Source organism: Grampus griseus, assembly GCF_964374135.1.
Source record: "Grampus griseus genome assembly, chromosome: X".
Classification (NCBI taxonomy): domain Eukaryota; kingdom Metazoa; phylum Chordata; class Mammalia; order Artiodactyla; family Delphinidae; genus Grampus; species Grampus griseus.
This window is the reverse complement of record NC_138999.1, coordinates 40,956,013-41,028,101: the sequence shown is the minus strand read 5'-3', so window position 1 is coordinate 41,028,101 and position 72,089 is coordinate 40,956,013. Positions and strand designations below refer to the sequence as shown.

The window sequence follows — 72,089 nt, the reverse complement described above, 5'->3', positions numbered from 1 at the left end:
ATACTCACTATGTCATACATTAGATCCTCAGACTTTCTTCATCTGACAGATGGAAGTTTGTACCCTTTTTTTTGTTTGTTTTTGGCTGCTTGGCATGCGGGATCTTAGTTCCCCAACCTGGGATTGAACCCGTGCCCCCTGCAGTGGAAGCATGGAGTCCTAACCACTGGACTGCCAGGGAATTCCCTGGAAGTTTGTACCCTTTTACCAACCTCTCTCCGTTTCCCCTACCCCTCGGCCCCTGGCAACCATTATTCTACTCTGTTTCTATGAGTTCGACTTTTTTTTTTTTTTTTTTAGATTTCACATGTAAGTGATTCCATGCAGTATTTGTCTTTCTCTGTCTGGCTTATTTTACTTAGCGTAATGCCCTCCAGATTCATCAATGTTGTCACAAGTAACAAGATTTCGTTCTTTTTTTTTTTTGCGGTACGCGGGCCTCTCACTGTTGTGGCCTCTCCCATTGCGGAGCACAGGCTCCGGACGCGCAGGCTCAGTGGCCATGGCTAACGGGCCCAGCTACTCCATGGCATGTGGGATCTTCCCGGACCAGGGCACGAACCCGTGTCCCCTGCATCAGCAGGCAGACTCTCAACCACTGCGCCACCAGGGAAGCCCCCTCGTTCTTTTTTTTAAGGCTGAATGATATTCTTGTATATGTGGTATATATATATATCACATTTACTTGATCCATTATTCATCTGTTGACAGACACTTAGGTTGCTTCCATACCTTGGCTCTTGTGAATAATGCTGCATTGAACATGGGAGTGCAGATAGCTCTTTGAGATCCTGATTTCAGTTCCTTTGGATATATACCCAGAAATGGGATTGCTGAATCATATGGTAGTTCTTTTTTTTTTTTTTTTTTTTGCAGGGGGGACCCTAATGTCAAAGAAATACAATAATTTGCAAGTTTCTTTTCCAAATAGTGACATTTTTGGGAGTTCCCTCGTGGCCTAATGGTTAGGATTCCAGGCTTTCGGTGCTGTGGCCGAGTTCAATCCCTGGTTGGGGAACTGAGATCCTGCAAGCTGCACAGTGCAGCCAAAAAAAAAGAAAGAAAGAAAAGAAAAATACAGTGACATTTTTAAGGAACATTTTGGTCAGGGATTGACTATATATTTGCTATAGACAGACATTTCCATAGCATCTTCCTTCCAAAGAATTTGGTTACCAGGTTGAGAACTTTATTTTCCTTTCAATTGGCTTCAGGATCTGTAGAAAGATCCCCTGGCTCATTTGTGATATTAGTGATTTATGTCTCCTCTCTTTATCTTAGTCAATCAGTGCTATAGGTTTATCAAGTTAATTGATCTTTTCAGAGAAACAGCTTTTTGTTTAATTGATTTTCTCTATTGTTTTCCTTTTATCAATTTCATTGATTTCTGCTCTTATCTTTGTTATTTCCTTCCTTCTGCTTGCTTTCTTTGAGTTCATTTTATTTTGTTCTTCTTTTTCGAGTCTCCTGAGATGGGAGCTTACATGATTGATTTGAGGCCTTTCTTCTTTTCTAATGTAAGCGCTTAGTTCTAAATTCCCATGCCAGCACTACTTTAGCTACATTCCACAAATTTTGATATGCTGTATTTTCATTTTCATTTAGTTCAGTGTATTTTTAAAAATTTCCCTTGAGATTTCCTTTTGACCTATGGATTAATGAGAAATGTGTTATTCAGTTTCCAAGTATTTGGAGATTTTCCTGTTGACTTTGTAATTGATTTCTAGTTTGATTCCATTATGGTCTGAGAACATACTCGGTATGATTTCAGTTTTTTACATTTGTTGAAGTTTGTTTTATGACTCAGAATATGAGCTATCTTGGTGAATATTCATTGGTATTTGAAAAGAATGTGAGTTATGATGCTGGATGGAGTGTCCTATAAATTAGGTCCTGTTGTTTTATGGTGTTGTTGAGCTGTATAATCTTGCTGATCTTATGTCTAGTAGTTCTGTTGCTGAGAGTGGGTATTGAAGTTTCCAACTATAATTATGGATTTGTCTGTTTCTCCTTTCAGTTCTATTAGATTTTGCTTCATGTGTTTTGAAGCTCTGTTGTTTGGTGCACACACATTTAGGATTGCTATGTATTCTTGGTGGATTGACTCTTTTATCACTGTGTAATATTCCTCTTTGTCCCTGGTAATTTTGTTTGCTCTGAAGTCTACTTTATCTGATGTTAATATAGCCACTCCTGCTTTTACAAATTAATGTTTGAATAGTATATCTTTTTCCATCATTTTACTTTCTATCTACTTATGTTATATTTGAAGTGAGTTTCTTGTAGACAACATATAGTGGGGTACTTTTAAAAGCCGTTCTGTGAATCTCTCTATTTTATTTTCTAAAATCTATTTATTTATTTATTTATTTTTGGCTGTGCTGGGTCTTCATTGCTGTGCACGGGCTTTCTCTAGTTGTGTCAAGTGGGGGCTACTCTTCCTTGCAGTGCGTGGGCTTCTCATTGCAGTGGCTTCACAGGCTCTAGGGGCACAGGCTTCAGTAGTTGTGGCACATGGGTTCAGTAGTTGTGGCTTGCAGGCTCTAGGGCGCAGGCTCAGTAGTTGTAGCACACAGGCTTAGTTGCTCTGTGGCATGTGGCATCTTCCCAGACCAGGGATCGAACCTGTGTCCCCTGCATTGGCAGGTGGATTCTTAACCACTGCACCACCAGGGAAGTCCCTGAATCTCTGTATTTTAATTCATGTATCTATACTATTTACCTTTAACATAGTTATTGATACCTTAGGGCTAAAGTCTAATGTTTTATTATTTGCATTCTGTTTATTCCCTCTCTTTCTCATTCCTCTGTTTTCCTTTTCTTGCCTTATTGTAGGTTACTTGAATACTTTTTAGAATTCCATTTTGATTTACATTGTATTTATTTATTTATTTTTGGCTGTGTTGGGTCTTCGTTGCTGCGCGTGGGCTTTCTCTAGTTTGGGCAAGCGGGGGCTACTCTTTGTTGCGGTGCATGGGCTTCTCATTGCTGTGGCTTCTCTTGTTGTGGAGCATGGGCTCTAGGTGCGTGGGCTTCAGTAGTTGTGGCATGAGGGCTCAGTAGTTGTGGCTCGTAGGCTCTCGAGCACAGGCTCAGTAGTTGTGGCACACGGGCTTGCTTGCTCTGTGGTATGTGGGATCTTCCCGGACCAGGGCTCAAACCCGTGTCCCCTGCATTGGCAGGTGGATTCTAAACCACTGTGCCACCAGGGAAGTCCCTACATTGTATTTTTGAGTATATCACTTTGTATGGTTTTCTTTTTCTTTCTTTCTCTATTTCTTTCTCTCTTTTTTTTTTTGGAGGTGCTGTGTGGCATGTGGGATCTTAGTTCCCTGACCAGGGACCAAATCCAGGGCACCGGCAGTGGAAGCATGGAGGCCTAACCACTGGACCACCAGGGAATTCCCTCTATAGTTTTCTTAATGTTTGCTCTAGGTATTAAAATACACATATGTAATATCACAATGTACTGTCATCAACATTTTACCACTTCTAGTAAAGTGTAGAAATTTTATTTTCATTTATGTCCCTTTACCCTCTCACTTTTTAAATGCAATTTTCTTATCTATTTCCTCTACATACATTAAACCCAACATCAGATGGTGTTATAATTTTTGTTTCAAGAATCCGTCATGATTGAAAAAACTCATGAGGAAAAGGATAGTCTGTTATATTTATCCTTATTTTTACACATTTAATTGTTTCCCTTCCTTTCTGAAGTTCCAAGCTTCCTTCTGTTATCATTTCCATTCTTTAGCCATTCATTAATGGTAATTCTGCTAGTAAAAAATTTATAAGTTTTCTATTATCTAGGAATGTCTTTATTTCCCCTTTATTCCTGAAGGATATTTTTGCTGACCATGGAATACAGATTTGACTTTTTTTTGGCTGTGCCGCATGGCTTGCAGGATCTTAGTTCCCTGACCAGGGATTGAACCCATGCCCTCAGCAGTGAAAGTGCGGAGTCTTAACCACTGGACCGCCAGGGAATTCCCAGATTTGATATTCTTTTCTTTCATCATTTGAAAAATGTATCACTATTTTTTCTTTCATCATTTGAAAAATGTATCACTTCCTTCTAGCCTTTATAATTTCAGATGAGAAATTCACTATCATCTGAATCAGTGTTATTATACAGGTAATGCATTTTCTTTTATCCCTAGCTGCTTTCAAGATTTCTTTCTTTATCTTTAGTTTTCAGAAGTTATTTATGATGTGTCTTGGTGTGGATACTTTTTACTGTTCCTGTCTGAGTTTCACTGAGCATTTTGAATTTGTAGGTTTTTGTCTTTCACCAAATTTGGGTCATTTTCACCTATTATTTCTTTGAATTCACTTTTACTTCTCCTTCAATTTTATGAATATTAGCACTTTTGTTGTTATTGTCCAACAGGTCCCTGAGACTGAGGTTTTTTCCCCCCTTCATCTTTTTTCTCTCTTTTGTTCAGATTGGAGAAATTCTATTGTTCTGTCCTCAATCACTGAGTCTATCCTGTCATCTTCATGCTACTATTGAACCCATCCAATGAGTTTTTTATTTTGATTATTATATTTTTCACTTCTATACTTTGTTTGGTTCTTTTTTTGAAACTTCTGTTTCTTTTTTTTATACGTTTATTTATTTATTTTTGGCTGCATTGGGTCTTTGTTGCTGCATGTGGGCTTTCTCTAGTTGCAGCAAGCAGGGGCTACTGTTCATTGTGGCACACGGGCTTCTCACTGCAGTGGCTTCTCTTTCTGTGGAGCACGGGCTCTAGGCATATGGGCTTCAGTAGTTGTGGCATGCGGGCTCAGTAGTTGTGGCTCGCAGGCTCAGTAGTTGTGGCACATGGGCTTAGTTGCTCCACGGCATGTGGGATCTTCCCAGACCAGGGATTGAACCCATGTCCCCTGCACTGGCAGGTGGATTCTTAACCGCTGCGCCACCAGGGAAGTCCCAAAACTTCTGTTTCTTTGCTGAAATTTTATGTATTTCTCCATTTGTTTCTTTTTTCTTTTTTTTGGCCTCGCCACATGGCTTGTGGGATTATTTCCCCGACCAGGGATTGTACCCGAGCCCTCGGCAGTGAAAGCACAGAGTCCTAACCACTGGACCACCAGGGAATTCCCTCTCCATTTGTTTCAAGAGAATCTGTAATTGCTCATTGAAGCATTTTTATGACAGCTGCTCTAAAGTTAGTTTAAGATAAATCCAACATCTGATTCATCTCAGTGATATATCTGTTAATTGTCTTTTCCCAGTAAAGTTGTGATTTTACTAGATCTGGGTATGATGAGTGCTTTTCCATTATCTCCTGGACATTTTGGATGTTAGGAGACTCTGGATACTACTTAAATCTTCTATTTTAGCAGGCAGTAACACTATTTAGGTTTAGTGCACAAGTCCTAGTCTACTTTTGTGGGCTGTGGTTCCAATGACAATTTTGTTTTTAGAACACTTCTTGAAAACAGAGGTGGCATTGCACACTGTAGTTCAGTTCTCAGACCTTCAGGCATGTTGATTTAGTCAGTTTTACCTTGTGGTCAGTCAGGTGTCTTTCCAGGACTTCCTATACAGATTTAAAGAATCCCTTTCTCCAGCTCCCTCCTCTCTGAGATCCTCTCTTCACTCTCTAATTGAGAGAATGAGGGTACTAGCTGCCACTGGCCGACAAGGGTAAAAGTCTGGACCCCTCATTCTGTCTCTACTGACATGGCAACACCAGGTAGGGGGAGCATCTCTCTGGATCCTTTCCTTATGCCAGGTGGGAGAGGAGTGGCAGATGTCCAAACTCCCCCATACATTCTCAGCCAACACCACTGGTGGGAGAGGAAAGTGCCTCCCCAGTCGCCTGCCACTTGATGGGGGTCAGGGGATCCTGTGCCTCCCTGGGCCATCCCATATCACCAGGTTGAGGGGAGGGGGGCTGGAAGATGCCAGGCCTGCTGGGGCTGAAAGTGCTAACCCTGGCTACCTGGTGCTGCTGGGTGAGCCACAGCAGTGTGGATTCCTTGCTGGTTATCTGCTGATGGCTCCAGCAGGGCACAGCACTGCCACCATCCCCACCCCCACTCCCGACCAGTGTCATTGTGGCTCCAGTTTACTCTCCATGGGGGGAGGGGGTGTGGGGTGCTTCCCAGGCTGCCTGGTGCCACTGGGACTCACACTCAATCTTGGCTTGTGCTCTTCGAGGGAGAAGGAGGGGAAAGCATAGGAAAGTGTTTCCCCTAGCTGCCTGCAGCTACTGAATGGGGCACCTAAGTCAAATGTCCCTATTCAGTCACTGCTGACACCATAGGCTGCTGTAGGGCAGGTGCTGTCAAAAAGGTTTCTCTCCTGCTGGACTGGGTTTCTCTCCTTTCCAGGTGCTTTGGCCAGAAAGAACAGGATGTTTTTTTTTGGCTTTGCTGTTTTTTGTTTGTTTGTTTGTTTTGGTCTGCTCTGATTGGAGATCCTAGGTTGCAGGATTCCCCAGCACCCAGTCTGGAACACTGAAAAACCAGGGAGCTCACCTCCATGTTTTCTCGAGTCCTGAGGTCTCTGGGCAGCCCACATTCCTCTTTCCAGCACCAGAGTCTCTTTATGATGGACTTTTGTATTATTTCCGGGGATTTTAGTTGTACTTAGCAGGGAGGAGCAAAGAGAAATGCGCCTATGCCATCTTGTCTGAAACTTGAAGCTACCTCATCATTTAAAAGAAATTAGTGAGGGCTTCCCTGATGGCGCAGTGGTTAAGAATCCGCCCGCCAATGCAGGGGACATGGGTTCAAGCGCTGGTCCGGGAAGATCCCACATACCGCGGAGCAACTAAGCCCGTACGCCACAACTACTGAGCCCACGCACTGCAACTACTGAAGCCCACGTGCCTAGAGCCTGTGCTCTGCAACAAGAGAAGCCACAGCAATGAGAAGCCGGTGCACTGGAACTAGAGAAAGCCCGCGCACAGTAACGAAGACCCAACGCAGACAAAAACTGAAAAAAAAAAATAATGAAATGATTAACAAAGAGATTTCTGTTTCAGTTGGAAAACACGAAGAATTTGCCACCATGATGACTTCAGCTTGTACTTTAAAGCCAAAATGACTCTTCTTTCTTTCTTTTTAATTTGTAAATTAGAACTGCTAATGCTTGGACTTCAGTGGAGAGACTTTCAGAAGGCCTAGGGGACTGTGTATCTGTCTTTGTTGAGCCACTCCTTGATGAAACTGGATGCAAGATCTCTAGACCACCTGTGCTATTGTGCAGACACTATGGTGGTGTAACTTGCCAGCAATGGGCTCAGGGGACCAAAAGTGAAAAGGCCAAAGAAATATAGAGAAGTAAATTATCACTCTTGGCAAAACCTTCCATCCTTCTCTTTTCTCTCCAATCTCTCTCTTACTCATCACACCTGTTTCACATGATAAAAATCAATAATAGGCCCTATTTTCCTTAGACAAGTAAAACAGCTACTTTCCATATAATTTCATCTGTCTGTGTACTGTACTATATATGTAAATCCATAGACAAATGGTCTGGAAGAGTACAGACCAAATTGAGAATGGTACTTACCAATGGGGAGTAGGGATCAAAGAGCATTTTTAGATTTATCTCCATTTTTTTCAGGGAAAATAAAATGGTATTATTTTTGTAATTAACAATTAATAATAAAACAACCTGTGCATCTGCCGAGCCACATGAGAGAGACTGATAAGGAAAAGAATATAAGATATGCTCCCTTTTCCTTGGCCAAAACTTATTTCAAACTTGTGAAATCTGGTAACACCTAACCTTTGTTCAGAACTTCATGACTATGAGTCAGGAATATTTTCAGATAAAATTTGGAAAATTGCTGACTTTTCAAACAGAAAAAGCAATTGTAAACACCTGGAGAATTTTATCTGCACTCACGATTGAAATGAAAACATGTAAAAATGGTCTTCATATGCGCATAAGCAAATACAAAGGAAACTACAGTGAGAGTATAGTCAGTGTGATAAATTCACGAGCCCTGGTAACCTCACTTGATTCTTTGCTATATATTGATATCCAAAATAATGCTATCAAGTAGAAACAATCTGCAAAAAAAAAGTTGGAGAGAACTTTTAATTCACAAGAGTTCACTTGTGAAGGCTGTATTCATGGAAGGAGACAGAAAATCAATGTGTGGAGAATCTACTGTGTTCCAAGTGTTTTAACTTATATTTTCTCATCTAATCCTTCCCCAAACCCTCCAGATAATAATCATTATTCCCACTTCACAGGTAAACAAACCGAGGCTCAGAGAGAAAATAACTTTCTCCACATCATTAATAGACAGTAGGTATGCTTCATACAAAATGCTTCTTACTCTTGTGTAGGTTTCATTATTTAAAGCATCCACCATTTTTATTCCAAGGGAGAGTAGAAATTGCCAACTAACCTAGCCCAGTATTCATTAAACATTTGTGGCATGATGGGAATTCCCGGCGGGCCAGTGGTTAGAACTCAGCGCTTTCACTGCCAGGGCCCGGGTTCAATCCCTGGTCAGGGAACTAAGATCCCGCAAGCCAAGCAGTGAAGCCAAAAAGGAAAAGAAAAGAAAGAAATGATTTACAAATGAAGAAATACACACCTATTCCTTGAAATACTTCTTCCTTTTTAGGTGTTAACTGCAATTGAGTTGGAAGACTAATTTTCTTACCAATAAACTGAAAAGAGTTTAGTGGAATCAGGTAATAGCATACACCCAATGGATGAATTATAATCAGTGAAGCTTCCTTTCACCAGATGGTTAATGACCTTTATAGACCAAATATGTATTAATGCTGATACCACAGGTTGATAATATTGGTTCTTTCTCTTCTTAGAAGTCTGTCCAGGCTTGTGATTTATTTTCACAAAGAACAAAATGTTCTGATGGAATTTAAAAACAAAATGAAACACGAACAAACACCATTAGTGTTACAGGGCTAGGCTATAGTTCCCAGCTATTCATTCAAACACTAATTGAGGTGGGGCTGTGAAGGTGTTTTGTAGATATGATTCAAGTCTTCCTGACTTTAAGTAAGGAAGATTATCCAAGATAATCTGGGTGGGCCTGATTCAATCAGTTGAAGGCCTTAAGAGCAGAACTGGGGCTTCCCTGAAGAATTCCCACCTACGGACAGCAGCATCAGCTTGTGCCTGAGAGCTCCAGCCTGCTCGTCCTGACACTCCCCTCTACAGACTGCAGATTTTGGACTTGCCTAGCCAGCCCCCACGATCACCTAAGCCAATTCCTTGGTTCTGTTTCTCTGGTGGAATCCTGAATGATACAATCACTATCTTTACTTTTAAATCCAGAATCTAGATGTACTTAAGACAAAAATTAATTAATTTCCCTGAACTTTGTCTTCTCTCCTTAGATTGGATTTTTCTAAATCAGAAATTTCAAAAGGGGTGAACTGTCCGATTCCAGAGAATGCTCAGCTTTAGAGACTAACCGTCATTTTCCATATTAGAAGTAAACTGCACCATGTGTGGCTTAGGCGACAGTGGTTCCTCTTGGAAACCATCATCTAAGTGAGTTCTCAGAAGTCTCTGTATCTGGCATTCTGAAGATATAAGCACCAGGATCTTTGGGATAGAAATCCACGAAAACTGTTCCAGGCCTTCTATGCTCTATTTAAGGCCATCCATAAATCCTGCATGTCTGATGGGATACATGAACCAGTTGTTGTTTTTGTTTGTCTGAGTCACAACAGCAATAATTTGGTTCCTGAAGTTCTTCAGAAATTTCTTGGAGATTTTTTACTTCGCTGAGAGACCTTACCCAAATGATCTCATCTCATTCTTTATCCCTCTGAAGAAACTTTTGGGTTATTTGGAGAAATGTTCTTAAACTTTTCCCCTCCCATCTGTTTATGGTATATTCTAAACTACACGGATTATAAGCTTCATGTGGCAAATACTGAGAGTTGTTTACCCAATATCCATTCTTTTCATCTTACCGTCAGAACCTCAGTTTTTCAGGGAGACAATATGCCCAGTAAGAATACTCACCTCCTCAGACTCCCTAGAAGGTAGGATGGCCATGTGATCCAGCTCTGGCAAATGAGATATAAGTTGAAGTCTACTGAATGAGACTTCTGGGAAAGTTACTGTTTTCCCAATGGAAAGGTACAGACTTAGCTGGCCTTCTGCCATTCACCTTCTCCATTCTTTCTACCTAGAATGCAGTCACCATACCTAGAGGTCTGAAAGCCATGTTACTGGCATAAAGAAAAAGTTACATGTTTAGGATGGCAGAGCAGGAAGATAGAAAGAGCCCAGGACCTTAAAGACATTTCGGAGTTGTTGGGTGGCCTAGCTGCCTACCTCAAGACTTTGTTACATATGACCCATCACCTCAGCTCATATAAGTTCAATACTCATAGTTGTTCAGTCAGAGTTACTAATTGAGTGGCATTAGAGTACTAGAGCCCCCTACACATGTTTATATTTGTATTCATCCAACCAGTATTCATTTGCCTTAGGCAGTATTTGGCTGCCTGAGGCCAACAGGGGGCAGGTACAGAAGTCTTGGTGGCTGTCCACAGTGAGTTTTGTGTCATGTTAGAAAAATAAGACACAAGAAAAGTGATACTTCAGAGTTTTGTGTGATTAAGGTGAAGACCTAACACTGAGGCTGGAACTTTTACTTACTTTATTTCACTGAATACTCAAAATAACTACAAAGCAGTCATACTTCTCATTTTACAGAGCACAGAACTAAAGACATAACTTACAGAGTTCTACACAGATAGTATGTAGGAGAATGTAAGTCAAACCCAGGTCTGACGTTTCTCAAACCCATACTTGTTGTTCTTTGCAACTCTGACATGACTGGTTCAAATGATCAAGGGTCAGTGGCTTATTGGAGGAGATGGAAATTAGGCCAGTCCAGAAGGAAGGGCAGAATTTGAAGCTTTGGGGTAAGGGGGCGGGAAAAGTGGAAGAGTGATCAAAGGATTCCAGGCATAGAGAGAAACATAAGCAAAGACCAGTTTTCAAACGGCTAAAGTGGAGGACTGAGTTCTTCAAACAAGTAACTGTGATAGCTGCTGTGGGCTATACCAAAGTTAATTTTCGGAAAGTACATGGCATGTGTTGCCACTCAGTTTTTTTTAAAGTGATCACTGAAGAAATCAAAGGGGAAATTAAAAAATACCTAGAAACAAATGACAATGGAAACACGATGACCCAAAACCTATGGGATGCAGCAAAAGCAGTTCTAACAGGGAAGTTTATAGCAATAAAATCCTACCTTAAGAAACAGGAAACATCTCGAATAAACAACCTAACCTTGTACTTAAAGCAATTAGAGAAAGACGAACAAAAGAACCCCAAAGTTAGCAGAAGGAAAGAAATCATAAAAATCAGATCAGAAATAAATGAAAAAGAAATGAAGGAAACGATAGCAAAGATCAATAAAACTAAAAGCTGGTTCTTTTAGAAGATAAACAAAAATTCATAAACCATTAGCCAGACTCATCAAGAAAAACAGGGAGAAGACTCAAATCAATAGAATTAGACATGGAAAAGGAGAAGTAACAACTGACACTGCAGAAATACAAAAGATCATGAGAGATTACTACAAGCAACTCTATGCCAATAAAATGGACAAACTGGAAGAAATGGACAAATTCGTAGAAATGCACAACCTGCCAAGACTGAATCAGGAAGAAATAGAAACTATGAACAGACCAATCACAAGCACTGAAATTGAAACTGTGATTAAAAATCTTCCAACAAACAAAAGCCCAGGACCAGATGGATTCACAGGTGAATTCTATCAAACATTTAGAGATGAGCTAACACCTATCCTTCTCAAACTCTTCCAAAATATAGCAGAGGGAGGAACACTCCCAAACTCATTCTACGAGGCCACCATCACCTTGATACCAAAACCAGACAAGGATGTCACAAAGAAAGAAAACTACAGGCCAATATCACTGATGAACATAGATGCAAAAATCCTCAACAAAATACTAGCAAACAGAATCCAACAGCACATTAAAAGGATCATACACCATAATCGAGTTGGGTTTATTCAAGGAATGCAAGGATTCTTCAGTATACGTAAATCAATCAACGTGATACACCATATTAACAAATTGAAGGAGAAACACCATATGATCATCTCAATAGATGCAGAAAAAACTTTCGACAAATTTCAACACCGATTTATGATAAAAATCCTGCAGAAAGTAGGCATAGAGGGAACTTTCCTCAACATAATAAAAGCCATATATGACAAACTCACAGCCAACATCGTCCTCAATGGTGAAAAACTGAAACCATTTCCACTAAGATCAGGAACAAGACAAGGTTGCCACTCTCACCACTATTATTCAACATAGTTTTGGAAGTTTTAGCCACAGCAATCAGAGAAGAAAAGGAAATAAAAGGAATCCAAATCAGAAAAGAAGAAGTAAAGCAGTCACTGTTTGCAGATGACATGTTACTATACATAGAGAATCCTAAAGATGCTACCAGAAAACTACTAGAGCTAATCAATGAATTTGGTAAAGTAGCAGGATACAAAATTAATGCACAGAAATCTCTGGCATTCTTATACACTAATGATGAAAAATCTGAAAGTGAAATCAAGAAAACACTCCCATTTACCATTGCAACAAAAAGAATAAAATATCTAGGAATAAACCTACCTAAGGAGACAAAAGACCTGTATGCAGAAAATTATAAGACACTGATGAAAGAAATTAAAGATGATACAAATAGATGGAGAGATATACCATGTTCTTGGATTGGAAAAATCAACATTGTGAAAATGCCTCTACTACCCAAAGCAATCTACAGATTCAATGCAATCCCTATCAAACTACCACTGGCATTTTTCACAGAACTAGAACAAAAAATTTCACAATTTGTATGGAAACACAAAAGACCCCGAATAGCCAAAGCAATCTTGAGCATGAAAAACGGAGCTGGAGTAATCAGGCTCCCTGACTTCAGACTATACTACAAAGCTACAGTAATCAAGAAAGTATGGTACTGGCACAAAAACAGAAAGATAGATCAATGGAACAGGATAGAAAGCCCAGAGATAAACCCACGCACATATGGTCCCCTTATCTTTGATAAAGGAGGCAGGAATGTACAGTGGAGAAAGGACAGCCTCTTCAATAAGTGGTGCTGGGAAAACTGGATAGGTACATGTAAAAGTATTAGATTAGATCACTCCCTAACACCACACACAAAAATAAGCTCAAAATGGATTAAAGACCTAAATGTAAGGCCAGAAACTATCTAACTCTTAGAGGAAAACATAGGCAGAACACTCTATGACATAAATCACAGCAAGATCCTTTTTGACCCACCTCCTAGAGAAATGGAAATAAAAACAAAAATAAACAAATGTGGCCTAATGAAACTTCAAAGCTTTTGCACAGCAAAGGAAACCATAAACAAGACCAAAAGACAACCCTCAGAATGGGAGAAAATATTTGCAAATGAAGCAACTGACAAAGGATTAATCTCCAAAATTTATAAGCAGCTCATGCAGCTCAATAACAAAAAAACAAACAACCCAATCCAAAAATGGGCAGAAGACCTAAATAGACATTTCTGCAAAGAAGATATACAAACTGCCCACAAACACATGAAAGAATGCTCAACATCATTAATCATTAGAGAAATGCAAATCAAAACTACAATGAGATATCATCTCACACCAGTCAGAATGGCCATCATCAAAAAATCTAGAAAGAATAAATGCTGGAGAGGGTGTGAAGAAAAGGGAACACTGTTGCACTGCTGGTGGGAATGTGAATTGGTACAGCCACTATGGAGAACAGTATGGAGGTTCCTTAAAAAACTACAAATAGAACTACCATATGACCCAGCAATCCCACTACTGGGCATATACCCTGAGAAAACCATGATTCAAAAGGAGTCATGTACCGAAATATTCATTGCAGCTCTATTTACAATAGCCCGGAGATGGAAACAACCTAAGTGCCCATCATCGGATGAATGGATAAAGAAGATGTGGCACATATATACAATGGAATATTACTCAGCCATAAAAAGAAATGAAATTGAGCTATTTGTAATGAGGTGGATAGACCTAGAGTCTGTCATACAGAGTGAAGTAAGTCAGAAAGAAAAAGACAAATACTGTATGCTAACACATATATATATGGAATTTAAGAAAAAAATGTCATGAAGAACCCAGGGGTAAGACAGGAATAAAGACACAGACCTAGTAGACAATGGACTTGAGGATATGGTGAGGGGGAAGTGTAAGCTGTGACAAAGCGAGAGAGAGGCATGGACATACATACACTACCAAACATAAGGTAGATAGCTAGTGGGAAGCAGCCACATAGCACAGGCAGATCAGCTCCGTGCTTTTTGACCACCTGGAGGGGTGGGATAGGGAGGGTGGGAGGGAGGGAGACAGAAGAGGGAACAGATATGAGAACATATGTATATGTATAACTGATTCACTTTGTTATAAAGCAGAAACTAATGCACCATTGTAAAGCAATTATTCTCCAATAAAGATGTAAGAAAATAATAAAAAAAATACTAAGGTATTATTTAAAAAAAGTATAGTTGATTTATAACGTTGTGTTCATTTCTGCCATACAGCAAAGTGTTTCTTATACATATATATATTCTTTTTCATACTCCTTTCCATTATGGTTTATTACAGGATATTGAATATAGTTCATTGTGCTATATACAGTAGGACCTTGTTGTTTATCCATTCTATATATAATAGTTTGCATCTGCTAATCCCAAACTCCCAATCCTTCCCTCCCCTACTCCCTGCCACTCAGTTTTTGACATTGTTTTTTTTTTCTTTAAGGAAGTGGCTTCCCTGGTGGTACAGTGGTTAAGAATCCACCTGCCAATGCAGGGGACACGGGTTCAATCCCTGATCCGGGAAGATCCCACATGCCATGGAGCAACTAAGCCCATGCACCACAACTACTGAGCCTGCACGCTATAGCCTGTGAGCCACAACTACTGAGCCCGCGTGCTGCAACTACTGAAGCCTGTGCGCCTAGAGCCCGTGCTCCGCAACAAGAGAAGCCATCGCAATGAGAAGCCCGTGCACCGCAATGAAGAGTAGCCCCTGCTTACCGCAACTAGAGAAAGCCCACGTGCAGCAACAAAGACCCAACACAGCCAAAAATAAATAAATAAAATAAATTTATTTAAAAAAATCAGATATCATTAAAAAAAAGAAAGTGGTCCCAGACTTGAGAACGAAGGTGTTCATCATTTGGATTACTCCAAAAGTTGACAATCTAGCTTGTCAACTGTGCATCACACAAGATGATGTGAGATTAATGATAACAAAAACACCCCCAAAGGCTACGCTCTTAACTACTATGCAGAGCAAAACCCTGCAGTGTATGGGATGCGTGAGAGGAAGCGAGCAGAGATCTTAAGTAGGGGTCCTAGTGAGGAGGCCAATGTAGCAACCATGTGCCTACATTTGGTTGATAAGTATGGGCATGCAAAGGAAAGGATGGAGAAGAGAAACATTTCAACAACAGGGCTAGTTAAGAGCTTCCTAGCAAGGGGTGGGGTGGGTGGGGGGAAGAACATTCTAAGATGACCCCAAAATGTCAGTGGTATAACTGAGATAATTTCGTGTCATCAATGGAAGCAAGGGTGCCAGGACAGGGAGACCATCTGGGAGGGAGGAATGTGATGAGTTCAGTGTACTACATGGTGAGACCAGGAGAACAATTAAAATTTAACTACTTGGGTGAAGATATTTGGTAGAGCTGAAGATTGAGCAACAGCAGCCAGATAAATGGCTGTCCTTAGCGGTGCTGGTTGAAGCTGTGAGAAGGGTTCATGGACCTAAAGGAAAGGACACAGAGATCAAAGCAGAGGATTCACGACTGACCCTTGTACCATGATAACAGCTGAGGTGGAAGAGGGAAAAGGAAGGGCAGAGAGAAAAAAAAAAGAAATGAAGAGCTAAACAAAGAGACTAAGTCTCAAAGAAGTAGGAAAAACTGAGGCTAGCACAGTGCCTGGCCCAAGAAGCAGTGCTCAGTGAATTCGTGGATGGTGGATAACTGCATTCATTATCACAGGAACCAAGGTGAGAGACATTTTAAAGAACAAGGCAATGATTATCAGTGAAAAATGCTATAGGGAACAAAGTGTGATTAAAAAACAAACAGGGAATTCCCTGGTGGTCCAGTGGTTGGGATCCTGCACTTTCACTGCCAAGGGCCGCGTTCGGGGAACTAAGACCCCACAAGCCACGTGGTGTGGCCAAAAAAACAAAAAACAACGATAACAAACCCCCCTAAAAAACAAACAAAAATAACAACAACCTATGGATCTTGACGAGAAGATTTAGAGGCACTCTTCTGAAATATAAGTGGCATTGACACACACAGTATAAAGGGGGTTGTAATACACATGAATAGCAATAGGAGAAGTGCCACTGACTTGATAGTTACTCAGTTCCTATCCCTTCATCAAGTTGGATTCTTCCTCAACTCTCTTGGTCACTCAGGACACATCTTTTCTATCAGGATCCAGGTCTGGTCTAAGGTATAGGTTGTCTCTTTCCAGCCATCTCTGGGTATTAACTTTTTTTTGCTTTCCCTGAATTCCATCCCAAGTAAAAAAATCACCAACTTGTCTTTGGAAAAAGTATTCCGATGATTTTTTTCTATTCTTATTCTTTTTCTCTTTTACTCTCTAAGCACCTTCTTTCTGCTTCTTTACCCCCAACTTGGATCTAAAAACAGATAATATATTTACAAAGTTCAAAAATCAAAGCTGTAAAAAGATATATTTAGGAATCTCATTCCCACTTCTGACCCCATCCCCCTTGGTTTCTCTTGCCTCCTGTGGGCAACTTTTATTGGTTTATTTGTTCTTTCAGTGGTCCTTTATGCAAAATTAAGCATATATATACATGTACTTATTATCTCCCCTTTTCTTACACATAAGGTAGCACAGGGGGTACACTGTTGTAGACCTTGGTTTTGTAACCTACAAGTAACATTACTCCTTATCAGTACTGCCCACTGAAGAAAAGCCCACAACCTAAACGTTGTGACTTATGTTTTATTTGGGCACCTTACTGAGAGAGGACTATAGCCCAGGAGACAGCCTCTCAGATAGCTCTAAGGAACTGTCCTGAAGAGGTAAGGGAGGGGCCAGGATATATAGGAGTTTTTGCAAAAAAAAAAAAAAATGTAGTCGAACATCAAAAGATTTTTGCTAATCACACACGAAAAAGACATCTCCAGTGAATGATATTAGTGCTCTTCTATGTATGGGAAGATGCAAGAGTCTGGGCTCATCGAAATTATTCCTTTGATATGCATCTTAACTATCTAGGGCCAGTATCCTGTTTTTCTCCATCTGAATTCCCCTGAGGGTACACCACTGGGTGGGGGGCTGCAGTGCCTGATGGCTTAATGGCAGGCAACATTTTTTGTCCACAGTACATAGAGATCTTTGTTTTTTGCTACTCGAATGTTGTTTCTCTGCCCTTCTTTGATCTTCTTCCCCCACCTTTAATGCTTTGTACAGCCCCCTTGTTTAGGCTTTCTAACTGCCTGAAGGGCCATATGTATTTTGAAAAACACCCACAAGTAATTTTGATATGCCCCTCTCTCTGAAATAGTGGTTAACAGACAGCCATTTAAACCCCAGCTCTACCACTTACCTGTTATGATAATGCTGGTCTTTAGGAGAAAGGAGACTCAGGGTTACTAGTCTCCTCCCCCACTTCCCTGGACAATCCTGCACATGCTCTATTGATGAGGATGGCCAAGCTCATCCCTAAACTCTCCAAGTGGAAAGATGTCAAGAGATAAAGAGGGAGGATAACATCTGAGAGGGACTAAATGACTAACTTTCCCCACAAGCCCAAAGCAAGTAGCTGACTGCTGTTTTACTTTAACTCAGCCCCAGCATCAACAAAGCACCACTCTGGCTTATGCAACACATTTCCTCATTGAATAAAACAAACTTGAATAAGAAAACACATCAGAAGAAAATTTAAGTCAGAAACTGCTGTGCTCTTCTCTGTTTCCGATGCGTACCACTGATGTTCTTAAAGCTCTAAAGGAGCCTCAGTGGGCAGAGACCCTGTTTACTATTTCAACACAAAACTGGGGGGGCGGGAAGTAAATATTGTAGAATGTTTTTATTCCAAAGCCAATCAAGGAGAGTACATGAAGAGAGGAATTACAGAAAAAAACTAAAATCTGATAGAGTAGAATGAAGCACTGGATTATGTCATTCAGTCAAAAATATTTATTAAATATAGATCACATTACTGGACCCTAAGCTACTCTCTATGAATACAAAGGTTTCTGAGCCTTGATTTTAGTGCTTGAGGAACTAACAGTCTAGGACAGAGCTTCTCCAACTTTATATACTGAATCCCCTGAACACCTTGTTAAAAGGTAGAAGCTTGCAGACAGAAAATGTTGCCTGCCATTTCAGTAAACAATGCTGTCCACCATCAAGCCAGCAACCACTGCAGCTGCCCCCTGCCCCATGGTGCCCCCTGGGGGAATTCAGGATGTAGAAAAACAGGATACAGGCCCTAGATAGTTGAGATGCATATCTAAGGAATGATTTCTATGAGCCCAGACTCTTGGATCTTCCCATACATAGAAAAGGACTAAAACCATTAACTTAGGATGTCTGCTTTTTGTGATTAGTGGTAATCTTTTGATGTTCGACTATGTTTGTTTTCCAAGCAAAAACTCCTATATATCCTGGCTCCTCCCTTACCTCTTTGGGGCAGTTCCTCAGAGCTATCTGAGAGGCTATCTCCCAGGCTATAGTTCTCAGTAAGGTCCCTGAATAAAACATATATATATATTCTTTTTCTTAATATTCTTTTCCATTATGGTTTTTCATAGGATACCGAATATAGGTCTCTGTGCTATACAGTAGGACCTTGTTGTTGATCCATTCTATATATAAAAGCTTACATCTGCTAACACCAACCTCCCACTCCATCCCTCCCCCAACCCTCTCCCCTTGACAACCACAAGTCTGTTCTCTATGTCCGTGAGTCTGTTCTGTTTCACAGAGAGGTTCATTTCTGTCACATTTTGGATTCCACATATAAGTGATATCATATGGTATTTGTCTTTCTCTGTCTGACTTATTTCACCTTGCATAATGCCCTCCAGGTCCACCATGTTGCTGCAGCTGGCATTATTTCATTCTTTTTTATAGCTGAGTAGTATTCCATTGTATATATGTACCACATTTTCTTTATCCATCTGTCGATGGACATTTAGGTTGTTTCCACGTCTTGGCTATTGCAAATAGTGCTGCTATGAACATAGGGGTGCATATATCTTTTTGGATTAGAGTCTGAATAAAATATGACTTGCAACTTTTAGGCTGTACATTTTTCTTCAGTTGACAGGCTTATTCAACAAATCTGGAATGGGGCCTGATACTCTAACAAACTCTAGGTGATGCTGATGCTGACGGTCTACAGGGCACACTTTGAGTAGCAAGGGAGGAATGGCTAAAGAAATAGAATAAAGTGTTACAGGAAATCTATACAGAGGACTGTGTAAGCACCAAAGAGGGGCTGCACCTTTGTGAGAGTTAGAAAAGGCTTCGTAAAGAAGGAGCCTGATGAGCTGAGCCTTGTTCTCTGGGTGATCGCAGGGGAAAAGTCAAGAGGTCTACACCGTAGTTCAGTGATTATGGTTTGAGTTGGACAGGCCATCTAAATTTTCTGACCCTCAAATTTATCATCTGTAAAATGAGGGACTGAAAATGTCCATACACTTCACAGTCCTAAAACTAGATGGCTCTAATGAGATAATTTTTTTTTTTCGCCACACCACATGGCATGCAGGATCTTAGTTCCTCGACCAGGGATCAAACCCGTGCTCCCTGCAGTGGAAGCAAGGAGTCTTAACCACTGGACAGCCAGGGAAGTCCTGGGATAAATTTAAAAATCACTTAATATATGCTCAGTTTAGAAGTTAGGGTGAAATAATATAAAAGGTTCTATTAATGAGCCTAACAAGCTGACCTACAATTGACAAATGAAAGTACATCAATCAATAAGAGAACAGCACTTAAGTCTTAACAGCCTCTTATATGTGTTTTCTCTTATTCAGTTGCCTATTTGTAGGTGGGTGTATGGCTTCACAACTGAACTACTTTAAAAGATCACCATACTACTTTGTTGAGCACAGTAATACTTAACGTCCATAAAGCACCATTTCAAGGCACTTTACAAACATCAGTTAATTACTTGTCGCCACTTACAAGTTACTTTTCATTAGTCCAATTACTAGTGGACAGATTAAACTGAAATGGGGAAGGCAGACCCCAGAGGGAGGATCAGAGCCGAGAGAAGGATGCTGGGGGCTCCCTGCTACCTGTGAGCCTGCTCCCTCAACATCTATTTATAGGTAAGAACCTGCCCTGACCAGGAAAGCACCAAAACACTAGAAAAGGAAAAAAAACGCTGCTTCTGAACATCTTGCTGGAGTTTGCCACTAAAAGCCAAAATGTCGCAAATGTCAAAGGAGAGAGATGAAGTAGTATAAAGGTTTACTGCCTCCCCAGCTGAGTAGGACCGATTGCCACCCTCTTCAAACACTCGACCAAAAAAGGAAACCAAGTCAATGGTGAATGCCTCCATTTTCACAAAAAAAGTTTTCATTACTAAAATTCAAATGAAATGCGGCTTTTTTTAGTGTTACACTTTTAAAGGATAAAATATTTTCTAGAATGGATTTTGAAGGAGTAATCATACCTTAATTACAGTATCTTCTCTTCCTATGTAAAACAGAGTTAAATATGACCCTTCTATTATTTATTTATTTATTTGGCCGCACCACACGGCATGCAGGATCTTAGTTCCCTGACCAGGGATCAAACCCGTGGCCCCTGCATTGGGAGCACGGACTCTTAACCACTGGATCACCAGGGAAGTCCCTAAATATGTCCCTTTTAAATGAGAAAAACACAGTGCTTTGTGACCACCTAGAGGGGTGGGATAGGGAGGGTGGGAGGGAGACACAAGAGGGAGGAGATATGGGGATAGATGTATATGTATTGCTGATTCACTTTGTTATACAGCAGAAACTAACACACCATTGTAAAGCAATTATACTCCAATAAAGATGTTTAAAAAAAAAGATAAAATCATAACTCACACAAATATAAAATGAAAATAAAAATGAGAAAAAATTTAAACTCAGCACAGCAAGAATTATCCAATAAGTAGGAAGTAATTTTTGCTACTATCTTGCACAGTTCTGTTTTTCCCCCCAAATGCTCTAAATATACATGTAGAAGCTTTATACATAGAAATAATGATAATAAATGTTATTTTTAAAACTAACCAATCTGCAGTTTCTCTGATTTATGGGCTGCGAGAGGGAGAAATTGGGTACAAAGGCTGATAAATTTGGTAGCAATTCAAAAATAAGGTCCATTTGTATAAACCTGAAAGTATATCACAAACAATTCACTATTTTCTTAAATATGGAGGAAAAAGATGCCTAATCTTAGTAAGTATTCAATCATAGCAAAACGTATCTTTTAACAAAGGGAGCATGATATTGGAAATTCCTTAGATTAAAACAGGTTTTCTACTTCCTTTGCATTTCTCCAGAGTGCTTTGTACACACAACATGGCATACAGTTCATTTATCATTAACATAAGACAGATTAGACCATTTATTTTACTTTTATCATTAAAAAATTTGTGTCATGATCATATTTTGGTACACGTATGAGTAAATATATGTTATAGAAGTGCTCTTCAAAAATTAGTGTTAATTCATTTTCATTTTAACAATATTTATTACAAATCACATTTTATAAACACTAGATAAATTACATACAAAAGCTAGATATAAATATACAGAAGCAAAAACAGCAGTACTATTAACACAAGAGAAATAAGCTAATATAATGTCTAAACATGTATATCTTAATAAAATTACTAAGTTTTCATTGCTAATTCTTTTTTCATGAATTCAAAAGCTATTCAGAAATGAAATGTAGAATACTCTAATTACAATCAAGGTTTAGAATGATAAAAACAACAACGTAGCACTACTTATTTTTAAAAAATCTTTTCAAACATTCAGAAGCAAAGAACTGTCCTGAAAGACAAATTAAACTTGGGTAAAAGCTCTTATCTAACTGAAGAGTATAAAATTTTAGGCTTTGGTTAATAGATACTAAATTTAGTGGAAAATTTTAAATTAACATCTCCCTTATATGTAATATTCCTGAGTTTTTGCTAAAATACCATAGGTAAAATAAAGAACTCAATTTACAGCGTTGTATAACATTGTATTATATTTTTGAAAAACAAAGTACTGTGATTTTTTAAACTGTGAATAATGGGATTTAATAATGTAATTATGATAAGAATATGTTTAATTTAGCTTACCTATGAGAAAAATTAATGTCCTCTGACTACTACTTGGCAAAGCTCATTTGTAAATTATGATAAAAATTATATTAAACCCATCACCGATTTTTATTTGTATCTTACGAATTCATTTTGATTTAAAGGATAGGTTATGTAGAATAGAATGCTCTTGTAGAAGACTGAAATGATACAATGCTAATACAAGGTGAGGCACAGGGTAGGTGGTCAATATTACTTATTAATTTAAAGTGAAAAGTCTTTTAATGTATTATTTCTGAATATCGACACACAATTCAATGCAATAGTTGTAAATGAATCTGAAAATATCCACAAAAATATTTTCAGTTTAAACACGAAAATACATTGTTAGTAACAATCATAAGAGGAATTTTTATAAGTGATTATTTTCAGCTTTAGTTTTATCAAAACATAGTTAAATTTAAGGTTCCTTTTAAAAATAGACCTATGAAAGCTAACTTCTGATTAGCTACTCTGTGTGGTGTAGATGGCAGGTTCAGTCCCTTCTCACAAGATCAGCCTATCAAGATCTTCTGATTACCTTACGTTACAACAAACCCCTTAAAACAGAGTTTCCCCTGGGCACTGAATCGATTTGCCTAAGGATTGGTCCAAGAATGTGGATTTTTAAACAAGTAGCTCTCCCCTGCCCCATGGTAAATTATTACGGTCAGGTTGATCTGGAAAATAATGTTTTAAAGCAACCAAAATAATTTTATCATACTTGAACATTGATTGATAGAAGTGGGATATCTAATTAAAATCAAATTTATCTAGCTTTTTAATAATCTGCATAGCTTATCACTATGCTTAAGTATTTCTTACCTAAATGTTGCAAGGCTTTGTTTTAATTCTAATAGCTCATAAGAGCTGATAAAACAGTGATCACCTTTTTGAACTGCTGGTGATTGGGCTTCTATAGTTTCAGTGTTGCATACACCTTTTCTTACCAGGAAGCAGAAGAGTCATCTAGCAGTTGTATTCAAAAACTAAACAATGTGGAATTTATTCAAATAATCATACTACTCACAAAGTAGTCTTTAAACAGCTATACCAACATCAGTTAGTAGAGTTACTTGCAAAACTGGTTATCAAATACCTATTAATTTAAAAATCTTAATTTACGAAGTATTATGTCAACTCTGTATACAAAATTTCATTTGCCATATTATGCAATTAGGAAGCAAATATTTAACTGGATGTATATACATGAAAAAAATGCACATAGGTTCATTCTAACCGATCTGCTAGTAACGAATCCTTCTAAATTAAAAAAGAAAATAAGCAATGGAATATATTCTCAAATATTATGGAGTACTGAGGAAAGTGTAAATTAGAGATTTGAAAGAACATTTAATTAGGACTAAAATCATGAACTGTTAGCCACTTCTATTTTCTAATAACAGTATCATATGCAGAGAAACAAAACCTACAAGCTCACTGAACTGGGTTAAATGTTTTTTAAGCTGATTAAAACTACTTAATTTAAAATGAACTCTTTTTGAAACTCAAGTAAATGATGCAGTATTCAAAAATTTATTTTAAAAATGACTTTAACAATTATAGCATCAGTAAAAAAAAAACCATTGCTAATACACAAAATGAAAAGGGCTTAAAATCAAGTCCTTGTTCCACATCGCACTTCATATTCCCATTTGTATATCAGCAAAGTTGTAGAAGCTGTCTACATCTCCAGATGCCGCATCCTTGCTTTCTGATACAAACATCTATGTTAAACATAAAAGAGACAAAAAATACATGCTAGTAATCCCCAAATTCCAAAGCCCACATTCTTCACAGAACAGTCACAGGCTTGCTATTTAAAAGAAATTCAAGTACATCATTTATAATATTTGTGGATTTTCTGTAGAATTCATGCAATATAGTTTCAAAAGCTATGATGTAATTGAGCTTTTTTAAAAGCACTTAAGATATAATTAAGATCTTTGCTTTCATAATACTTAAGTTGTATTTTATTACACTTGGAATTTCAGTTTTTAAAGTATGTAACAGCCAATATTATGAAAGCTACGAATAAAGAGGTTTATTTAAAGAACTCTTAATTTCTTCTATTTTCTAAATAAGAATCTCAATAGGCTGAGAAGGAAAACTTGAGATTATCTTTTTCAAAGCTGCTAAAGATATATTACTAATTTTAAATTAACTATTTTCCAAACATCAACAAAGCAGTACTCAATAGAACCCTTCAAAAACAGCTTTTATAAATGTCAGCCAGAAATTAGAGGAGACCTGGGTTCTATTTAGCTTTATCATAAACTAGTTGTATGATGCTAACAATTTAATAAACCTCTCTGGGCTCAGTTTCCACATATGTAAAATCAGAAAGTTGGATTAGATAATCTTTAACTCATTCAGATCTAAAAACTCCAAATCATATAACCATTTTCTCTCTGTTTCCTTTTCTATTCAATCTGATTTGCCCTCTCCCTTAGTACTGTTGTGATGATAAAATGAGACAAAAGACAAAGTACTCTGAATTATGCAAATTCAAGGGACCATAAGCCAAATCAGACTATAAAATCAAAAATTTCCTCTCAGATATTTATCAAAAAAACCCAGTTATATATACTCATTTAGTCCTCTTATAATGTTTGGTTTTTAAGCTATATTAAGTTAAGTTTGAAATTTTCAGATACAGCAACCTCATCAACCATATCTAGAAAATACCTACATGTAGTGATTTCTAGATATAGCTCAAGTTCAAGTTTTGATCAAGTATTACTGAAGCAAATGAAAATGAACACTGGGCAATAGGATTGTCCATCTAAAGTATACAATCTTAGAGATATAACATTTTCAACATATCACTACTTTTAAAAAAGGAAGAACTTGAAGAGACATTTGGTGAGACATTTTACTTTAGAAACATGTATTATTGAAGGTTTTTAATAAGTAGATACTTACTTTGTAAATTTTTAAGCTATTAAAATTTTAGTTTGGCAAGGAAAAACCAAAGCTTACTTCCCAATTATTTACCATAAATTCTAAAAATCATGATGTGCTGAAAATACTATTTAATTGTAAGGAAAAAGAAAGGAAAGGAAAGGTTTGAATGAAATACAGTCAATAAAATCTTGTACCTTGGTCCCACTGAATATCTCATTGACAATAAGTTGACATCCTTCTACAGCGCCATCTCCATTGAACTCCAAGGCAATAACAGGACCTATAAGCAAACCCAAGAAGTGTTGTCTTAACATGAATATAAATCTATTCTCAAATTAATCTTTTTATTCTTCCCTGAAGAATCTTTAGCATCTTCTTTGGGGGTAAGAGAAAAGAAAGAAGGGAATAGACAGATGGGACGTGTCACTTCAGCTACTTCCTACTCTAATCATAAAACAAATTAACATAGAGTCTCATCACATGACAAGTAGCTTCAGTGCCATTATAGGACTAGTGTCACATTTTTAAGTGTTGTAAATAGTCTGGCTTTTCTGGTATTCATACTTCTACGAAAACCACAGAAAGTACAAAAAAATAGTTGATAAAATGACAAATAAGATCAGAAGCTATTCAAATCATTTTTCTAGGCAGCCAGTCTTGCTTCCAACTCTCCTACTTACCAGCCAAGTTCTGGGCCACCTATAATGAAGCTAAGCCAAGTAGGAATTGAGGCCAGGCACCAAAAGTAATGACCATCTGAAAGTATTTTTCTTGAATGTGCCATAATACTACATGCTAGAACCAACGACCAAGTTTTATTTTTTAATTCTCTGAACAGAATATTTGTGCCTCCTTTCCCATACTTAATTTGATTACTTTTAAACCACCTGTACTTTAAATTCTGGTACAAAGATTCGTGATTTAGTTTGCCTTGGATTTAAATGTAGCATTGGAACTACCGGTGTCAAACTGTTGGCAAACATGGCTGTAAGTGAGCCAAACAAAACAAGCCTTTCAATTCAATTAAAATTTTTTCCACTATCACTATATTCCTAATAGATTTGTTTTTTATCTCCTTCAGTAATGGAGAAGTCCTGACCTCCAGGAAATTACAAATTTCTTTAAAAAGACATAAATCTAGAATCCTGCAGCCTGTGGAACAAAAGCCACATTCACAGAAAGATAGACAAGATGAAAATGCAGAGGGCTATGTACTAGATGAAGGAACAAGATAAAACCCCAGAAAAACAACTAAATGAAGTGGAGATAGGCAACCTTCCAGAAAAAGAATTCAGAATAATGATAATGAAGATGATACAGGACCTCGGAAAAAGAATGGAGGCAAAGATTGAGAAGATGCAAGAAATGTTTAACAAAGACCTAGAAGAATTAAAGAACAAACAAACCGAGATGAACAATACAATAACTGAAAATAAAACTACACTAGAAGGAATCAATAGCAGAATAACTGAGGCAGAAGAACGGATAAGTGACCTGGAAGACAGAATGGTGGAATTCACTGCTGCAGAACATAATAAAGAAAAAAGAATGAAAAGAAATGAAAACAGCCTAAGAGACCTCTGGGACAACATTAAAAGCAACAACATTCACATTATAGGGGTCCCAGAAGGAGAAGAGAGAGAGAAAGGACCTGAGAAAATCTTTGAAGAGATTATAGTCGAAAACTTCCCTAGCATGGGAAAGGAAAAAGCCACCCAAGTCCAGGAAGCGCAGAGAGTCCCAGGCAGGATAAACCCAAGGAGAAACACGCCGAGACACACAGTAATCAAATTGGCAAAAATTAAAGAAAAAGAAAAACTATTGAAAGCAGCAAGGGAAAAATGACAAATAACATATAAGGGAACTCCCATAAGGTTAACAGCTGATTTCTCAGCAGAAACTCTACAAGCCAGAAGGAAGTGGCATGATATACTTACAGTGATGAAAGGGAAGAACCTACAACCAAGATTACTCTACCTAGCAAGGATCTCATTCAGATTTGATGGAGAAATCAAAAGCTTTACAAACAAGCAAAAGCTAAGAGAATTCAGCAATACCAAACCAGCTCTACAACGAATGCTAAAGGAACTTCTGTAAGTGGGAAACACAAGAGAAGAAAAGGACCTACAAAAACAAACCCAAAACAATTAAGAAAATGGTCATAGGAACATACATATCGATAATTACCTTAAACATGAATGGATTAAATGCTCCAACCAAAGACACAGGCTTGCTGAATGGATACAAAAACAAGACCCATATATATGCTGTCTACAAGAGATATACTTCAGACCTAGGGACACATACAGACTGAAAGTGAGGGGATGGAAAAAGATATTCCATGCAAATGGATATCAAAAGAAAGCTGGAGTAGCAATACTCATATCAGATAAAATAGACTTTAAAATAAAGAATGTTACAAGAGACAAGGAAGGACACTACATAATGATCAAGGGATTAATCCAAGAAGGAGATATAACAATTATAAATATATATGCACCCAACATGGGAGCACCTCAATACCTAAGGCAACTGCTAACAGCTGTAAAAGAGGAAATCAACAGGAACACAATAATAGTGGGGGACTCTAACACCTCACTTACACCAATGGACAGATCATCCAAACAGAAAATTAATAAGGAAACACAAGCTTTAAATGACACAATAGATCAGACAGATTTAATTGATATTTATAGGACATTCCATCCAAAAACAGCAGATCACACTTTATTCTCAGGTGCACACGGAACATTCTCCAGGATAGAACACATCTTGCGTCACAAATCAAGCCTCAGTAAATTTAAGAAAAGTGAAATCGTATCAAGCATCTTTTCTGACCACAATGCTATGAGATTAGAAATGAATTACAGGGAAAAAAAGTAAAAAACACAAACACATGGAGGCTAAACAATACGTTACTAAATAACCAAGAGATCACTGAAGAAACAAAAGAGGAAATCAAAAAATACCCAGAGACAAATGACAATGAAAACACGACGATACAAAACTTATGGGATGCAGCAAAAGCAGTTCTAAGAGGGAAGCTTATAGCAATACAAGCCTACCTCAAGAAACAAGAAAAATCTCAAATAAACAATACAACCTTACACCTAAAGGAACTAGAGAAAGAAGAACAAACAAAACCCAAAATTAGTAGAAGGAAAGAAATCATAAAGATCAGAGCAGAAATAAATGAAATAGAAACAAAGAAAATAATAGCAAAGATCAATAAAACTAAAAGCTGGTTCTTTGAGAAGATAAACAAAATTGATAAACCATTAGCCAGACTCATGTGAAAGAGAGGGAGAGGACTCAAATCAATAAAGTTACAAATGAAAATTAGGAAGTTACAATGGACACCGCAGAAATACAAAGCATCCTAAGAGAATACTACAAGCAACTCTATGCCAATAAAATGGAGAACCTGGAAGAAATGGACACATTCTTAGAAAGGTATAACCTTCCAAGGCTGAACCAGGAAGAAATAGAAAATATGAACAGACCAATCACAAGTAATGAAATTGAAACTGGGATTAAAAATATTCCAACCAACAAAATTCCAGGACCAGATGGCTTCGCAGGTGAATTCTATCAAACGTTTAGGGAAGAGCTAACACCCATCCTTCTCAAACTCTTCCAAAAAACTGAGGAGGAAGGAACACTCCCAAACTCATTCTATGAGGCCACCATCACCCTGATACTAAAACCAGACAAAGATACTACAAAAGAAGAAAATTACAGACCAATATCACTGATGAATATACATGCAAAAATTCTCAACAAAATACTAGCAAACAGAATCCAACAACACATTAAAAGGATCATACACCATGATCAAGTGGGATTTATCCCAGGGATGCAAGGATTCTTCAATATACACAATATACGCAAATCAATGAATGTGATACACCATATTAACAAATTGAAGAATAAAAACCATATGATCATCTCAATAGATGCAGAAAAAGCTTTTGACAAAATTCAACACCCATTTATGATAAAAACTCTCCAGAAACTGGGCATAGAGGGAACCTACCTCAACATAATAAAGGCCATATATGACAAACCCACAGCAAACATCACTGTCAATGGTGAAAAAAATGAAAGCATTTCCTCTAAGATCAGGAACAAGACAAGGATGTCCACTCTTAGCACTATTATTCAACACAGTTTTGGAAGTCCTAGCCACAGCAATCAGAGAAGAAAAAGAAATAAAAGGAATACAAATTGGAAAAGAAGAAGTAAAACTGTCACTGTTTGCAGATGACATGATACTATACATAGAGAATCCTAAAGATGCCACCAGAAAACTACTAGAGCTAATCAATGAATTTGGTAAAGTAGCAGGATACAAAATTAATGCACAGAAATCTCTTGCATTCGTATATACTAATGATGAAAAATCTGAAAGAGAAATTAAGGAAACACTCCCATTTACCATTGCAACAAAAAGAATAAAATACCCAGGAATAAACCTACCTAGGGAGACAAAAGACCTGTATGCAGAAAACTATAAGACACTGATGAAAGAAATTAAAGATGATACCAACAGATGGAGAGATATACCATGTTCTTGGATTGGAAGAATCAATATTGTGAAAATGACTATACTACCCAAAGCAATCTACAGATTCAAGGCAATCCGTATCAAATTACCAATGGCATTTTTTTCGGAACTAGAACAAAAAGTCTTAAAATTTGTATGGAGACACAAAAGAACCCGAATAGCCAAAGCAGTCTTGAGGGAAAAAAACGGAGCTGGAGGAATCACACTCCCTGACTTCAGACTATATTACAAAGCTACAGTAATCAACACAATATGGTACTGGCACAAAAACAGAAACATAGATCAATGGAACAAGATAGAAGGCCCAGAGATAAACCCACACACCTATGGTCAACTAATCTATGACAAAGGAGGCAAGGAAGTACGATGGAGAAAAGACAGTCTCTTCAGTAAGTGGTGCTGGGAAAACTGGACAGCTACATGTAAAAGAATGAAATTAGAACACTCTCTAACACCATATGCAAAAATAAACTCAAAATGGATTAGGGACCTAAATGTAAGACTGGACACTATAAAACTCTTAGAGGAAAACATAGGAAGAACACTCTTTGACATAAATCACAGCAAGATCTTTTTTGATCCACCTCCTAGAGTAATGGAAATAAAAACACAAATAAACAAATGGGACCTAATGAAACTTCAAAGCTTTTGCACAGCAAAGGAAACCATAAACAAGACGAAAAGACAACCCTCAGAATGGGAGAAAATATTTGCAAACGAATCAACGGACAAAGGATTAATCTCCAAAATATATAAACAGCTCATGCAGCTCAATATCAAAAAAACAAACAACCCAATCCAAAAATGGGCAGAAGACCTAAATAGACATTTCTCCAAAGAAGACATACAGATGGCCGAGAAGCACATGAAAAGCTGCTCAACATCACTAATTATTAGAGAAATGCAAAGCAAAACTACAATGAGGTATCACCTCACACCAGGTAGAATGGGCATCATCAGAAATTCTACAAACAACAAATGCTGGAGAGGGTGTGGAGAAAAGGGAACCCTCTTGCACTGTTGGTGGGAATGTAAGTTGATACACCCACTATGGAGAACAGTATGGAGGTTCCTTAAAAAACTAAAAATAGAATTACCATATGATCCAGCAATCCCACTACTGGGCATATACCCAGAGAAAACCATAATTCAAAAAGACACATGCACCCCAATGTTCATTGCAGCACTATTTACAGTAGGCAGGTCATGGAAGCAACCTAAATGCCTATCGAGAGACGAATGGATAAAGAAGATGTGGTACATATATACAATGGAATATTACTCAGTCATAAAAAGGAATGAAATTGAGTCATTTATTGAGATGTGGATGGATCTAGAGACTGTCATACAGAGTGAAGTAAGTCAGAAAGAGAAAAACAAATATCGTATATTAACGCATATATATGGAACCTAGAAAAATGGTACAGATGAACCAGTTTGCAGGGCAGAAATTGAGACACAGATGTGGAGAAGAAACATATGGACACCAAGGGGGGAAAGTGGCAGGGTGGTGGTGGTGGTGGTGTGATGAATTGGGCGATTGGGATTGACATGTATACACTGATCTGTATAAAACTGATGACTAATAAGAACCTGCTGTATAAAAAAATAAATAAAATAAAATTCAAAAGAAGACATAAATCTATTAAACAATATGGAACAAGAGAGAAAAATGAAGTATTAAGGAATGAAATACTAAGGTGAATGTAGTCATGTGCCACAGAACAAGGCACAAGAAGGAGAGAAAAGGCTTGTGATTTAATACAGACAACAAATATAGAAAAGGCAGGATATATACAGTCGACTGTACAATTAGATACAGAGAACGAGTTAAAGTATGAGTTTTGCAGTATCACAGTATATAGATCAAGATGGGTACTGAGTAAAGAAAAGAAGGTAACTGGGGAATATTTTCTCAGAAAAATGGATGATTCTATGTCTGGGGCAAGAAATGGGTAAGATCAACCTCGAATATCATGTTGAGCCAAAAAGCAATGAGGCTATCAAAGGCCAATAGGGTTTTATCAAAAGGATACAGGAGCCAGCTTGAAGAGGCTCCTAATGACCAAAGATGAGACATGGTGAGATCAGAAGGAATAATGCCTGCAAGTTATCGAAACATACTGAATATATAAAGTCATGAGCTCATAATGATATTCAGAAGAGACACAAACAAAATTCACTGGACACCACTATAGGTTGCTAGGGCACTGACTTTTTACTCTGAAAATCGATGCTTAATTATTTCTCCTTTATTTACTCTGCTTTTCTGATATGAAGCATATTTCAAGTTAGCCAAACAGCTCAGTGTACGAGAAGTTCTGTTAACATCTATTAATAAATGCAGAGGTAATGACACACTTTGAAAATGATCATTTTGAAACTCCTAATAAAATAACTGGATCAGGCAACAATCATCAATGGCTTTAGCATCCCATAGGGAAGACTGACAGGAAACTCTACAATAAAAAGACTGTCACCACCTGAGCCTAACAATATTGGCATCACTAGAAGTACAACAATCAAATATTATGTGCCTTCTCATTATAGGAAATAGTACCACCTGTGAAATATTTCCCCCAAAAGACTAAACCTGAGTGTAAACAAGGCTTTGATTTAACTTCTAATCTACAAGAACTATAGAGGAACAAATTAAACAAACCCATGCATACTACAGGACAACTGGCCACATTTCTTTTACAAGACGAAGGCACGAAACAAACAGGGGAGGGGGAACACCTGTTTCTGGTTAAGAGCGATATAAGCTACAAAACAACCGCATACAGTGAGTGAGTGGGCCAGTTTTAGATCTGGATCAAATTAACCGTAAAAATACATAAAGAATGTTTTTAGACAATTAGGGAAATTTGAACATGAACTAGTTAGTTGATGATATTAAGACATTGTTAATCATGTTAGACGTGATAATACACCCCACTTAAGAAAACATTTATGTAGCTGTCAAATTGTTATGGTATAATCTTATGGTATATAAAATATACCTTAATAAAACTGTTATTAGAAAGCATTCATTTTTAATTTCACTTTGTTTAAGACACATACTGAAATATTTAGGGATGAAATGACAAGACATATCAAAATTTGATTAAAATATTTTAGCAAAAAGGAGAATATATAGATTATTTTTTAAAGTATGGCAAAAGGTTGATAAAACTGGGGGATGGGTACACATGGGGTCATTGGAAGCTACTTCTGAGTAGAAACAGTACATTTGGAAATTTGCAAAAAAGAGTTTAGAAAGCATTTCAAACCAAATAAATATGAACTAAAAAGAAAAATCTGATAATGTAGGGTTTCCAGTTTTGTAGAGAGTAGAAAGTTTGAATTAAGGTAGAATGGAATATGCTTTTATTCAGGATCACTAAAAGAAATAAGTAGATATATCTTTTAAAGTCAGATATTTATTACTGAAAGTTCCTGTATTCTACAAAGACAATATAATCTAGAATTCAGAAATACAATTTTGGTAGAATTACCCAAGTATGTAACTTGGTTGCTATCCTTTGAATAGGATATGAAGAGCTTCCAATAAGTGACTTAATTTGCCAACAAAGAAACATCAACAAAAAAGGTGGACAAGTGCATCAGTTTTGATTAACATGTGTGGACCCTAAATTTTAAAAAAACTACACCACCAACAATGCGCTTTTTAAGCAGTTCTATTTGTCTCTCTATCTAATGATGAGGACTACAGTTACTTCAAAGTGCTTACTTCAAGTGACTATTTCAAACTGAATTATGAGGTCAACAAGATCACTGGTCATGTTTTTACTGTTTTAATGTGACTGTCTTATCAAATAGCTTGCAGTAGCCTTAAATCTAAATATTTGAACTGTCATGAAAAAATTGTGAGACTTCGAAGTAAACAAAAAAGATTTCTGGATATCCTATCTAATGAACTCTTCTGTGTTATTTAACATGACCTTGGAACAAGTCACTGTCACGTCTCAATTAGGTTACAGCAACAGCCTCCCAGCTGGTCTCTCTGTTTCTCCCTTAGAGTAACCAGAATGATAAAAGCTACATTTTAAAGGGACCATGGCATTCATATGCTCTAAAACCTCCAGTAATATGTCTATATTTTTCTTATTTTTAATTTTTCTAAAAATAACTGACAGTTTAAAGTAATAGTGTGAACAATGCATTAGGTGTTTATAGCATATGTAATAGTAAAATATATAATAGTGACACAAGGATGGGAAGGAAGATTTGAGAATATGATGTTATTAGGTCCTTATATACTACAGGTGATGTGGTATAATATTATTATAAGGTGGACTCAAATTATTTAAATATGTATACTGTAAAACCAAAGGTGACCATTAAATAAGATTTAGGAAAAGAGGTATAAATACTAAGTCACTAGGGGAGGTAAAATGGAATCATTAAAAAATACCCAATTAAACAGAAAAAGAGGTAACAAAAAACAAAGAACAAATGGAACAGAAAGCAGCTAGCAAGATGGTAGATATTGATCCAACGATATCAATCCCTTTCAATATGAATGGTGCAAACACACCAGTTAAACACAGACTTCCCTGGTGGTGCAGTGGTTAAGAATCTGCCTACCAATGCAGGGGGTACAGGTTCAAGCCCTGGTCCGGGAAGATCCCACGTGCCGCGGAGCAACTAAGCCCGTGCACCACAACTACTGAGCCTGCGCTCTAGAGCCCACAAGCCACAACTACTGAGCCTGCGAGCCACAACTACTGAAGCCCGCGTGCCTAGAGCCCATGCTCAGCAACAAGAGAAGCCACTGCAATGAGAAGCCCGTGTACCGCAACGAAGAGTAACGCTTGCTCACTGCAACTAGAGAAAGCTCGGGGGCAGCAACGAAGACCCAAGGCAGCCAAAAAAAAAAAAAAAGACAGAGACTGTCAAATTGGATTGAAAAGCAAGAACCAACTATATGCTGTCTACAAAAAATTCACTTTAGACACACAGACTTTGATAAGTTCAAAGAAAAGGGATAAAGCTTTATGATGAAACACTAACAACCAAACAAAAGGTGGAGTAGCTGTATTTCAGACAAAGCAGATTTTAGAACAAGGAAGATTATCAGAGACAAAGAGGGACATTACATAATAATAAAGGATTCTTCAAGAAGACATAATCCTAGATGTGTATGCACCTAACGACAGAGTTTCAAAATTCACAAGGCAAAATCTGATAGAGTCTGAAAAAAGAAATAGACGAATCTACAATTACAGTTGAAGACTTTGACACTCCTCTAATTCATAGAGCAAGTAGGCAGAAAATCAGTAAGGATATAGATGACCTAAATAACGCTATCAACCAAGCCGACTTAGTGGACATTTATAGAACATTTCAGCAAAGAAAAGCAGATTATATATTCTTCTCACCTGCACATAGATTATTCACCAAGATAGACTATATTCTGTTCCAGAAAACAAGCCTTAACTTATTAAATAAAATACAAATCATACAATGTGTGTTTTCAGACCATAACAGCATTAATCTAGAAATCAGTAATAGAAACACATCTGGACAATCTCCCAAATGTTTGGAAATTAAACATTATACTTCTAAATTATCCATGGATCAAGTGAAAAGTCTCAAGGGAAACTACTACATCAGGGGTCAGCACACTTTTTCTGTAAAGGGCCAGATGAGAAATATTTTAGGCTTAGTGAGCCATACAATGTCTGTCACAACTAATCATCTCTGCTGTTACAGTGCAATAGCAGCAAAACATAATAAATAAAAGAATGAGTGTGGCTATGCTCTGATAAAACTTCATTTAAAAAACGTACAGTAGGCCATACTTTGCCAAACCCTGAATTAAATGAAAATACATCATATCAAAATTGGCAGAATGCAGCTAAAGCAGCATTTAAAGGAAAATTTCTAACACAAAATACATATACAGTCAATCCTCATTATTTGTGGATTCCTTATTTGCTAATTGCTTACTTGGTAAAATTTATTTTACCAAATAGGTAAAATATTTTACTGAAAATCAATACTTGTCTTTTCATGGTCATTCATGGACACACACAAAGTGGCAAAAAATATGAGCTGCCTGACATGCATGTTTCCAGGTAAATTTGAACAAAGTGATGCTCTGCTTTCTTGTTTCAGCATTCATTCTGTAAACAAGTGGCCTTTTCACAGTCCATCTAGTGCCACATTTTTATACTTTTTGTTGGTAATATCAGTGTTTAAAATGGCCTTCAAATGTAGTGCTCAAGTACAGTCTAATGTTCCCAAGCTTAGGAAACCTGTGATGTGCCTTACAAAGAAAATGTCTGTTAGATAAGCTTCATTCAGGCACAAGTTACAGTGCTGCTGGCTGTGCGTTCAATGTTAATGAATCAAAAACATATCTAAATGAGGTGTCTTTAAACAAAAGCACACATACAACAAGGTTATACTGATTGGTTGAAAGAAATGTTGTGACCAGAGACTTGCAGGAACCTAGCCCTGCATTTCTCCTAGGAGTAGCAATTCAGTACTCACTGATTCAGTGTTCACAGCAACTTTATAGAACAGACCTACTGTGAATAACGAGTATCACTCTATTAGAAAAGAAGAAATCAGTAACCCAAACTTAAACCTTAAGAAACTAGAGAAAGAAGAGCAAATTAAACCCAAAGCAAATGAAAGGAAGGAAATAAATATTAGAGCAGAAACCAATGAAACTGAAAAGAGAAAAACAATAGAGAAAATCAATAAAACAAAAAGCTGCTTCTTTGAAATTATCAATAAAGTGATAAACCTCTATCGAGGCTAATCGGAGAGGGAGAGGCCTCAAATCACCAACAGGAGTATAAGAAGGACATCACTACTGATCCTACATACATTAATAATAAGGAAATACTATAAACTCTACACCTATAAATTTGATAACTCAGATGAAATGAAACAATTCCCTGAAAGACAAAAACTATCAAAATTCACCCAAGAAGACAAATATATCTTAAAGAGCTCTCTATGTAATAAATAAATAAAATGTATGGCTAAAAATCTTTCCCCCAAGTCTTCAGGCCCAGATGGGTTTCACTGGCAAATTCTACCAGACATTTAAGGAAGAAATGATACTAATTCTCTATAATCTCTCCAAGATCACAGAAGAAGAAGGATACTTCTCAACTCATTTTATGAGGCCAGCATTACACTAATATCAAAGCCAGAGAAAGATACTACAAGAAAAGAAAACCACAAACCAATATGCTTCATGGACAAAGATGTAAAAATCTACAATAAAATATTAGCAAATTGAATCCAGCAATATATTAAAGGGATAAAACATCGTGATCAACGGGGTGCATCTCAGGAATACAAGGTTGGTTCAACATTCAAAATTAACAAAAGTCACTTACCAGATTAAATGACTCAATAATAAAAAAACACGACCATCTCAATAAATACAGAAAAAGCATTCAACAAAATTCAACATCATGTGTGATAAAAAATCAACAGGGACTTCCCTGGTGGTCCAGTAGTTAAGAATCCACCTTTCAATGCAAGTGATGCGGGTTCAACCCCTGGTCGGGGGACTAAGATCCCACATGCTGCAGGGCAACTGAGCCTGAGCGCCACAACTACTGAGCCTGCGTGCCAAAACTAGAGAGCCTGCATGCCGCAACTACTGAGCCTGCATGCTCTGAAGCCCACACACCACAACTAGAGAGAAGCCCATGGGCTGCAATGAAGAGCCCGTGCACCGCAACGAAAAGATCCCACTTGCTGCAACTAAGAACTGACACAGCCAAGAAAACCCCCAAAAACAAAAAAAGCCCTCAACAAACATGAATAGAATGAAACTCCCTCAGTCTAATAAAAGGTATGTATGAAAAATCTACAACTACCATCATTCTTAATGGTGAGACTGAACACTTTCACCCTGAGATCAGAAACAGGGCAAGGATGTCCTCTTCTCACTATTCTACATAGCATAATAGTGGAAGTCCTAGCCAACGTAATAATGCAAGAAAAAGAAATAAAATGCATGTCAAAGAGACAGAGGAACTAACCTAAAAGAGCTCCCAAAGGCTAAACTGGAACAATTTGATAGTATTGGACTATAACCCAAAGAATAAAATACATATCTATGAGTTCCTACTGATAGACATAAATGACTGAATAAATAAATGGGAGAGAAGGGACAAATCTTTCTTACAGAATTCCAAATAATGTATGTAGATACTCCCCTCTCTAGGAGGTGGAGCTTAATTCCCTCTCCTTGAGTGTAGACTGGTCTTAGTGACTCAACTTCCAAAGACCATAGAAAGAACTTCCAAAGAGTATAGAAAGGGGAAAAAAGGAAATTTACAGTGTTCAAGAAACCTGGCAGATACCACCTGAACCAAGTCACTAAGGTCAACATCACCAGCATTAAGTCATGTTGCTATCATGTGCCCTATGATGTGATGTGATGTGACGTGATGAGAAGGGCACTTCACCTCTTCTCCAAAACCCATAACCCCAGTCTAACCAGAGAAAACACCAGACAAACGCAAACTGAGGGACATTCTACAAAATAACTTACCAATACTGCTCGAATATTTCAAGGTTATGAAAAACAAGGAAAGACTAAGGAACTGTCACAGATTAGAAGAGATTAAGGAGATAGGATGACTAAATGCAATGTGGGATCTTGGATTGAATTCTGGAACAGAAAAAGGACATAAGTGAAAAAAACCCGGTGAAATTTGAATAAAGTTTATAGTTTGAGTAAATAGTATTTTACCCATGTAAATTCCTTAGTTTCAACAAATGTATCATGCTTATGTTAACATAAGAGGAAGGTGAGTTTCAAAACTCTCTGTACTACCTTTGCAATTTTTCTGAAAATCTAAAATTATTCCAATATAAAGAGTTTATTTTAAAACAAAAATGTCTAGTAGATTCTCATCTCACTCAAACTAGAAGCCACAGTCTCTACAGTGGCCTACAAGGCCCTATATAATCTGATTCCTCTTTTACTACTTCTCAGATCTCATCTATGTTTGTTGAATAAATGAATGAATGACCCTCTAAAACAAAGGAACCCAAATCTGACTAATCATCAGAACCATCTGGGGAACTTTTTAAAATGCAGATTCTAAGGGAATATCTCAGAGATATTTGAATCAGTCTTTCTGGGGTGGGAGGTGGAAATTTAAATCTTTAACAGCACCCCAGACAGTTCTGAGAATCAGTCAGATTTGGAAGATTCTCAAGATGAAAAACACAACGAATTCTCTCATTTGGCTGTCAAATAGCTTCATTAATTGAAAGGAAATAATTATGACTACTTTAACTGAAGAGGAAAACTTAGAGACTCTAAAGTATAAACTATTTGAAATAAAAGTGAATTTTCAAAAGAATAAGTGCATCCCCCTGCTAAGAACAGTGGTTTGCAACTGGGAGCAATTTTGTCCGCCACGGGGCATTTGGCAATGTCTGGAAACATTTTTGGTTGCCATAACTGGGGCAGTGTGCTATTGGTACCTAGTCAGTAGAGGCCAGAGATGCTGCTAAACATCCTATAATGTACAAGACAGCCCACCACAGCAAAGAATTATCTAAAATGTCAACAGTGCTGAAGCTGAGAAACTCTCCTCAGAATGACTGATGGCCACTTTTACATAAGGACCCAATCCATCCAACACCTGCTGGAATATCTCCACAGACAGCCTGCTCATTATTCTACATCAATCAATGCACTATTGGGCAGCTTAAAATTTTCCCCCAACTTTTCTTTTGAAAAATTCCAAACATTGTAGAAAAGTTGAAAGAATAACAAACATCCATTTGCTCTTCACTTACACCCATCAAATGTTAACATTTGGCCACATTTGCTTTGCCACACACTATACACATATACACACATGCACACACAGACATGCACAAACACACACACTTTTTTGTTTTGCTGAGCCACTTGAAAATAGCAGACATCATAACACTTCAGCATGCATCTCCTATGTAACCACAGTACCACTATCATACTTAAGGATACAACAATGATTCCAAAATATCATCCTCAAACTTCCCCAGTTGTCCCCAAAATGACTTCTACAACTTTATAGTTCACCCCACCCTAACCCAAAATCCAATTAAGGTTCACTCCTTGTATTTAATTGTTAGGTTTCTTTTAATCCAGAACAGTCCCCCATTGTTTTTGTCTTCCAGGACATTGTCTGAAGAGTCCTAGCCAGTTATCTTGTAAAATGTCTTCTATTTTTGATTTGTTTCAGTTTCCTCATGGTGTCATTTAACATGTCTCCAGATTTCCTTTCTTTCCTATAAACCAGAAATTAAGTCTTGGCTCGATTAGATTCAGGTAAAATATTTTTGGCAAAAATACTTCATAGATGATGATGTGTATTTCTCATTGCATCACATTAGGAGAAATACAATGTCAGGCTGCCCTGCCATCAGTGATGCTAAGTTTGATCACTGGGTTAGTGTGATGATCATCAAATCTCTGCTCTAAAGGTATACTTCCCATTTGAATTAGAATGTATAAGTATCCTACTTTTTATCAACTTTTACCCCAATAGTTTTAGCATCCACTGATAACCTTTGTCTGAATTAATTATTACAACAGGGGTTAGAAAATGGTGATTTCTGAAGTCTATCATTCCTTCTACGTTTATTAGCTCAGAGTATTCTATAAAGAGCAGAAGAGCTTTCCTTATTCCCTCTCCCCCCGCCCCCCTTTTTTGGGTGCTTAATACACATTTATTAACTGAATACATTCAATACTGTTGATTTCTCAAATTAGATAAAAAGCATGGGCTGATGAGTTTTATGGAGATATTTCTCAGATTATAAAAACAAATTTTAAACAGGATCTGTGACTACTTAGATGAGAAACTGATTATTACTGTGAGGCAATTTGGGGTCCTGGAGAAAGGGTCATTTCAAGCTAATGGAAGAGTGCCTCTCCTAATAGAGGATAGGAAGCTTCTAGATCGTGGGAATGTCTAGCAGTCATTCATGATATCCGTGTAGACCATATAGTTAGGTAGATTCCAAGCTGGCTGGGCACGCTGGTCCATAGTTCAGTGCCAATTTCCTCTCCCCTCTTTTTCATTATCACTATGGATGCATGGATTTCTATTGTTGTTTAATCAATTCCCTTCATTATTGTTTTTGATGCTCAAATTGACCCAAATTTGGCCAGTGGACACTTCTTGAGACTCCTTCAAGCTGGCTCCTGTGACCTTTTGACATAACTTCATTAGTCTTTGACCACTTCCGATGGACATCTCTGGTTTTAAAAGCTGTTTATATGATATTTATTTGCTGAAATTCCTATAACATCTGTCCATTGGTTTTGGTTCTACTTTTTTCAGGAACAGAACATTTTATTTCTTCCATGTGGAATGTTATGTGACTTAAACACATATTATGGCTGGGTTGGAGCAATTCTGTGAAACCACTTCACTAACATCACACAAGTATATAAATCATTAATTTAGGCCTACTCATATGCTCACTTCATCCCTAATCCTCACACTTTAGGATGTCTATTACACACACTTATTACTTAATTCAGTTTCTGAAAGCTGCTGAGAGTTTAAAGATTTGTTTCCAAGGTTTCATCAAATTTTCCCGTATCAAAATGGCTGCATCAAAGGAGCCGGGTCATAATTTCCTATATATGATCTGGGATAGATTCATGCACTGGTTGGAGCCAGTCCTTGGTACTACTAGAATAACCACTAAGGTATATGAAATACTGTATTACTACTTAAGGGCCGAATTGCACCCAGCATTAGTTATTAAAGTTATCCTAACAATCCTCCAATATTTTCATACAGGTTTTTGCAGTTTATTACAACTTATTTATACATAAAGAGCATGTAAATGCAGATGTGCCTTCCTTCTAGGGTATATCCAATCAGCATTACCTATTACCATATATATTTGCTCAGGCCAGTCAAGAAAAGCCTGATGAGCCTAGAGCAAAAAATGTCCCTGCCGTAATAGATGAACGGTACTCTGTCTTCTAGAATACATAGAGGCAAATAGCAACACTTCAGGAGGGCACAGGAACTCTAGTTCCTCTGTTTGTAGACATATTTCCAGTATCTGACAACTTAATCAGATCATGTTAAATACACAGAATAGTATACTGTTTTATTTATATTTCTTATTCCTTTTCCAGTATGGTCAAAGCACACTGAAGGCAGAAAGAATCCTTATCAAGTGCTTTGTAACTCTGGGCAGGGAGAAGGAAATGCTCACTCACTATAGTACAATAATAATAATAAAATAATTTAAAATAATAAAATGTGACTTTCAAGAACGAAGGTGACAGAACAGGGAAAAAAAAACCTAATGCCTAATTTCTAGGTGATTACATATGGCTTTTCGAATGATGTGAAATTTTGACATTTCTGAATAGTAATAGGAAAAACATAAAACAAATGACAAAGAGAAGACAATGTAAGAGAAATACTAAAGGCAAGAGTAAATCAAATCAGCAGGTCAAGGGAAAAACCACAAAAGTATACCAATCATCCAGAAGGTACCTTTGTTCAGAAGAGGAAGGAAGTCAGGTGCTTTTTCCCGAAAAACCCTTTGAGCATCTTCAGCTTTCATTGATACCTCCTTTGTCTGAACCAGGAAAAAGCCTTTACCAACCAGCTGTGGGAAATAAAATTTCATTTACATTTTAAAATGACCTGAGACTAAAACAATATTTTCCTATTCTACAATTTTTCTGTATAAAATGTAACACAGTGCTCTGATTTTTGTTTTAGTTATAACTGTAATTAATTCAGAGTGTTTTCTATAAACAAGTTTTCACATACACAAGATTCTTTCTTCCAGATGGGTGGTTCTGATTAAGGATTAGTACTGCCACTCCAATAAAGATGTTAAAAAAAAAAGAATTAGTACTGCCTACTGTTACAATTAAGGGTCAAATAAATGTAAATTAGCCCTCAAAATTTTAAACTTTATTAAAAAAATTTTGTTGACTGAAACTAACAGAAGCTTTAGTTTGGTGACACTGTCCAGTGAGAGGAGAATCATTAACTAAAGTATGGTACATTCACAAGATAAAATACCATAGTTTGTTAAATATAACAAATGATAAAAGGGAGAAAGCTTATATAATACTGTTAATTTTAAAAAGCATGATTCAAATTTATATAGTATAGCACAATAACGCTAGAATACATTTATGGAGTACTTACTACGTGCCAGGCAGTTTTATGTGTTCTACATGTAAAACACGTTTAATCCTCTCACGAGGCAGGTATTATTATTACTCTCATTTTACAGATGAGAAACTAAAGCACAGAGTGGTTAAGAAATCTGCCCATGGTCACACAACTATTAAGGGACAGAGCTGTGACGTGAACCCAATTAAACTGATTACAGACTAAATAAATTAAAATTATTCCTACGAAGACAATTCAAGGTACAGCACATTATGGATGATTTTTAAACTTATTTCTACTCTTATTTCTACAGTTCTCTACAATGAGTATACATTAATTTTTAAAATAATTATGAAAGTATTTTTTAAAAATGCAAAGCAATTCAACCAATTAAAGCCTATTGAGTTTTTAATTATAAAAGTAACAAATAGGCTCAATACAGGACATTTATTTTTTTAAAACATTTAAAAAATAAAAAACAGAAACAAAGAAATATCAACCAAAGTGCTACCACTCAAAGATGCCACTGCTATATAGGTATACTTCCTTTTTTTTGGCCACGCTGTGTGGCTTGTGGGATCTTAGTCTTAGTTCCCCTAACCAGGGATGGAACTCGTGGCCCCTGCAGTGGAAGCGCGGAGTCCTAACCACTGGACCACCAGGGAAGTCCTGGCATACTTCTTTTTACCCTTCCGGTTTTCGTTTTCCTCCATTACAGAAATAATACATGTTTTATGTAAAATCCATAGGGCTACGAACAAGAAAAGAAAACCCTGCTCCTAATCCACTTCCTAAAAAGAACCACAACTGTCAACATTTTAGTATATATAACTCTCCAGACTTACCTACTTTAAAAAAAAAACAGATACGTAATATTCTACAAATTTTCACTTACTTGGTTGTGAACATTTTCCAACTATTCTACTACAAAATCAGTTTTAATGGTTGATAGTATTTCATTCTATGGCTACGTTATTCCATACCATTTCATCAAATTGGATTCAAACTCAAATCCTTTTCCAGAGCCCTCAATGCTGCCTCAGAAAAAGAGAAACATCCATAAAAATGTAGCAGAAAATTACATAAACATCACTGCCAGATAATGACTGCAAAGTTACTTAAATTATCAGAAACAATCCCACATCTGTTTCTAATTCTCTAGACTGCTCAATACCTCTCATTTTATAGTCAGACACATAAACTGACAAAAGTAAGATGATTAATTCAAAACACTGTTACCTAAAAACAATGAACTATGAAACTAGTATATTTACTTTGATATTTCACTGCAGACATGTGAAGAGACTCTTTTTCATGAAAATTCTTCTACTTTTAAGCTTTTTTTTTCTTTTTGCGGTACGCGGGCCTCTCACTGCTGTGGCCTCTCCCGTTGCGGAGCACAGGCTCTGGACGCGCAGGCCCAGCGGCCATGGCTCACGGGCCCAGCTGCCCCGCAGCATGTGAGACCTTCCCGGACCGGGGCATGAACGCGTGTCCCCTGCATCAGCAGGCGGACTCCCAACCACTGCGCCACCAGGGAAGCCCCTACTTTTAAAGACTTGAAAATAGAGGTAACTACCCAACTTTAATATACAATAAGTTATATATTAATATACATGTATATATACATATACATGTATACACGTATATGTTAATATACAATAAGTTATACAACTTTAAGTTATACAATACTTCCAAACAATTCCAAATACTTTAATTTATCCTGTGCTTATCTGTGATATAGTTAAGAGGCAGCAAGAAATCTGATCTTTAGGTAAGAAAACTGAGGCCTAGTAACTTCTCTTGACTCCTATGGAATGTACTTTCTGGTTTACCCAGTTTTTCTGGACTTCCTACTCTCTCAAGTTTTACACTTCCTACCTTAAAAAATCATTATGATATGTTTAATTTATGAAAACACTATGAAACAAAATTCTGTGCTACTCCTAGGATTTAACAAAACCAGAGTTAGCAATCACAGTTCCAGTCTAAGCTGTTCTAAGACATTTGTGTTATGATACGAGAAAAGACTCAAGTTTCATTTTTTTCTGTCTCAGCATTAACTAGCTTCTACACATATTTTCCAGGGAACTTGAGCTTCACTTTTTAAAAAATATGTAATCGCTCTCTTGATATGTAACTTACCGGTCTTTCAGCACGCTGTGATACCCTCTTCACATGTACTTAGCATTTTCTTCTTTTTGTTCTCTTAATTCTGTGATTTCAGAATTAGTCAGGATAACTCTAGCCAAAAAGTCCCAGGGTTTTTCCTTCTAGGCTGGAGGGTAGTATCTGCCTTGCCTCCACACACTTTTGGTCACATTCCAGCTCCACCAGGCATTTATCAACCTTCCTTTACCACTGAGGCAGCATAATAGCATCATGCTTAAGGGTTAAGACTATGGCCTACAAAGCCAAACTGCCTGGATTTAAATCATGGCTCTGCTACTTACCAGCAAGTGACCTTTTGCAAGTTACTTACCTTCTCTGTGGCTCATTTTTCTTATCTGTATAAAGAGAAACAATGGCACCTACTTCATAGGTTATTCCTGAATTAAGTGAGTTAATTCACTTAAATACTGTACAACAGTCACCTGACGTATAATAAACACTATATTAACTGCTAGCTATTATTATTGTCATCATTTTTGTTACTGTTATTGCTGGATTTTTATTTAAATTATTTTGTAATCCAGAAGGACATCTAAAGAACATCACTCTTCCTGGTCATATTGCAAAAAGTGCACACAACGGTGCCATTTTGTACAACAGATATCAAAAGTTAAAAGGTTAAGGACATCTGATGACTCATGAAGAATGACAGTGTTTGTTTTGACGGCTTTTTTCTTTAAACATACTGTACATTCTTTATGTCCTCTCCTCATTATCTACCAAAAAGGAGTTTAACCTGAATAATTACCTCTCTTGAAAACTGTATGTAGATTTTTTAAAAAATCACCATACAGTATAATGAAAATGTTTACCTCTCAGATGTTGGATTAACATGTGATTAGATAGCTCAAAGGCCAGAGCACTTTTTCTATATCTCACCAGATCCATAGCACATTTTTATCAGATTGGCATAATCAAGAAAGAAAATATCAAAGTCTTAAGATTATACTTGGCTTCTGTTGTTTTTAAAACTGGACCTCAGATATACTTTGTGGATTTCAGACATGGGTTTTCTACATTGTAGAATGTATAAGCTACAGAGAGGTGGTCATTTTTCTAGTTTTTTTTTTTTTTCTAAAACCGTTCCTTTTGACAGAAGTGTTACAACTTAAAAAAAAATCCATTCAAAGAGAGTTTTCCATTCACCTCTCCATTTCTGGAAGTTTGATTTTTAAATTCAAACAGACTCTTTCTGAAGAAAGCCTGATTAATGACTAATCAATACATCCTACTGCTGCCTCCCCACTGGAGGAACTGCTGCTTCTGGAGCCCCTAACCTCCACATCCCCATTTATTTTTCAAGTGAAAGCTGCTACCCAAAGAACCCTTCTCTACTCCTGAAAGCACTAAAAGCCCCTGCTCATGAGTCCACAATCTCTGCTGTCGCAGCTGCCACCTCATTGTTTCACACCAACTTCCTCTTCATGGCAATAAGGCAAAGGAAAGTAATGTGGAGGTTGCTCTCAGCCAAAACGGGCTCCAAAAGTTGTATGCCTAAATGCCTTCCCCACACCTTAAACAGTTAAAAACTCCAAATAAATTTCCCCACTAAATAATTATAAAAGGTCACGCTTTACTTTGCAGTACTACTTTTGTGAGCTCCCATGGAAATCAGTTATGATAAAGAATGGAAGTTCTTTGAGGGTAGAGAATTTTGTCTATTTATCTCCACTCCCAGCATATATTTCATCAGCTCTAAACTGCCATCAATTGTAAGATGCATTTCAGAGAAGCAAAACTGTGGAAAACAAAGGTGCATCCTATAATCAATGAAAGATGGTGACAGAGTAACCTGCACATAATGAGTGCTTAACAGATGCTTCCTGAATTGAATTGTTTTTAAAAAGTTTCTTTGGGAAAGTATTTGAGGCCTAAGCAACTAGCTTGCAGATAAATCTGTAGGGGGCAGAGGACTATAATTTAAGGATTGCCTGTATTTCTAATAGCCAATTTGAAAAGAATGGACGCTCTCCAGAAAGTGGTGTGTTTCTATGTAGGTGTATGTCTGTTTCTCTTCTCTCTCTTCTCCTTACCTCATCAATTAATTTCCTGGCATTTGCGATAGTATAATCACCAGCAAATAATACCACTAAGCATGACTCATCACTGTTCTTCTGTCTCTGACCCCGGGACACTGGAACGATACTTCTACTGGCTTCTGTGGAAAGGCGGACAGCTTTGAGCTCTTCAGTAGTAGGTAGAGGAACATGGTCCTGAATGACAGCATCTTCTGGAAGAAGGCTCCAATTGAGTTCTCCTGACACAGGTGTAAAGTCATGAATGTTACTCCAGGTATTATTGAAGATACTGAGCCCTGCATCTTTGAACTGGAAAGCTAATTCAGGGTAGTACCATTGAAAACAGCCAAACTTGATATTCGTGGAAGACTCAATAATGGGCTGAGTGGCACAGCACAAAAAGACTTCCAGCTTTCTACAATCCCGCACACGAAACTGTTGGCAGGCTAATGCACACTTGCAATCTCTGCAATTCCGGAAAAACACACTGCCTTTCACCGGTCCCAGAAAAATGACACAGTTAGTACAGTCATCAATAGTAACTGTAGCAGAGTGATCAAAAATATAGATGTTACAGTTCTCACAGTCTTGAATGAGAAACTGTTGTCCTGCCACTTTCCCAGGTAAGCGACCTACTGTTTCATCCTTCAGTCCACTGAACATGTAGTCTTTCGGATCAACCTGCAGGAACAAAACACAGACCTTGAGTATTATTGACATTATTCAGCAAACATTAATTGTCTATTGGGAGTCAGGAACGATTTTTATTGCTAAAATAATGTTCCAACTCTTACTGACTTTGCGACATAATAAGAAAATGAGCACGACAAAAAACTTTTTTTAAATAAATACATAAAAGGCATGAGGGGAAGAAAGGGAGAGGAAACTGTTATAGATAAAGAAAGACTCAGGACATACCAACCAAATGATGTGTGGACATTGTTGGATCCTGTTTTAACATATCAACTGTAAAAGTACATTTTGGAAACAATTGGGGAAATTCTCATACATACACACAGCATACTGGATGATATTAAGGAATATTTCAGCTTTCAGCCTTTTCTTTTTCTGATGTTTCACTTTTAAAAAACTTCTGCGTCTTTAAAACTTCTGAACTTGGAAATACACCCAGATAGGAATATGTTTCTGTATCTTTCCATAAATTGATGCCTAGGTCTTAGTTTCTAAACCCTGACTGATTTCTGCAATATGCTACAGAAAATGGAAGCACCTGAAGGCCCAAGAATCACTATATGTCAGAATTTGCATCTACAAATTTGATTTAAACATTTACTGAGCTACTCCTACAATGTAAAATTTTCAAATTTCACCATTTCCATCTTTAGGCATTTTAAACTAAAGCTCACAGAATCTTTTACACAGTGTGTCTGGAATCTGTTACATTATTTTTTAAATTTTAGCTGACCTCTCAAAATATAGTCATTAAAAGACCATTTTGATTTTTCTAAATTACTTTTAAATCTACTTGCACTGTCTTAACCTCTTTGTGAATATTAAATTTCATACAAAACTATTCATGTACCAGAAACAGGCTCCCATAGGTATGGTACACAAAAACTTGATTATTTACAAAGGATAATTTAATCATCTTAATCGTTAGCAAACTAGCTTAAAGTGACTTATTCAGTATTACACAACAAATGTTGTACTCATCAGTTTTACACAATGTACTAGAAGTAGTATTGGTCTGTAGCATGAGCAATAAAAGACACAGTTAGTACAGTCATCAATAGTAACTGTAGCAGAGTGATCAAAAATATAGATGTTACAGTTTTCTAGTCTCAATTTTGTCACCTATGAGCAACATGAATGAAAAAGGCACTTTAACTTTCTAGATCTTCATTCAGCCATTCAGCCATTTGAACACCCAATAGGAGCCAGACATTGTTTTAAGCACCAAAATGAATATGACCAACTCTTTCCGTAAAAAAAGTGAACACTAACCTAAACAAATGATTTTAAAACCACCTGGCTGTGTAATGAGAGATGCTCAGAATATTCTGGAAATACAGAGGAGGGACACCAGGCGCAGGGGAGGTAGGGGTGTAAGACTTCCTGTGCAAAGTGAGAATGAATAGCTGAAGTTCACCAGGTAAAAGGGGTAGTAGTAAAGGATCCTCCCTTCCCATATCAGGCAAAAGTGAAAGAATGAAATAAAATAAAACTCTTCAGGGAGTGTGAGGAAAAGTGAATGTGGTTTGGTGTTACCAGTGATACTGCAATGGGAGCAAATGAAGCTGGAGAGGTAGGCAGAGGCCATATTATGAAGCTTGGAAGTTCTCCGTGGACAAAGGGGTACCACAGAATGATTTAAATAAGCAAAATTTACATTTTAGGAAGATTGTTCTGGTAAGAATAATGACAAGTGGCGTGTGGATCGGAGAGGCAGTTGCAGTCATCCAGAAAGGGCTGGAACTAGAGCAGTGGTTAGCAGGGAAGAGGAAGATGGAATGAATTTGAGAAATACTGAGGAAGGAGAATCAGACGATTTAGTAATTCAATGGCTGTAGGAGGTAAGGCAGAAGGATGGGTCAAAAATGATTCCTAGTTATCTAGTCCAGTATTTTTCAACCTTTTTGACTACAATTCACATTAGTACATTCTCCAGCACAGCCCAGTACACGTATTTATGAGTATTTGTACATGTACACATACCAATGAAAGAAAAGTTTCACAAAATAATACTTACCCTTATTTTGTGTTAAACCCCAAATATTTTCTATTATCCCACCCACAGGTTTGAAGAAACACTGCTCTGGTTTATGTGATTGGATGTTGGTAGTGCCACACACCAAAAAAAAAAAAAAAAAAGAAAATATAAGAGGCAGCACAGGTTTAATGTGGGAAGAGGTGTTCAAGCTATTCCATTTCTAGGATTTTACAGGTGACACACATATATAAAGGTACAGTGTTCCAGTTTGGGCTCTATCAAGATACTGAACTAGCATAGTGGCTGGCTCCCAATTATCCAAGATCAATCTCAAATGGACCAAGTAAGAAAAACACCAAGAAAAGGGGAAACTATGAGACACCCCTGTGGTGGGTGTGGGAACAGAAAACAGAAAAGGAAACTCAGATTTCTTCTATTGCTTCTCCCCTTCCCAAATCTTGAGACAACAATGCTTCCCATACACCTGCTAGGACTCAGACCTCTGGTCCAGATTTCCCTGGGAGCAAATTCCGGTCAGGGCAGAAACCCTGTGCTGGCGAAGAGCTGAGAAAAATGGGTGGGGATTAATTTTGACAGTGGTTCAGGACCTCTCCAAATCCTCAGAACTGGCAACTTAAAATCTAAGGAGTTTCTTCTAATGCTGCTTCTCAAGTATTGATTGGTCAAGTGAACCAAAAAAAAAAAAAATCAACAAGGATCTAGGAGATCAAACCACACAATGAATAAGTTTGAGTTCTGCACACAACTAGCAGAGTATACTCACATTTTTTCTCAAGCACACATTGAAGGATTTTTTAAAAAATCATGTACTAGTACTAGATCATAAAGAAAGCCTCAACAAATTTTAAATATTAGATAAGTTACAGATTATTATATGCGACCAAGATGCAACTAAATTAGAAGTTAATAACAAAAGATACTTTAAAGAATCATTGTCTATTTGAAAATTTTAAAAACACAGTGCTGGACGAGGGGAAGATGGTGGAAGAGTAAGACGCAGAGATCACTTTCCTCCCCACAGATACACCAGAAATACATCTACACGTGGAATAACTCCTACAGAACACCTACTGAATGCTGTCAGAAGACCTCAGACCTCCCCAAAGGCAAGAAACTCCCCACGTACCTGGGTAGGGCAAAAGAAAAAAAGAAAAAACAGAGACAAAAGAATAGGGACGGGACCTGCACCAGTGGGAGGGAGCTGTGAAGGAGGAAAGGTTTCCACACACTAGGAGCCCCTTCACGGGCGGAGACTGCGGGTGGCGGAGGGGGGAAGCTTCGGGGCCGCGGAAGAGAGCACAGCAAAAGGGGTGCGGAGGGCAAAGCAGGGAGATTCCCACACAGAGGATCGGTGCCGACCAGCACTCACCAGCCCGAGAGGCTTGTCTGCTCATCCGCCTGGGCGGGCGGGGCTGGGAGCTGAGGCTCGGGCTTTGGTCGGAGCGCCAGGAGAGGACTGGGGTTGGCGGCGTGAACAGAGCCTGAAGGGGTTAGTGCACCACGGCTAGCCAAGAGGAAGTCCGGGAAAAGGTCTGGAGCTGCCGAAGATGCAAGAGACTTTTTCTTCCCTCTTTGTTTCCTGGTGCGTGAGGAGAGGGGATTAAGAGCGCTGCTTAAAGGAGCTCCAGAGACGGGCGCGAGCCGCGGCTAAAAGCGCGGACCCCAGAGACGGGCAGGAGACGCTAAGGCTGCTGCTGCCACCACCAAGAAGCCTGTGTGCGAGCACAGGTCACTATCCACACCCCCCTTCCGGGGAGTCTGTGCAGCCCGCCACTACCAGGTTCCCGGGATCCAGGAACAACTTCCCCGGGAGAACGCACGCCGGCCTCTGACGCCGCAGGCTCGCCCAGCACTCTGTGCCCCTCCCTCCCCCCGGCCCGAGTATGCCAGAGCACCCGAATCAGCAGCTCCTTTAACCCCGTCCTTTCTGAGTGAAAAACAGACGCCCTCCGGCGACCTATACGCAGAGGCGGGACCAAATCCAAAGCTGAGCCCCTGGGAGCTGTGAGAACAAACAAGAGAAAGGGAAATCTCTCCCAGCAGCCTCAGAAGCAGCGGATTAAAGCTCCACAATCAACTTGATGATTGAGGAGATGGACTTTGAGAGCAACATTTATGATTTTTTCCCCTTTTCCTCTTTTTGTGAGTGTGTATGTGTATGCTTCTGTATGAGATTTTGTCTGTATAGCTTTGCTTCCACCATTTGTCCTAAGGATCTATCCGTCCATTTTTTGTTGTTTTTAATTTTTTTTAATAATTATTTTTTACTTTAATAACTTTATATTTTACTTTATTTTATTTTACTTTCTCTTCTTTCTTTATTTTTTCCTTCCTTCCCTCCTTCCTTCCTTCCTCCCACCGTCCCTCCCTCCCTCCCTCCTTTCTTTCTTTCCTTCTTTCCTTCCTTTCTTCTTTCTTTCTTCCTTCCTTCCTCCCTTCCTTCCTTCCTTTCTTTCTTCCTACTTCTACTAATTCTTCCCCTCTACTTTTTCTCCCTTTTACTCTGAGCCTTGTGGATGAAAGGCTCTTGGTGCTGCAGCCAGGAATCAGTGCTGTGCCTCTGAGGTGTGAGAGCCAACTTCAGGACACTGGCCAACAAGAGACCTCCCAGCTCCACATAATATCAAATGGAGAAAATCTCCCAGAGATCTCCATCTCAATGGCAGCACAAGCTTCACTCAAGGATCAGCAAGCTACAGTGCTGGACACCTTATGCCAAACATCTAGCAAAAGAGGAACATAACCCCACCCATTAGCAGAGAGGCTGCCTAAAATCATAATAAGTCCAGAGACACCCCAAAACACACCACCAGACGTGGACCTGCCCACCAGAGAGACAAGATCCAGCCTCATCCACCAGAACACAGGCAATAGTCCCCTCCACCAGGAAGCCTACACAACCCACTGAACCAACCTTAGCCACTGGGGACAGGCACCAAAAACAACGGGAACTACGAAGCTGCAGCCTGCAAAAAGGAGACCCCAAACACAGTAAGATAAGCAAAATGAGAAAACAGAAAAACACACAGCAGATGAAGGAGCAAGATAAAAACCCACCAGACCTAACAAATGAAGAGGAAATAGGCAGTCTACCTGAAAAAGAATTCAGAATAATGATAGTAAAGATGACCCAAAATCTTGGAAATAGAATAGACAAAATGCAAGAAACATTTAACAAGGACCTCGAAGAAGTAAAGATGAAACAAACAACGGTGAACAAGACAATAAATGAGATGAAAAATACTCTAGATGGGATCAATAGCAGAATAACTGTGGCAGAAGAATGGATAAGTGACCTGGAAGATAAAATAGTGGAAATAACTACTGCAGAGCAGAATAAAGAAGAAAGAATGAAAAGAACTGAGGACAGTCTCAGAGACCTCTGGGACAACATTAAACGCACCAACATTCGAAATATAGGGGTTCCAGAAGAAGAAGAGAAAAAGAAAGGGACTGAGAAAATATTTGAAGAGATTATATTTGAAAACTTCCCTAATATGGGAAAGGAAATAGTTAATCAAGTCCAGGAAGTGCAGAGAGTCCCATACAGGATAAATCCAAGGAGGAATATGCCAAGACACATGTTAATCAAACTGTCAAAAATTAAATACAAAGAAAGCATATTAAAAGCAGCAAGGGAAAAACAACAAATAACACACAAGGGAATCCTCATAAGGTTAACAGCTGATCTTTTAGCAGAAACTCTGCAAACCAGAAGGGAGTGGCAGGACATATTTAAAGTGATGAAGGAGAAAAACCTGCAACCAAGATTACACTACCCAGCAAGGATCTCATTCAGATTTGATGGAGAAATTAAAACCTTAACAGACAAGCAAAAGCTGAGAGAGTTCAGCACCACCAAACCAGCTTTAGAACAAATGCTAAAGGAACTTCTCTAGGCAAGAACCACAGGAGAAGGAAAAGACCTACAATAACGAACCCAAAACAATTTAGAAAATGGGAATAGGAACATACATATCGATAATTACCTTAAATGTAAATGGACTAAATGCTCCCACCAAAAGACACAGATTGGCTGAATGGATACAAAAACAAGACCCTTATATATGCTGTCTACAAGAGACCCACTTCAGACCTAGAGACACATACAGACTGAAAGTAAGGGGATGGAAAAAGATATTCCATGCAAATGGAAACCAAAAGAAAGCTGGAGTAGCAATTCTCATATCAGACAAAATAGACTTTAAAATAAAGACTATGAGAAGAGACAAAGAAGGACAGTACATAATGATCAAGGGATCGATCAAAGAAGAAGATATAACAATTGTAAATATTTATGCACCTCAATACATAAGGCAAATACTAACAGCCATAAAAGGGGAAATCGACAGTAACACATTCACAGTAGGGGACTTTAACACCCCACTTTCACCAATGGACAGATGATCCAAAATGAAACTAAGTAAGGAAACACAAGCTTTAAATGATACATTAAACAAGATGGACATAATTGATATTTATAGGACACTCCATCCAAAAACAGAATACACATTTTTCTCAAGTGCTCATGGAACATTCTCCAGGATAGATCATATCTTGGGTAACAAATGAAGCCTTGGTAAATTTAAGAAAATTGAAATTGTATCAAGCATCTTTTCCGACCACAACACTATGAGACTAGATGCCAATTACAGGAAAAGATCTGTAAAAAATACAAACACATGGAGGCTAAACAATACACTACTTAATAACGAAGTGATCACTGAAGAAATCAAAGAGGAAATCAAAAAATACCTAGAAACAAATGACAGTGGAGACACGATGGCCCAAAACCTACGGGATTCAGCAAAAGCAGTTCTAAGAGGGAAGTTTATACCAATACAAGCCCACCTTAAGAAACAGGAAACATCTCGAATAAACAACCTAACTGGGCTTCCCTGGTGGCGCAGTGGTTGAGGGTCTGCCTGCTGATGCAGGGGACACGGGTTCATGCCCCAGTCTGGGAGGATCCCACATGCCGCGGAGCGGCTGGGCCCGTGAGCCATGGCCACTGAGCCTGCGCGTCTGGAGCCTGTGCTCCACAACGGGAGAGGCCACAACAGTGAGAGGCCCGCGTACCGCAAAAAAAAAAAAGAGAGAGAGAGAAAAACAACAACTATATACCAACAAGTTAAAAAACATTTTGTCCATGAAATGAATGCATCTTTTAAAAAATAACTTACCACAGCGAATTTGAGAAGAAGTTAAAAGCTTAAATAAAAAGCTATTACTACTAAAGAAATAGAAGCAGTGGCTAAAGTGTTCCCACAAAGAAAACACAAGACTCTGATGGTTTTATAAGCAGATTCTAGTTTTATTCATCCCAGTTTTATGCAAACCTTTAAAGACAATAGAAAAAGAAGCAACAGTCCTAATTCATGCTACTAGTCTGTCCAGCAAGAAATAAGAAAAACAAAGACATAACAAAAGAAAATTTTAGGTCCATTTCACTCATGCCTATAGATGTTTTGAAAAAATTGTCAATTAAATCAATCCTAGAAGAAGAGAAAGCACCACAACCAAGTTGGATTTGTCGCAGGTTGTGTAAAAATGGTTCATCATTAGAAAACCTTTCAATGTAAGTCACTACTATGTGATATCAACTCACATTTTAGTCCTAACTCTTATCACCCTGCTATGGGAACTTTGTTCTTCAGTAGATCTGACACACTTGCTGTAACTTATCTATGCCCTCTGATTCTCCTTTGCCCAGAAGGCTTTCTCCTAGTTCTTATACTTGCCCACCTGTCACACTTTTCCTGTGACGCTTTCCAGTTCCCTCAACCAGAAGCCTGCTCTCCTTTTTCTGAGTACCTACATTACATTAAATACCAATCTGCATCCCCTTATGTATCTAAAACTTTGGACTTGAATCCTATAACCAATCTGTTTAAAACAGAAACACCTCCTCCAATAATATTACCCCTTTACCCTTCTTTATTTTTCTCCAAAGCACTTAGCTTCTTTTTATCACACTATATATGAACTGTATTTATTGTCAGTCTCCCCGCTGCCCTCCATTAGAACATAAACTACATGAGCGAAGGGATTATCTGTTTTGTTCACCCGTTTTCCCCAGCACTTAGAACAGTGCCTGGCACCACAGAGGCCCTGCACACATACTTATTGAACCCATTTTAACTACTTAATCTTCATTACCTCAGAGTATAACCAGAAGTAGGTGGTCTCCAGGTATCTCTTGAATAAACAAATATGAAGCGTAACTGAGATTGATGATTATACACTTCTCCACACCCCATCTCTCTACTTCATCCCCAAAGAAGACAGACTCTGAAATGTATTTTTAGGGACATTCACTTAGGTCACTGTTCAAGTTGGCCAACTTCTGAGTAGGAAGATAATTATACACAAAGCCAGGCAGAGGCACTCCTTTTAATGTCAGTCCTGGGTCTCTCCATTTTACATACTCTTCTGTCCCTACCTGCAGTAAAAGGAGGCTGAGGCTGCCTTCCACTTGGTAGAGCCAGTGGAAGGGGATGGGAATGTGGTCATGGAGTAGGCTAATGGGATCTTGATCGACTCAGGAACATGCAAGAGTGGTTTAAGTTGGTTCTGCTTTAGGCCTTAAGGAGGATAAAAAACGTTCTCTGATCTTCTTCAGCTTGTCTTCTCAGCACCAGTCTACCTCCCACAGTGGAAATGAGATGATCTAGAGTGCCACCAATAGGTTTTTTGGAAAAGGAGTCCAGGAGTTGGCCTGTCTCTACCAAGGCCTCAAACTCAATGAGCAAGGGGAATCTTCAAGCTTCAGTTTATGGTTTCTCTCACTGTACCAGAAACTCCTTAAAAATTTTACATAAAATTTTGTGGGTATTTTCCTGGAGAATTGATTTGGGCTTCAAGATTCTGGCCAAATTATCTTTGCCTAAGACACAGACAGCAAGTTCAAAAGTTTGCAAGCATATTTATCTCCGAATTAAATAGGAAACAAACCACTGTTCGGATAAAGATAAAAAATAAAAGTTAATACTTCTTACTTAAAGGAATTCAGCTAATTTTTCTGGCATGGGAAATGATATATATTATAAGTGTACAGTATTAAACAGAAATTTCAACTATATTAATTATAATATATTATAATTAGTACTATATTAGTAGTTGTAGTTGAGACCTGTTGCAAATGCAGAAAGAAAATCTATTCTTAACTTTAAAATTACTGAGCTGCTGTCTTAGTCTGCTTGGGCTGTGTTATGGACTGAATGTTTGTGTCCTCTCAAAATTCATATGTTGAAGCTCTAATCCCCCAATGTGATGGCATTTGGAGGTGGGGACTTTTGGAGGTAATTAGATTTAGATGAGGTCATGAGGGAGGGGCCCTCACGATGGGATTAGTGTCCTTGTAAGAAGAGATCTCTCTCTCTCTCCATGCAGGCAGGCACCAAGGAAAGGCCACATGAGCACATGGCAAGAAGGCGGCTGACTACAAGTAGGAAGCAGGCTTTCACCAGTAAGAGCTGCAGAACTCTTGGCACACTGCAAGTCCGTCCAAATCCCTGCACTAACAGACTTGACCAAACTCTAGCATGGCTTCTACTAGCACAAGGCTTTGTCCCTAGAATGACCCCAGGTCCCCATTAAAATGCCTGCCTGAGGAAGCTCAACTCTGCAGGAAATTTTACTATTTGTTCTAGCCAACATCTGATGATAGGCCACTGACCTCCCTGTCTTAAAGCATTTACTAAAAAGGGCTTACAATTGTGACTGTATCTCTTACTAATGAGAAGTGTCCTTCTCAAGGACCTGAGATCCATTCCTATGAAATGTAATTATTAGGAAGGATAGGGCCTCTGTTTACCAGTCTCTGTGGGAGGATAAGATCCTAACTTCTAAAATTGCCAGCTAGGGCCTTCCCTGGTGGCGCAGTGGTTGAGAGTCCGCCTGCCGATGCAGGGGACACAGGTTCGTGCCCCAGTCCGGGAGGATCCCACATGCCACGGAGCGGCTGGGCCCGTGAGACATGGCCGCTGAGCCTGCGCGTCCGGAGCCTGTGCTCCGCAATGGGAGAGGCCACAACAGTGAGAGGCCCGCATACCGCAATAAATAAATAAATAAATAAATAAAATTGCCAGCTAACACGACTGACCTAATCTTATTTACACAGACCAACTTTGTAATTTTTCACTTCTCTGACTCTACTGAGTCCCTGCTCTCCCCGCTCCCTCATTCTTCCTTAAATGGCTTAAGTCACCTCTGCACAAATCAGAATGGAGCTCAGCTCCTTCCCCTGTCAGTAATTACTGAACAAAAATCTGTTTTCACTGCTTTAACCAATGTCCAGCTGTATTTATCTCTGACACCAGACACTGGATCTGTTGGTACCTTGATCTTGGACTTCCCAGCCTCCAGAACTGTGAGAAATAAATTTCTGTTGTTTAAGCCACCCAGTCTATGGTATCTTGTTACAATGGGCTGAACAGACCAAGACTGGCTGCCATAACAAAATAATACAGACTGGGTAGCTTAAACAACAGAAACTTATTTCTCACAGTTCTAGAGGCTGGGAAGTACAAAATCAAGGTGCCATTGTGGTTGGCTTCTGGTGATACCTCTCTTCTTGTCCTGCAGATGGTTGCCTTCTTGAATTATCCTCACATGGTCTTTCCTGGGTGGGTGCATGGCAAGCTTTCTGATGCCTCTTCATATAAGGACACTAATCCTATCAGATCAAGGCCCCATCGTCATGACCTCATTTAATCTTAATTACTTCCTTACAGGCCCCATCTCCAAACAGAACCACACTGGGAGTTAGGGTTTCAACATATGAATTTGGAGGTGATTGCAGGGTGGGGCGTGGTGGGGAACCACAAACATTCAGTCCATAACTGCTGCCAATGCTGAGGAATTAAATGTGATTTACTACTCTACATATTTTATCTAGACACCTCAGTTCTCGTAGTTCACTGGGTGAAATTAATCCTATAACTAAAGAGTTCTATAGTATAAAATTATTTGGACTATCATTATGATCTACAAAGGAGAAACTTAGGATTTACATTGCTGTACTTACTTTCTCAACAATTCCTGAAAGCTCTTCAAAACAAAAAGTGACAATAAAAAACTTGAAGCTTAGTACCATAATAATTTTGTAAAAGTTGCTAGTTCTCAAAGTGCCCAAAATCACAAACACGAAAGGTGAAGTTTTTAAACTACTTTTTCACAAGAATCACTTATGAAGTGAGCTTAGTTTAGGTCATATTTCTAACTACAATCCTTGAAAGGTAGTGGATATACTCTCAAAAATCAAAGAAACATTTCAGGAGTTGGAATTCACCTGATATAGCTAATAAACTAAGGTAAGTATTATTTTCCTAACAGAAAATAAAAGTGAACATCTTATTCTTTCACTGAGCAGTTATGCAAATTTTTCATTAAAATTCACCTCCACAGTTAAACTTCCATAGTGATAACCTAAGATGAAATAATGGCATTTGTTAGTTTTAATGGAAATCTGGTCTGGGTAGAAGTTCAAAATAAGACTCAGGAGTATAAGGAGCACTATACAGGCACCAGGCACCATTCTAAGTGCTTTATAATCTTTCACTCAATCCTCATAAAAACCCCTATGAAGGTTGTATACTATAATTATCTCTATTTTACAGATGAGAAAATTGAGGCACCCAGAGGGTAAATAACTTACCCAAGGTCACATAGTAAATGCTTGAGCTGAGTCTCAGACCTAGGCAGTCTGGCTCCTAAGTATATTCTCTTGGCTGCTTCTTCGTATTCAACCATATTCAAACAGAAGCCAATGTTTACTAGGTGAATAAATCAATGGAATAGAATTCAAAAACAGACTTATGTATATATTGACAAAGGTGCAAAGGCAGTTCAATAGAGAAAGGATAATCTTTTCAACAAATGGTGCTGGAACAATTAGACATCTATATGTAAAAAATAAAATAAAGAATCTCCCATACCTTGTATCATATTTAACAATTAACTCAAAATGGATCATAGAACCTAAACATAAAACCAAAAAGTCTAAAACTTCTAGAAGAAAACAGAGGAGAAAACGTTTGTAATCTTGGTTAGGCAAAGATTTCCTAGATGTGAAGCCAAAAACATGATCCATAAAAGAAAAAATTGAAAATTGGACTTTTATCTAAATTTTGAAAACTTTTATTCTTCAAAAGACACTATTAAGGGACTTCCCTGGCGGTCCAGTGGTTAAGACTCCGAGTTTCCACTGCAGGGGGTGTGGGTTCGATCCCTGGTTGGGGAGCTAAGATCCCGCACGCTGTGTAGCAAAAAAACAATAAATAAAATGTGAATCTTTTTTTAAAAAAAAGACACTATTAAGAGAAGACAAGTCATTATTTGGGAAAAAAATATTTGCAAGACACACATGACAAGGGACTTGTATTCAGGATATATAAAAAACTCTCAAAACTCAATAATAAGAAAACAAATAACCCAGTAAAAAAAAAATGAGCAAAAGGTTTTAATAAGCACTTCACCAAAGAAAATATACAGATGGCAAATAAGTACATGGAAAAATGCTCCACAAATAATTAGTCATTAGGGAAATGCAAATTAAGCCACAATGAAATACCACTACACTCCTATTAGAATGGCTAAAAATTTTTTAAAAACTGACCATACCAAGTGCTGGTGAGGATGCAGAGAAACTGGATTTCTCATACATTACTGGCGGGAATGCAAAATAGCACAGCTGCTTTGGAAAAGGGTTTGGCACTTTCTTATAAAGTTTAATATACAATTTCCATATGACTCAGAAATCCTACTCCTAGGTATTCACTCAAGTGAAATGAAAGCTTACGTTTATTCAAAAACCTGTATGCAAATGTTTATGGTAGTTTTATTCATAATTACCAGAATTTGTAAACAACCTAAATGTCCTTCAACTGGTGAATGGATAAACAAATGTGGTAAATCCATAAAATGGACTACTACTCAGCAATAAAAAGGAACTCCTGATACATGCAACAACATGGATGAATCTTAAATGTGTCATGCTAAGTGAAAGAAGCCAGACTCAAAAGGTTACCTACTACATGATTCCATTTATAGGACATTCTCAAAAAGATAAAACTATAGGGATAAAAAACAGATCAGAGGCTGGAGGCAGAGTTGACTACAAAGGAGCATGAGGAAATTTGTGGGGGATGATGGTACTGTTCTATATCTTGATTATGGTGATAGTTACATGACTGTATTTGTCTGTCAAAACTCATAGAACTGTACACTTCAAAAGGGTAAATTTTACATTATGTAAATTACACTTCAATTAAAATAACCAATTATTTAAAACTTAAACATTGTTAAGTCAGTTTCAAGGCAACATAGCTATGTAGCTGAAAGGTAATTTCATGAGTGAAAATAACAAATACCAGTACCTTGATCTTATATACATTGATGACAAGAGAAGGTGAAGTATTATATTTATATAACACACCATGTTGCTAAATATATAACCACAAAATAGAATTCATATCATCTAATTGATTTTTAATCTAATTTTACATCCTATCCCATTCTCTCTGTTCATTCAGATGTGCCTGAATGCTTCTACTGATGCTTACCTCTTCTCTTAAGATGCTCAAAGAATTAAAGAACTGGAAGGGATCTTAGGAAATTGAGGGATGGAAAAGCTAAATGACTTGACCAGTGAGATATAGTACAGGGCAGAATGCAAATTAAAACCCCAGTCCCATACACTTTCCACTCCATGCACTTTTCCCCTTTTCCCACTTTATATGAGTGAAGAAATTGGAACCCCCATACACTGCTGGTGAAAATGTAAATGGTGCAGACACTTTGAAAAACAGTTAGGCAGATTCTCACAAAGTTAATCACAGAGTTACTATACGACCCAGGAATTCCACTCCTAAGTATATATCGAAGAGAAATTAAAACATATGTCTACACAAAAGCTTGTACACAAATATTCATAGCAGCATTATTTGTAATGGCCAAAAAGTGGAAACAAGCCAAATGTCCATCAACTAATGAATGGATAAACAAAACGGACAGTAAAATAAAATTTATTTATAAATAAAATGAAATAAAATATCTACTCTGTTAATGTCATTCAGCAATAAAAAGGAATAAACTACTGATATATGCTATAATATGGATGAATCTCAAAAACACACTAAGTGAAAGTAACAAAAGACCACATATTGTATGATTCCACTGATAAATGTCCTAAATAAGCAAATCTATAGAGATAGAAAGTAAAACTGTAGTTTCTAGGGGCTAGGAGGAGTGAGGAGTAACTACTTATGGATCTGGGTTTCTTTTGTGAGGGATAAAAAAGTTCTAAAATTAGATCATAGTGATAGTAACATAACCCTGTGGACTTGCTGAAACTATTGAATTGTACACTTTAAATTAGTAAACTGTATGGCATATGAATTTATCTCAATAAAGCTATTTTAAAATGAATAAACAAAGAACTAGTTACTTCCTTTAAGCAGCAACAACTTTATGTAAAGGATTTAAAACATGTCGACAAGTTTGACACTTCTCCCATCAAGAGGTCCCCTCCCCTTGGACGCAGGTGGACATCTGTGATTGCCTCAACCAACAAAATATAGCAGAAGTAATGCTACATCACTTAAGAGGCTAGTTAGAAAAAGCCATGCAGCTTCTGCCAGTCTCTCTTAGGACACTTGCCCTGGGAACCCAGCCATCACGCTGTGGGGAAGCCCAGGCTACAGGAAGAGGCCTCTGGCCCTTAGCCCCAGCTGAGCTTCCATCCAAAAGCCAGCATCAACTTGCCAGCCAGCTCTGTGATTAAGTCATATTGAAAGCAGATCCTCCAACCCCCAGTCAAGCTGCTGCAGCTGATGCCAGATAAAGCAAAGAGCCAACCTAACTAAGCCCTACACAAATTGCAGAGTTGTGAGCAAAATAAGTACTTGCCATTATTCTATGCCATTAAGTTTTGGGGTGGTTTGGTATGCAACAATGGATAACTAGAATACCTCACGTACTTAAAAGGCTAAAAACAGCATCTAGCCCCCTACTCAATGCAGACACTTCTTCCTAGTAGGTCTCCATCCTACCTCTGCCTCAATGTTTTGACCAACATGGAGATCAGTTCTTCACAAAGCCACCCTTTCCACTGAAGAACAACTCTGGGAATTATGATCTGCCTTATACTAAGACTGGTTCTGTCCTGCCCAATCTCTGGCCCAAGTTCTATCCTCAGAGGTGACCAGTACTGTCTAACCCTCAGGACAGGCCTTTACCTTATTAAACAGTAGAGAAATTTTTACCAGGTTTGATTTTATAACTGAGGAACCTGAATGGACACAGATGTGTTGTCCATACTCAAAATCACAATTTTCATACCTATGCCATCATTTCTATTGTCTAGAAAGAGTATTGGTATGAATAACTAGAAGATGAAAGCTACTTTTCTATACTACTCATCTTCCCGTGATACTTAAATATTTCCTGTTTTAACTCAAAAAAGCCAGTCAGCTCTTCAAGGGCAGGGAAAATAATTCTTATAATTTTGAGTTTTCCTTGGTGTTTGAGAACATATATATTGAATAATTTGCTTAGTTATGGGAGGCAGCATACAGATAACAAGGATAAAAGCATTTCCTTCCAAATGATTTAAACACAGATCTTACAATCCAAAAATATTTCTCATCATGGCAATGTAGTAATTGTACAATAAGCTTTTTTTTCCAAGTCAGCAATAGAAAATGAGCTTCTTACACTGTTGATTACAGTATACCAGTTGTCATGACAACACTGAGTCCCCAAACATTCTTTCTAATTGAGACAATTTCTTCTAGCTTCAGTCCCCTAAGACTGACCCAATTACACAAGTCAAAACCCAAAACCCAGAGGGTGCCTCTCAATAAAGATACTCTGATTACACAACCTAAGGAAAAATCTAAACACCACTTTTCCAAGTTGCAAGGAAACTTTTCAGGCAATGCACTTTTCTTTTTCTTTTTGTACTTTCTTTTTTACAGCTAAGTCTTACAAGTTGAATGGTAATTGTCTGATATAACAATTGTCTGATATAACAATTGTCTGATATAAAATTGTTTATGTTATAGTCCATGATCACATTAGAGACCTAAACTTTTAATACAAACCATTCTGTTAATATACATCCAACGTATCTCATTTATGTTCTCTGGGCTGCATTTGCATCCCATTCTTTTTAAGGTACAATTAAAATCTTCTAGGAGCAAGCAAGACCATGCTAAACTCAGTAAAAGTATCACTGGACTAATACAGAACATTTGCGCACTACCCATACTGACCTCATGAGAGGTAAGGAGCTAGAAAAAAATCTTTAAAATCACATAAAATTTAGCAGGCTATCATAAATTAGAGGTACCCTAGAGTGAATTCTTAGTAATTCCAGAAGAAAAAGAAAAAATTCCCAAAAGAAAAAGCAATGTTGGGAAATGTGGTATCTCCACTGTCTCAAAATGTAAGCTGGTAATTCTTTCTCTAATAGTCCAGGAGAATTTTTAAAGGGGTTGTTTTCAGACAGAAAATATAGTATTTTCCACTGTTACATTATAAAATGCTTCTATCAAGTATGGATAAAAGAGAATTAATAAAAAGATCATGCAACCCTGTGAAACAGGGGCAGAAAGATGGGGCTGAGGAGTCTGTAAAAAGCGTCCAATTTTTAAAATCTGACACTTGGAGAACCGAGTTTATGTGAATACATTCTGCTGGGGACTGGAAATCATGTAGGATGGTCTATGAAATCAAAACATTAGTAAGACATTTACTATAAAGTAGTCATGGATACAGATATGTTTATTAAGCAAGGAGTTAACTGTTCATAACACTCATTTAAAAGTCTTTATTTTCTTTTGGATGAGAAAAATAATTGATGGATCAAAGTATTTTACTAAACACAAATGGAGAACTATGTAGAAAGAGGAAGCATTATGAAATTTATGACTAAGTGCGCTTTGTGTAAGACTAGTGGACGTGTTCAAAGCTTTTTCGTTTCTGGCTATATAGAAAAGTAAAACTAAGGGCATTTTCATTCATGAAAGCAACAGTAAAATATTGCCTGGCTTATGCTGGTTATTTTCATCTTACGGTCTTAACACACATTCCAAGGCTGATTCCATTTTCATTATTCCTTTCGGGTAAGTGGAAGAGGAGGTCATACAAAGCTGTAGGTCAAACGGTCCACTTCGTCATTGAGAAAATTCAGCAGTGGAATATATCAGGAGGCACCAAAGAGATTTACTGGCTAGGGCAGACAAAAGAGAAGACAACCACAGAAAGAACACAAGCCGCGAAAGAGATGAGATCAGTTCCATGTGTAACTCGAGGACTGGACAAAACCCCGCTCGGAGCTGCGAGTGAAACGAGATGTGAGATTTGGGGCATTCCGGGTTCTCCTTCCTTCCCTGGAGTCCATCCTTGGACCGGAGGGCAGGGTGCACAGAGAAGGGAAAGCCCGAAGTGTCCATCTGCCTGGACAATGAGCTCTAGGGCCCCTTCCAGCGCCGCACCGCCCTCCGTGGAGCCCTCTCTGACGCTGAATTTCACTGCTCTCCCAAAAGTCATTCACTCCGACTTCAACTACTCGCGGGAGAGAGCGAGCGCGCAAGAGCGGCAGCTGCTGGGTCCGCCCCCTCAGCGCTGCCCGGCCACTGGGGACCCTTGCCGAGCGGGCTCGGGAAGGCTGAGACCAGCCACTACGTGACGTTGGTTACCTTCTCGCGCTGGTCCCAGCTGTACTGCTTCGGCCGCTCCTCCTCGCCCTCCGGCTGCGACTCCTTCTCAGCCTTCCGCGTCTTGGAGAAGCAGCAGCCCATGGTCCCGGCCCGCGGGGTCCCACTAGCCACTACTCCTCGCCGGTGCGCTGGCTCAGGCACCTCCTGGAGTTGTGGCGTGAACCCCGGGGTCCCGGGTCCCGCAGCACTCCGGACACCGCCCCGCGGAACCGCCAAACCGCCCACAGCCTCGGTTCGCCGGCCAGGCCCAAAACCCCTTCTCTTTTTCCTCTCAGTCGCCTTGACGACCCACCGCAGCCAATGACCGCTCAGCGCCCTGGGAGCCAATCCAAGTCCCGCGAGCAGCCCTGCGCGGCCTATGAAGAGAGGCCGACTTACGCACACAGCCAATCCACGCCCGGCTCCTGCGCCAGCCCCCAGGGGCGGGCCCGGTCGGCCCAGATGCACTCACCGCCACCACCACCCCCAACCCTGCCCCGCCCCTCCTAGGACTCAGCGGGGCTGTCCCGCTGCAGGGAGTGCAACCTCGGCAGACAGGTCGTTTTGCCCTAGGTTCTCAGTTTCCAAGCTCCGTAGTTGAACATTAGACTTAAGTTTTGTGGTGCAATTGGGAGGGAACAGGAATTCCTGCTGACGCAGGAAGGGCCATGAAATTCGCATGCCTCACTCTTCGTCACCCATTCCCCGACCCCACGTCTGGCCAGTGTTACCTCCTCGGGAAATTTCCCCAAAGACCTTCCCGACCCTCCTTGCCCTCTCTTATGTGCTTTCTTAGAATTTCCACGAATGACTCTAAAATTGAACAAGAACTTAGAAAAATAATTGTTTTTGTATCGTCTCCTTATTGGAACTGTGAATTTCTTGAGACCAAAAGCCCTGTCTTTTTCTTTTATTTAATCCCCCAAGCCTTGCTCAACTTCACACTAGTTGCTCAATAAAACGTTTGTCGAATGAATGCTTGCACACTAGTGAAGGAAACATTTACAACCTTTCTCTATTCTTTCCCAAAGAAAGTGACTAAAGTGGGGCAGAGGTGGTGGGGTGGGGGAAAGAGTAATGGTAAAGGGGTTCTCCTCATGGAGTTTATAGCCTGGTGGAGGACACAAGCGTTGCCATATAAACTATCAGATCTGTTCTCAGCAAATGGTATAGGGTTTGTCTGAAGATATTTTTTTAAATATTAGCATTTGCTATACTTGGGTTGAATGTTACTGCAATACACATGTATTGCTTGTGTAATAGAAAAGGTAAGTTGTTGGTTTAATTCTCTGAGCACAGTATTTTGGCATTTGGTCAGACATCAAATGCAGATTAGTTTAGGCTCAAATTTGGTTATCTTTCTGCTTTCCCACACTTATTCACATCTAGTGTATGTCCTAAATGAGCCTCTGAGTTAACTTGAGCATTAAGAATGTTCCCTTTTTCACTTCCTGCCTTTTATTGCACAATCAGGAAGAAAAGTGCATGTGCTCAAGTATTAGAAATTACTGTAAATTTAAGTTCCAGATCTTAGGCAACAGAGTCTTCACCCAGTGCACACTTTTTCTTCCTCAGAGTGAGATGAAAAGTTTATGTGAGCCTATGGAGAACAGTATGGAGGTTCCTTAAAAAACTACAAATAGAACTACCATATGACCCAGCAATCCCACTACTGGGCATATACCCTGAGAAAACCATAATTCAAAAAGAGTCATGTACCAAAATGTTCACTGCAGCTCTATTTACAATAGCCCGGAGATGGAAACAACCTAAGTGTCCATCATCGGATGAATGGATAAAGAAGATGTGGCACATATATACAATGGAATATTACTCAGCCATAAAAAGAAATGAAATTGAGCTATTTGTAATGAGGTGGATGGACCTAGAGTCTGTCATGGAGTGAAGTAAGTCAGAAAAAGAAAGACAAACACCGTATGCTAACACATATATATGGAATTTAAGAAAAAAATGTCATGAAGAACCTAGGGGTAAGACAGGAATAAAGACACAGACCTACTAGAGAATGGACTTGAGGATATGGTGAGGGGGAAGTGTAAGCTGTGACAAAGCGAGAGAGACGCATGGACATATATACACTACCAAACGTAAGGTAGATAGCTAGTGGGAAGCAGCCTCATAGCACAGGGAGATCAGCTCAGTGCTTTGTGACCGCCTGGAGAGGGGGGGATAGGGAGGGTGGGAGGGAGGGAGACGCAAGAGGGAAGAGATATGGGAACATATGTATATGTATAACTGATTCACTTTCTTATAAAGCAGAAACTAACACACCATTGTAAAGCAATTATACTCCAATAAAGATGTAAAAAAAAAAGTCTGTGTGAGGATGTTTTGGATGAGACCCTTAGATGTTTTATATTCATAGAAGGTTAAAATTTCGATCCGTTGCTGCATAGTACAGTGGAGGAAACAGAGGTCCACAGCGGTGAAGGGACTAACCTGTGGTCACAATGAGAGTGGTTAGACAGGTTCTATAAAAATCCAGAGCCTGTGCTGTCCAGTGCTCCCTCCTCCTAAATTTGTTCCTTTCTGATTCATCTGAAAGAAAGAAGTAAAGAAGTACCTGCTTAGGCCTTCTGATGCCTATGGAGCTCTGTCCCACAGTGATGTTGTTCCTCTTAATGAACAAACAACAAAACTAATTTTAGAGAAACAATCCCTAAAACTCTCATAGTTTTGAAGTATTCATTAATGAGAGACTTAAACCTAAAACAAAATCTATATCCAACAGTGATCTTTTCAGGGACCCTTAAACAAAAGTAACGATAAAATCCCCTTTCTGTTAAATCCCATCTCACCATCACCCCTGACCAAAAGCATACGCATAGCTGAGAACAGTCATCCCACCCTGATTCCTCATGGCCTTTCTGTCCAAGTTCATACTACAATTTCTTTATATCTTAGTTCAGATTCTCAAGGGAGATAACCAGATAAACTGCTGGCCAATCAATAGAATGGTTACCCACTGGTCAACTGTGCACCCCTGGTCTAATTGCTGCAGCCACAAGGATGAGTTCTATATTGCAAACACAAGTGGGAAGCAGGTCCTGGAAAGGGCACATGTGCTGGCAGCCCTAACTCTGCAGAGTCCAGACAGAAATTGGTCGCTCCTTCTGCTTATATTCCTCCTCCTACTTATACGCTTGTGACTTCTTTTCTATAGAAAGCTGCCCTTCATGATCAACCAAACAGATAGATATTAATCTGTATTAAAAAGTTGGGTTGTGGGTTTGCACCTGGCCACAGGCTCCAGACATGGTCTGGGTCCCCTGTTTTTCTTGACCACGGAAGTGACATTGTTACCTCTCAGAAGACAGTCCTGACAACATATATCTTCACAGCATGAATAAGCCAAGTACCCCAGCAACAGCAGCTGGAAAAGTCCCTTTTCTTGAGTTGACCTGACACAGGCTTGCTCACTCTGCACTCACCTAGGGAAACACTTTGCAAGTGAAGGAGAAGGGAGGAGAGGAGTGTTTCCATGATCCATTGCTGCATAACAAACTTAATGGCTTAAAACAACGATTATTTATTTTCCTCATGAATCTGCCATTTAAGCAGGGCTCAGTGGGCACAGCTCAACTCTGGTTTCATGCGGCATCCAAAGCCTCAGCCAGGATGACTCAAATGGCTGAATCATTCTACATGAAATCTCAGAGCTTCTCCATGTGATCTCCCTAGCAAGGTAGCCTTAAGTTAGTCATATTTCATACACCATACTGAAGGCTCCAAGAATAAATGTTCCATGAGACCAAGGCAGAAGCTGCAAGGCCTCTTATGATGTAACTTCAGAAATCACACATCACTTCCACTGGATTCTGTTGATCACACAGGGATGGCCCTGACTCCCTCAGGAAGGGAACTAAACAAATGCATGAATACTGGAAGGCATAGATCTTTGAGGTGTCATCTCAAAGGCTGGCTACCATAGCAGGAGTCGGTTCTGTCAATAGTATTACATATGTACCGAAGAAGAGAATTGGGAGGTTGAAAAAAATTGTACAAGCAGATAAATTTTTTCTTTTAATAGATTTTTGAACCAACATCTCTTCTCATACTTTAACTTTTAGGTAGTTCTTACTGATTTTCTTTCACCCTCTTATCAACCAGTTCTAATGATTTTTAAAAGCATAAAAATTGTGTGTAATCAGGTTATAAAGACTGTATATTTTTCTGACTGCTCTTAGCATAGGGTATCTTGTTCACTGTTGTTGGTAAAATTCTTAATGTAAGCCAAGCAAAAAATATTTGGAATTTAGTACAGAAAAGGAACAACAGAGGAAACAGACATTTAACTCAAATAGGGATGGGGAGGGTGGAAAAGTCAAGAACGGAGTCTCAGAAGTGAATGATTTTAGCAGCATAAAATAAAAATTATTCCAGTAACTTTTACAGCAAAGCAGTTCCAATGGAAACTACTTTAAAAAATAGTTTCCGGACTAAAAAAATCTTTTTCTAGTGGAATTTCAATTTTCCAAACACTCATTTCAATACTTTTCAGGGAAGGGACAAACTGTGATAAAACTAAAACCTCAGAGTTAATCAGAGTGTGCTAGTTCATAAAATTTGTTTTTACCTTTGGGGTTTTATAAATAAAAGAGCTACTTCCCATTTCACCCAAGCTAGGTTAGAGATTTTATTTCCTAGTTTCCTCTATGCATGTAGATTAAAAAAAATAAGCTCTCAATCTGACATCGAGAAGATTCCAACTCACAAAATTGCTACTCATCAACAGTTGTACAGTATACAATTCCAAAATAGTCAATAAGAAAGATTTGGGCAAGAAAACTGATGCCACAAGACAGAAGTTTTAATAAAAGGATATTTAATAACATTTCCTACATCTTACATGAGTAAGTGGTTAATATCATATAGATGGCCAACATCTAAGCAGACCTGAAAGTCCCTGAGACCTCTATGAGTAGGATTTCTTTCCTACTCACCCTTCCCCTCTCCCCCGGTTCCTGACAAAAGTAAGAAAAGTCAGGGCTCATGCTAGATAAAATCTTCCGTGAGAGCTTCTTTGCTGGGTTTTGTACAATTCCCACCACCTCACCTCCTCACCACAAACACCCAGCTGCACGAATTAGGGAGGAAAACATCTCTTTAGCACTTCTTTCATTCATTCACTAATTCTTGTGGTGCTAAGAATAGCATCTAATCAGCAACAGTTCACTCTAAGAGAGAAATCCAGGATTTGTAGGGTTTGCAATTTATACAATTTAGGTTGGGTCCTTTCTAAGAAAAATAATACAAATTATGAATACAAAATTGCTAGGGCCCCTCCTGGGGTACGTACAGGACCCATGCAAATGGAGGGCCCAAAAGTTTCCATTCCATTTGCTGTACTATAAGCCATTTGTCCAAAAGTATTAGGGATATTACTTCTTGGGGAGTCAGGATCTAAATTCACACATACTACATATTTTTCATATACTAATTGGCTTCAGAATGTATACATGATGGCACATGATACAGACAAAGGACTAGGAAGACCATATTTTCCTGGCAATGTTGCATAATGAATAACCTCAACGGGAACGGAGAAACCCATAGGTGCAGGCTGATGAAAACCAATGAAAAATGAGCTACTGGAGACAGATATGCAAAGAACAAAATTTCTAATGCAGATTTACTGACTGGTTAACAATCCACAGAGACAACTAGGTAACCAGACATTCAGACGACCAGAAGTGCAAATTTGGTCAAACTCTTTTTTAAAACTTTCCTAAGAGAAAGATAAGTTAGAACCTTGAAATATATACGTTGGCCTGTATTTTAATTTTAAATTAGTATGATTGCGAATTTTTCTTTTTCTCAAACTGTTTAGAAAACTGATACTTACACTTCCTGTTGAGACAGTGTAGCTTCTTATCAAACCTGTCATATCATGCTTCCCTGCTGGAAGAAATAAACTCAGTTCCTACATCTCTTGTCCAACTTTTAATTTTAACAATGACAACATTCTATTTTGTAGTTACTTACCCTACTGCCTCCTAGTTGATAACCTTTGCTTGAAAAGGGTACTACCAAGGTATAATTTTCAAAATATTAAAAACATCATTCCTAGACAAACTGACAATGAGCCAGTATCAAATTATTGATTTAACTCATTAGTGAGGAAGCCAAAATGTCAACAAGTTGATTCAAAGAGGATATGAGAAGTGGGGCTTTATATAGTTAGTGAAGAAAAAGGAATGTTGAAATAAGATTGCTACCGTGGATACAAAACTGGTTAATGTCCTAAGGGGCAATAAAACCATAAGCTTTGAGACCTTTTCTAATGAGCAGAAAAGAAAATCATCACACTGGACCAGTTTTCTACACTGGACCAGTTTTCTACAAGTTAATCTCTAACTTCACAGACTTATAAAATATCTGAGTACTAATCAATAATAAATTGTATGTCAAGCAAGTAACATTCCCTTAGAGAGTCAGCTGAACCTTAGTCAGGCTTGTTAGACAGTGTTATAGAACA

The 72,089-nt window shown here is 38.4% G+C and overlaps 1 protein-coding gene across 1 annotated transcript; it reads right to left on the bottom strand.

The window, feature by feature from the left end:
- Nucleotides 1-23,777: 23,777 nt before the first annotated feature.
- RP2 (RP2 activator of ARL3 GTPase) lies at nt 23,778-65,692 on the bottom strand (the record flags this gene model as incomplete). The annotated part of the gene is made up of 5 exons (XM_082681919.1): nt 23,778-24,109; nt 25,484-25,569; nt 42,369-42,483; nt 47,210-47,875; nt 65,591-65,692. 5 exons carry the CDS (start codon nt 65,690-65,692, stop codon nt 24,026-24,028), a joined length of 1,053 nt encoding a protein of 350 aa, XP_082538045.1. The 3' UTR covers nt 23,778-24,025.
- Between the last annotated feature and the right edge of the window lie 6,397 nt (nt 65,693-72,089).